The 72,089-nt window shown below is 36.2% G+C and overlaps 4 protein-coding genes across 4 annotated transcripts; 2 read left to right on the top strand and 2 right to left on the bottom strand.

Annotated features, from left to right (window-relative positions):
* Positions 1 to 10,118: 10,118 nt before the first annotated feature.
* LOC113285787 (sodium/hydrogen exchanger 4-like) lies at positions 10,119 to 13,962 on the top strand. The gene is made up of 14 exons (XM_026534552.1): positions 10,119 to 10,315; positions 10,864 to 10,982; positions 11,085 to 11,182; positions 11,330 to 11,389; positions 11,498 to 11,544; positions 11,642 to 11,836; positions 11,944 to 11,990; positions 12,114 to 12,180; positions 12,275 to 12,375; positions 12,550 to 12,651; positions 12,763 to 12,904; positions 13,028 to 13,090; positions 13,174 to 13,257; positions 13,342 to 13,962. The coding sequence occupies exons 1-14, from the start codon at positions 10,130 to 10,132 to the stop codon at positions 13,603 to 13,605; spliced, it is 1,575 nt and encodes a 524-aa protein (XP_026390337.1). The 5' UTR covers positions 10,119 to 10,129; the 3' UTR covers positions 13,606 to 13,962.
* A 207-nt stretch (positions 13,963 to 14,169) lies between these two features.
* Positions 14,170 to 17,320, bottom strand: LOC113288086 (ER membrane protein complex subunit 3-like). Its single transcript, XM_026537030.1, has 8 exons — positions 17,082 to 17,320; positions 16,898 to 16,991; positions 15,511 to 15,633; positions 15,368 to 15,416; positions 15,096 to 15,195; positions 14,932 to 14,993; positions 14,745 to 14,803; positions 14,170 to 14,616 (listed from the first exon to the last, which is right to left on the bottom strand). The coding sequence occupies exons 1-8, from the start codon at positions 17,231 to 17,233 to the stop codon at positions 14,512 to 14,514; spliced, it is 744 nt and encodes a 247-aa protein (XP_026392815.1). The 5' UTR covers positions 17,234 to 17,320; the 3' UTR covers positions 14,170 to 14,511.
* Positions 17,321 to 40,643: 23,323 nt separating this feature from the next.
* LOC113290964 lies at positions 40,644 to 45,742 on the top strand. The gene is made up of 6 exons (XM_026540547.1): positions 40,644 to 40,686; positions 44,639 to 44,820; positions 44,918 to 45,029; positions 45,140 to 45,224; positions 45,315 to 45,366; positions 45,445 to 45,742. Exons 1-6 carry the CDS (start codon positions 40,644 to 40,646, stop codon positions 45,607 to 45,609), a joined length of 639 nt encoding a protein of 212 aa, XP_026396332.1. The 3' UTR covers positions 45,610 to 45,742.
* A 101-nt stretch (positions 45,743 to 45,843) lies between these two features.
* Positions 45,844 to 49,797, bottom strand: LOC113288085 (ras-interacting protein RIP3-like). Its single transcript, XM_026537029.1, has 6 exons — positions 49,063 to 49,797; positions 48,065 to 48,170; positions 47,769 to 47,940; positions 47,360 to 47,682; positions 46,763 to 46,888; positions 45,844 to 46,047 (listed from the first exon to the last, which is right to left on the bottom strand). Exons 1-5 carry the CDS (start codon positions 49,674 to 49,676, stop codon positions 46,766 to 46,768), a joined length of 1,338 nt encoding a protein of 445 aa, XP_026392814.1. The 5' UTR covers positions 49,677 to 49,797; the 3' UTR covers positions 45,844 to 46,047; positions 46,763 to 46,765.
* Positions 49,798 to 72,089: the final 22,292 nt, after the last annotated feature.

The following is a 72,089-nucleotide window of genomic DNA, read 5'->3' as shown; positions in this document are numbered from 1 at the left end:
AACCTCGGTTAAGTACTGTTGATCCAACATGGTGTACACGATTAGGTATGGTTACATAAACCTAAATGAGGATACATTTCATTTGTTTATAACAAGCTAAGTTCGATCTAACGGTTGAAAGATATTAGCTTGAATCTAATCAGGTTTTCATCTAACGGTGAATATTGAATGCTTTGTTACCAAGATAACTTAGATTGCAAACCCTGATTTGAAAACTATATAAAGGATAACTCTAGCAACTGGGAAACCTAATCCCCACACCTCCTGTGTGATACTAGTTGTATAAGTTAGAGTCTATTATCCTTTAACCTTAGGTTTTTCACGAAACCCTGTAGGTTAACGACTTGAAGACTTCATTGGGATTGTGAATCCAGATCCAACTATTTTCTCCGTAGTTGTGTGTTCTGATCTTACTTTTACTATCGTGATTGAGTATTATCTTTGATAATATTTGCTTGGGATATATCTCCAATGGGTAAGATTAAAAGTAGTCACAAACATCTCCGTCTCATCGTTTGTGATTCCAAAATATCTTGTTTCGCTACCATACGATTAAGATTATTGTGAGGAGATTGGTAATACTAGGTTATTCTTCAGGAATATAAGTCCGGATTATCAATTGGTTCCTGTGCACCTTGACTTATCAAAAGACGGAACAAAACTCGTAGGTATTTATGTGGGAGAGATTTATCTATTTCAATTGACTTTTCTGTGTGAGACAGATTTGTTTATCAAGTCTTAGACTTTGGGTCGTAGCAACTCTTGGTTGTGGGTGAAATCAGCTAAGGGAATCAAGTTCGTAGTATGCTGCTGGGATCAGAGACGTAAGGAGCGCAACTATACCTTGAATCAATGTGAGATTGATTAGGGTTCAATTACAGTCCAGTCTGAAGTTCATTGGTAGTAGGCTAGTGTCTGTAGCGGCTTAATACATTGTGGTGTTCAAAACTGGACTAGGTCCCGGGGGTTTTCTGCATTTGCAGTTTTCCTCATTAACAACATTATGGTGTCTGTGTTATTTCTTTTTCGCATTATATTTTGTTATATAATTGAAATATCACAGGTTGTGCATTGAATCGATCAATTGGGAAATCCAACCTTTGGTTGTTGATTGGAATTGATTGATCCTTGAACATTGGTCTTTGGTACCGTTCAAGTTACTTCTCTTATATTTAGTCGGGCTCGCAAATTCTTATTTGCTGATTGCAGATTGAATTGAGAGATAGAGATATAAAACTCTTTGATATACTTTTCTCTAGATTGAGTCTGACTGTCTAGTTGATTCTCTTGAAAGTATATTGGAGTTTGTCTATTTAGATTGCCGAACGAAATAATGGGTGTGGTTTTAGATCCCCTCTTTTTCAAATACACAATCAAGTAACGAGTTACATAGATTATTTCGATGTCGCATTTACTAAGCTCAAAAGATAAACGTTATACTTCGTAATCAAATATTCTTCCTTGACGCTTTGATCATAATAAAAATGACCAAGCCTAATACTAGAGTATTAAAAATAACCGTGCATGTTATGTTTTCAATCTTAGACGACTTGAAAGCAACGATAAGAATGGAAACAAGTTAAGACAGTATCGCTAAATTCAAGTGGAAGGATGATGTCTTCATTGTAGTCGTTTTCGGAGTAATAATTGAATGTCTCAATATTCCTAGACTATCTAGTCTAACCTAAACGAAGTTGACTCTAGTACATTTAATCAAGCGACTCTAATTGAGATTTGATACTAAAATATGACAACCAAAAATTGACATAGTAACACTTGGTGGGTTCAACCGAGCAATGATCTAACAATATCCCCATTTGTTAATTTTAGTGATAGAACTCTAATACATATGGAGATAAACAAATTACAAAATGACTCATTCTTCATACACTTGATTCCAAGTTTCAACGGCACAATATCTTGCACATATTCAAAAAAATAAATGGCGATGTTGACATTTGAATAACAAAAGCTTTACTCCTCCTAAAGGAAAGCTATGTAAATATTTAATTTGAACATCTTTGTTATTCTCCTTTTGTAGTATGAAATACCACACAACAAGATGATATTTTTCTCCCCCTTAGTCTATGCTTTACTCTTTCGTTACATATAAATATTTAAGCATATATATCATTTCCTAGTGATCTAAATCACTTGTTTGTTCCATATATTTATCCTCATTTTTTTCCGAAGAAATGACAAAGAAAAGAATATACATAAGAGAAAGCCGAAATGATCTTACAAATCTATAATAGTTGTACAACCTATAAGAGTTAAGCACGAAGGTTTAACATACCATTTTTAAATAATACTAAAACTGAAACTACTTGAGTAATCAACCAAGAAAATAATTTCCTGATGCAATTTTCTCTTATTCTGATTGATCAACCAAGGTAACTTAGTTATAAACCAAACCAATTATGTATGTATAATTGCTTTATTCGAAAAGACTCAAAAGATATCAGAATAAACTCAATTTATCTTATCAGGTTCTAATTATTCATAAAATAACTTAGACCTTCTTTTAGACAAGACAAAACTAGGTTACTTAACTAGTTTTTCTCAACAAGGAATCGACTAGACTTGAATAATCGAATCCTAAATTTTGACAAGCTTGAACTAAGATCAGAATTAACTTAGTTACTCATATCAAGAATCAAAGAGACTAAACCAAATGATCCCTTTTTCTTTAGTTAAAAACCATTGATACCAATTAATTCAAATTAGAATTGACACCGTTTTTCTTAACCAGAAACAATTGAATCACACAATGAATCCATAAAACATAATGGAAATGTAACAATTACACCATATTTCGTTAAGTAAAAGCAAAGAATATGCAATATAAAATCAAGATTTTCTTAACAAGATAACGATTAACTAACACAAAAATCATACCTTACGCTTCGACATGATAAACTAGGATCAGAATTAACTTAGTTTTCATATCAGGAAAGATTACAAGCATAATTCTTCCCTCAATTTCCACAACTACTCTCCCCACAAAGATTTATCATTAAACACCGGTTCAATAAGAACTACCCATGTTAGTTGTTATTCCCTTATAAAAAAAGGACAACAACAAAAACAACCTTTACCAGAGAAAGGTTGAAACTGCCAAAACTGGAACTCATATGTAATGATAAATACACAACTATGTAAACATAAATTATTAAAAGCATCAAGTTGACTTTCACACATGAGTTTTAAATAGTATTTCTTCATGATACTTTGATAAAGCCTATCTAAAAAGGATAGAACTTAATCCCGCTAAACAAAAAAGTCACACAAATCATAAGAGATCACCACACTATGAGACCGAAAATTAGGGTTAGTGAAAATCGAAATAACATCTCATAACCGAATGCAAAGCATAAAAGGTATTCAATTCACACAAGCTATGCAATCGAAACCAATAAAAAGAATGATACAAAATATTTTAAAAAAAAGCTTAATCATTCATATTATTGATAGTTTTGAATAGACTTTACACAAACATTAAAAAAAAAATCAACAATTGATTAATCTATTCTCATTTTGATCTTTGAATCATCTCGTTCAAAGATCATCCTCAATATCCTCAAATTTTTCGGGATCCTCATCTACAACGTCACGGCTAATTTCCCGAATTCGATAAAAAACACCTTGATTGTGTTCACATGCCAAAGCATTAACCTTTTCGATTAATATTTAGAGCGTACCGCTTGTTAATGATTTGAAGTTTAGTTATATTTATTTGGTTACGGATAACAGTTCTTTGTAATGCGGCATGTTTATGATGAGTTTCAACAGTACTGAGGAGGACTTAACGAAGATTGAAGATATCGATTTTAGTATCCAAACTGTTTTGAACAAGAAGATCAGTAACTCCTGCATGAAATGACATATCTTCATTTAAACTTTTTTTTCTTTTCCCTTATCCGTAGAACCAGATATCTTGAGAGAATCACCAAGATAATAGTTTCATTAGAAACCATTTCACTCAAAGCTTTTAGGATTTTAGCCTGATATCTGGTTTGTGGATGCATCTTTTAGTATAAATTCTCAGACAAGATGAGTACAGATACTAACAAATTTCAACACATACCAAACATAGGTATCAGCCTTATATAAAGGTTTCACCTATTTACCACCCACATTATTCCTATTTGCCACCTAGCTCATATGTATATAATTTCTAAAGTAATTTTAGTTTTCAATTTTACTTTTTCCTATTTACCATCTAAAAAAATCAAATTAAATTTGACTATAACTATTACAACCCTTGTTTTATCTTCTTCTTCGTTGATCTCTTTCTATTAAAAAGTCATTAAAACAAAAAAACTACAAACCCTAAATTAGGATTCTGTTTAATTATAGTATATTAAAAACTCATTATTTCTCTATGATTTATCATTTCAATCGACGATTAAAACCATTAAAACGAGAAATTGTGAAATTTTACTATGCGGTTGTCGTTGCAGCCAGTGTGCATGAAAAGCAATAGACGATAATAAATCTACAAAATAAAGGATGTCTTGCCTTGCTTACATAGGAAATCATAGACAATGAGTCCAACTAACTGAACCCTTAAAGCTGTCAGACTAGTGAACTGGCCTCCAAAAAATGTTTTAAATATGATGTAGGAATATCTAGCTTTATTCAATCATATGATATGAGATATGGACATCCAACAAGTGTTACAATGTTTCTATTTTCTTTGATTTAATTTCATGTACTTAACGTCATCCAAAATGTGACGACCAGTTCATATGATAACACAAAAAAAACTTATCTTCGTTATTATTCCAATAAATCAATGTAAAACAAGTGGATCCAATGTTGATTACTAGTTCTTCATCATAGTAAAAATAGTCAGTTCGAATTTAAACACCATAATTACATGTGGTAACTTTAAAAATATTAGGTTTGGCTTTTATCTTTCTTTTTTTTTGCTTTGATTTTTCTTGAAAAATACCTTGTTTCTTTGTGGGCATCTAGAACAAGATCAAGAAATGGAAAAGAAAAACGAAAAAAAAAAGGATGAATAAAAGTGGTGGCGGGTTGGTGGAGACGGAGTAGAGGAGGTGTTGGTCTTCGATTGTGACGAAGAAGAAGAATTAGAACTTTGATTTATCTAGGTGTTTAGTTGGGTGGTTTTATATAGTGTGGGTGTATATAAAAAGTCAATGGGTGTATTTAGACGATAAGAAAAATTCTATGAGGGGTGAATATGATAATTAGAGGTGGGAATTAAGGTGTGTGGTAAATAAGAAAAGTTTAAGGATTATGAATAGTTTATGGATTCATCATTATGACAATTCTAAACTCTTTCACATAAAAACCATTGGATCTGATCATATTCCTATTATCTTGGTGACTAACACTCAATCTCATCAAGGTAATAGACCATATAGGTATTTCAAGTGTTGGTTTCGTGATCCCACCTCACATGAGGTAATTAGGAATGCTTATTCCAATGATATTAGAGGATCACCTCCTTACCAACTTGTGAATAGACTTCGACATGTCAAAAATGAGTTGAAAAAATGGAACTTGAGCTATTTTGGTAACATTGATCATAGAGTCAAAAATCTGGAAGCTCAACTTCATAATATGAATAGTGGTTCTCATGTTATTCAGAATGCTGATTATATTCGACAGGTTGAGCAAGATCTTGAGCATTGGCAGAAAATCCAAGATGATTTTTATGCTCAAAAATCCAGAGTTGAGTACATTAAGAGCTATGACAAAAAAATACTTCTTACTATCATAATTCAGCCAATAGAAGGAAGCATTTTAACCACATAAGCTATCTTAAACTCAACAATAGCCAGTGGTCCAATGACAGATCTCAACTCGAGGACCTTCTTGTTTCCCATTTTAAGTCTATTAGTACCACTTCTAATCCTATTCGCAACAGAGATTATCTAAATTGCATAAATCCTTGTGTTAGTAATGAGGACAATGATAAACTTTTGAGTCCCATTATTATACATGAAATTAGGAACACCATTAATAAAATGGCCCCATGGTATGCACCGAGCCCTGATGGGTCTACTAACAGAATATGGATCTCCTTGAGAATGACGTCTTACAAACAGTTACAAGCTTTTTTGACTCAATTCATTTGGTTAAAGAAATGAATCACACGTTTCTGACCCTAATTCCTAAGGTCATCAATGCCTCATCTCCGGGTGATTTTCGACCTATTTCATTATGCAATGACAATTATAAAATAATCTCGAAAATATTAGTTAATATAATGAAACCTCTGCTTGGAAATATAATCTCACCTTTTCAAGCAGCTTATGTACCTAATCGACATATTCATAACAATGTCATTATTGCACATGAGCTGGTTCATTCCATAAAGAGGAAAAAATACAAATATGGCATTATGGGTTTGAAATCGGATATGTCGAAGGCATTCGATCGAATTGAATGGCCCTTTCTCATTGATATCCTTAAGATATTTGGTTTCTCATACCATTGGTGTGATCTTATTTTGCAATGTGTGAGTACTACCTCTATCTTTATTCTTTTAAATGAGTCACATTGTCCTTCTTTTAAGCCCATGAGGGGCCTTAGACAAGGAGACCCTTTGTCTCCTTACCTTTTTATCCTTTGTATGAAGTTATTTTCTAGATACTTGTTTCATGCTGAAAAATGCAACTTCATTCATGGATTTAAGGTGACACATGAGGCTCCTATCATCTCACATTTGCTATTTGTTGGTGACTGTCTCATCTTTACTAAAGAAACACATAATGAATCTGATAATTTAATGGCTCTCATTAAAGATTTCAGTACTCTATCGGGTCAAGTTATTAATTAACTTTGAAAACTCGGGTTGTTTCTTTAGTAAAAATGTCCACCCGGATCATTGTGTCTCTCTTATCAGGCAACTCGGTGTTAAGAAGGTGGAGATGACTGATAAATATCTTGGCATCCAACTTTTCTTAAGTCAATCCAGAAATGATACTTTTGATCACCTTGTTGATCGTTTTGACAAAAGAGTTGCAAAATGGAAGGGTAAACACCTTTCTCAGTCTGAAAGGCTTATATCAAACCTAAAGACAGTTCTTGGGTTTGGAAAAGTATCTGCCTAGGATTGTATTACACAAATAAACACTCCATTTGGGAAGTTAGGAAGGGTAATAGCATTAGTGCATTTTATGATAATTGGATTAAATATGTCATTCATCCTTACTGCATTTCTTATCCGAATCATAACATACTTGTTTCCCATCTTATTGACCAAGACTCAAAAACTTGGAATGTAGAACTTGTTAAAGCTTTCTTACAGTTGATTCTTGCAACAAAATTTTTAATACCAGGCTTCCCATTTATGTAAATGATATGCTCATTTGGCCTCTTACTAAAACTGGTGCATTTAAAGTGAAGTCTGCATATATTATATTGTCTGTTGAATTTGTTGGTAATACAAACATGAGTGATTAATTCTCTGCATATAAACAATTATGGTATGCATCTGTTCTCCCTAAGGTTAAGTTGTTTCTTTGGAAATGTGTCCAAAACATCCTCCCTCTTAAATGCAATCTTTATAGATTCAACCCCAATCATAGCACCACTTGTGTATCATGTGATGATAATTGTCATGAGTCTGTTGAGCATATGATCCTTAACTGCAAGTTTGCCAGAAATGTTTGGTCTACGATAACATATGGTCATCTATCCCTTCAACATGCAGATTCAAACATTTGTATAAGGCACTGGATTCTAAAATGGTTACGCAGTGCAATTCCTATGAAAGAGCAATGTGTTATGTTCACCACTGCCTGGTGCATATGGAAGGAAAGATGTTGTATAAAAATTCATGATAAGTGTCTTAATAGTTCCATTACTTCCAGATGGGCCACTAATCTGTGCAATGAAACAATTTCATCTCTACAATCTAACACTACTTTCATTCAGACTGTTACTAATGTCCTTGATGGGAATACTTCAAGTTTAAACCTGCCTGATGAATGTTGTGTATTATATTGTGATGCATCTTTCGATTTCAACTCTAACCAATATGGTATTGGAATTGTCTATTATCATCTGGCAGGTATTTACAAAGGGTGCAGAATAAAACATGGACTGGCAGTGTAGAAGAAGCAGAGAGTCTGGCTATCTTTGAAGCATTACAGTGGAGCAGTAGCAGACAGTTCAACTACAAGTGTATCTTAAGTGACTCTAAAAATTCCATCTCTTACTTAAATAAAGCAGGAATCCAGATTAGCTGGTCTGCAAGTTCTATTCTTGATGATTGTTTTGCTTTAGCCAGTAATCTTTCTTTTTCCAAGTTTGAATATATTAGTAGATTTCAATTCCTTGGCAGATAAAGTTGCTAAGTATAGCAGAAGGTTGAATGTAATTGGTACATGGGAAGTTGATCAACCTTACTTCCTCTACAATCCTTATAATCCTTCTTTTGTTTAATGAAATCTCTTTTTCTTAGCAAAAAAAAATAAATAAAAAAATGTAGGTTCTAAATAGGTAAAACCATGGTTAATCAAAACATGTTTTGAATGTTTTTTCCTTCCTTTAGATCAAACCTGGATTGTAAATCCATCTCATTATTTGTTTCATCTTTTTTATGAAGATGTAGCGGGGAAAGCCTTCGTCCGTGCTGTAAGGCTCACTTAGTCTTTGTTAATATATGTTTTTGTTTACCAAAAAAAAATATAAAAAAAATAAAAGTAATAATAATAAGAGCTTCTCCAATGGAATGTATGTGAAGATAAATGTCTAAATCCACATAGGATAGACATTAATTTTTCCTAAAATCCTTCTCCAACCCAACTTCTTATATTAATGTGAAGATGACATGGCTTAGTTTTTGTTAGAGATTGTCGAGGTAAATGTCAAAAACTTGACATTCACTTTAACAATGTTAAGCTATCTTAGAGCTTCTCCAATGATGAATGTGGATGTTTTCTGTGTGGCATCACTTTTTAGACATCCCCTAGGTATAAAATCCTAAATATTAGGAGAAAACTAATTTTATCTCCAACCCATAAAGTATTGTATTTTTTTTTACTTATTTGTAGGTATATAATTGGTTAAAATTATTTCCATTTTTGTCTCTAATGATTTTTATTAATAAAAGTGTGACTAGGATGGGAAGACATCCTCTAAGTGAATGTCTAAAACTAGAGGTTCACCTAGAGGATGTCTAACTTTTTTTTTGCCACATCATCTGCACATCAATGAGTTGGGTTTAGAAAAATGGTTGTCTATCCTATGTGGATGAAGACTTTTTTCTTCATGCAGATTCCATTTGAGAAAACTCTTAGTAAATTTTTGTTTAACTAAAATTAATTATAATATACTAAATAATCATTTTTAGTTCCAATAAAATATTTAAATTACTAAAAATAAAATTTACATTTGATCAAACAATATCAATGGAGATGAATTTTCTTTTTACTAAACTTAAGGAAAAATTGGAATGAGGATGTTTAAATGTGTTGCCAACTAGGAATCAAACACAACAATCGTTGAAGAAGCTCTAAATGTTTCTTCCAGCATCTTTTGCCGATCTGTCAACGAACTTATTAGGTTTTAGGTGTGGCTGTACGGCGCGACGCGCTAGTGGCGTATAAGCTATTTTTCTCGGTCTGCCATGTTTAATCGACCATTGGGGCATGTTAGACATAATAATAAAATAATTTGGCCTACTTTTCCGCCTGCAAGTGGTCTTTTCTCTTCTAGTTTGCAGACTTCGGGTAATCAAAAAAAGACACTATCGGTGATTTGGGCAAGAAGAAAAAATAAAAGGTTATTATCTCCTAATAATCACAAGGCGAATGTGAATCCAACCAGGATAACGAAAAGTCTGCTTTGGATATGCGACCGTACTATAGGACCGTACTATATAATCGTACGTGCGCAAGTATAACAGAACCCTAGTCCAGTTAGAGTTGTAAACGTGGATAGACAACAGGAAGCCCTGTCATCATGTGAATTAGACACGTGACACACCAAACCTGTATCAAACAAACTCCTGAATCTATCTCCGAGAGTCCGAGATGGACACTAATTCCTCAACGTAATAGAAAAAGAGAAAAAAAAAAAGAGTTTGATTCGAATACTTCCTGGGTGTTTTCCAAAACCGAAGAGGAGAAGAAAGTTGCTAGTAATGGAGTTATTTGGTGACGGTGGTGTTGGTGGAATGGGTCTGATTTCAAGATATGTGAATGAGGCAGATCATGCTCAGGTGGTATCTATAGTACTCTTTGCAGCTGTACTTAGTCTATGTATAGTTGTTGGGCATTTACTTCATGAGAATAAATGGGTTAATGAATCCATTACTGCCATTATCATTGTAAGTACTACTCGTATGTGTATTTTGTTTTCGAAATTCATTAGTTCAATTCGAGATTTTTTAATATAATGTAAATAGAATATAGGAGTAGTTGCTATGCGACCAACATTAGGTATCTAGAGTCATTCATATTTGATAAAATTAGTTTCGCAGTTTAGATATACCAGTACTCTGTGACATGTTATAATTTAGTGACTTTGTTGGCATTGAATATACAAACCATTGAAAATGAATGGAGTGTCTTACTAATGATATATCTACTGATTTCTTGGGAATTGAATTTAAGACCAAACTATGAATAGCATGGTGTGCATCTGTGCAATGCATGCAAGGTTGTATTAAGCTCTCAGCGTCCAAGGGAAATTATCCCTGTCCTGTTCGCCGTTATCTTGAGCTCGATTGTATCAGGGTTGCTTATATTTTTTTTATTTGTGCGGATATGGGGATTGTAGTCATTGTCCGCTGTATAATTCACTTCCATCCTAATTTTGAGGAAAGATGCGAAATTCTCTCTATGAATACTGTTGTTTCTTGTGTTAACCCTGCAGGGAGGTGTCTCTGGAGTCGTAGTCTTGTTTCTTAGCAAAGGAACAAGTTCCCACATTCTAAGATTTAACGAGGACTTGTTTTTTTATTATCTTCTGCCTCCGATAATCTTCAATGCTGGGAAAGTTAACCATTACCTCTAAACTATGTTTGTCCGTTTGGATATTTTGTTAATTTGTGAAGAGTTTAGTGAGCTAGTTTCCTTTGGCTAATACTTCAACAGGTTTCAAGTCAAGAAGAAGCAGTTCTTTCGTAACTTTTCAACAATCATGCTTTTTGGAGTACCCGGTGTTTTTATTTCAACCGTTATCATTACGATTGGTAATACATTTCAACCCTCTTCAACTAGCACATACATGTGAAGTCCCGAACAGTAGTTTGATTTTGGAGTCATTTGTAACAGTAATAATTTATGTACCATGACGAATTTGCTTTTGACATCCCTGCCTTTTATTGTTGATGTTGTAGGCTCCATGTGGTTATTCCCGAAGATAGGGTTTAACGAACTTGAAACACAGGACTTTCTCGGTTAGACTCTTGACTGTTTTTCATCCTTTATTTAACCTTTCTCCATTGTTTTGCACCTTTACGTTTCCCATGAATAACGTTTAAATTTCGCATTATTTTATGATTTAGCTATTGGAGTCATTTTTTCGTCGACTGATACAGTGTGCACATTACAGGTTAGTTCGATTTAGCTTACTGTCAGTTTTCAGTGTTTTATTTGTCATACGTGTATAACTGAAAGAAAGAAAAATTATCTACGATGCTTTCATAAAGGTCCTTGATCAAGACGAGACTCCTCTGCTGTACAGCCTAGTTTTTGGGGAGGGAGTAGTGAATGATGCAACTTCAGTTGTTCTCTTTAAAGCAATCCAAAAGATCGATGTATCAAGGATTACCGGATGGGCTTCAGTTAATGTTATCAAAGATTTCCTCTTCCTATTTTCGACAAGCACTGCCCTTGGAGTTGTTGTAAGTGGAGGTTCAAGAATAATAGTTTGAAGTAATGGGTGCTTCTCACATCTGTTTCAGCATCTTCTATATGTACATTCACAACTTACCTGTTTCACTTTATGCAGGTAGGGCTTCTGACTTCTTACGCTCTTAGGACGTTATACTTCGGTAGGTAAGTGATTTTCCACGACGTCCTAGTTGCTTCGTCTTGATTGCAATGTGGATGAATATGTGTTGGTATGCAACAAATATTCCTCAGCCATAGATGTCACCTGCATGTGATCTTTTTTTTCAGGCACTCAACTGACCGTGAATGTGCTCTAATGTTCTTAATGCCGTATCTCTCATATATGCTGGCCGAGGTAACAATGGACTGAGCAATTAATGTTCTTTTTAGATCTGAATCTCTGTAGTTACTTACCCTCATTCTCTTATTTATACTTGTTTGTTCTGCAGTTGCTACACTTGAGTGGTATCCTCACAGTTTTCTTTTGTGGAATTGTTATGTCGCATTATGCTTGGCATAACGTCACAGAGAACTCAAGAGTCACAACTAGGCAAGTATACAATTACACATTGTGAGCTTAGTTGCGCTTCTGGAGATTAAACCATTTGCCATCGATGTTGTTACTGTTTGGTTTCTAGTAGTTGCTTCAGATCTCTTCTTTGAAGTTGGAAAACATTGTAGTAGTCAACAAACAAAGCCTGCTAATGTCATTCACATTTTGCAGGCATACATTTGCAACAATGTCATTCATCGCGGAAGCTTTTATCTTCTTATACTGCGGAATGGATGCCTCAGATGTAGAGAAATGGAAAATTAGCAATAAGAGGTCGTTTTTCTAAAATATATATTTAGATTAAAAGAAAATCCTTTGAAATATATTTAGTAGACGTGTCATTCTCTTCCTGCAACTTCAAAACCTATCTTTTACTTCCTGCAGCTTCAAAACATGCATCAGCATGTACTCCATCATCATCCTTCTGATTGCAGTTGGCCGTGCGGCGTTTGTGTTTCCTCTCTCTGTTTTATCCAACTACATGAATAAAAGTGATGAAAGAGTATCGATAACATTCAAACACCAGGTAAGTAAAATTTCAAAATTTCGTCTTCAACAATTTTTAACCAAGTTTCCCCACAAAGCACCGCCAATATGAAACTAGTTAAATGCTCAGATGTGTATTACTTTCTGCTGCTAACTTAACTAGGTTGTAATTTGGTGGGCTGGTCTTATGAGAGGAGCTGTTTCCATCGCCCTGGCTTTCAAACAGGTAAGCTAATACTAAAAACTCAATGTTGTAATTCCAACCATTGGCAGAGCGGTTTTACTGATACTCTCTCTTTATTTCTGAAGTTCACTTATTCTGGCGTAACAATGATTCCTGCTCATGCAACAATGGTCACGAACACGGTTTTCACTGTACTTTTTACTACTGTGGTGCGTCTCTCTCGGAATGTTTTCCTTCTTTATCTTTCATTATTCGGTTGGCTTGTGCTAATTAGCATAATTTTAAACGCACAGGTATTCGGTTTTTTGACGAAGCCGTTAATAAGGTTACTGCTTCCACACCATACGAGCGGAAACCACCATCCAGATAATACTATTCCAAGTCATGATATGACCCTTCCCTTGCTTTCATTTGATGAATCTGCCTCGACCAACATCCTTAGAGCGAAGGACGGTATCTCCATGCTGTTGGAAAGACCTGTATATACGATACACTCATATTGGAGAAAATTTGATGATAAATACATGAGGCCTATGTTTGGAGGTCCTCGCAGATGAGTAGACCAAGCTTGCCTGGAGTTGGAGTAGAAGATATGAAGCAAATAATACGAGTACACGATATAATACAACAGACTAATCCTCGGATGAGGTACACCGTAAATTGGTGAAGATCAAACTTACCTTTGGAGGATGAGACAGCAAGGCCTGGGGTCAAGCTAACCTTCAAAGGATGGTCTTTTAGGCCCAAGAAAGAAGATTACCTCTCTTCAGGTGTACAGGAAGCTGTTATTATGTATTGGTGCATTTCTAACAATATAATTTAGACTCGGAAATAGTTAAGTAGGTCCGAATCAAACAAGTTCCGAATTTTTTCCTCCTTTCTCATTTCAGAGTTCTTTATCTATTGGCATCATCTGGGAGTTTTATCAGTGTGTTTTAGGAAGTAAAAAAAAATAGTATATTTTAATTTCGATAACATGGCTTTGTTGTATCAAGACTCTGTGAGGGCTTTGATTCACCGCAGAGCTTAGAATGGCCCTGTTTAGCTGAAGGCAATAACTTTGGAGTTCCTAGACTGCTTTAAAATACAAACTTAGTTATGATAAAATGACTGAAAGAGGATAAAGATTAAGCTTAGAAATGGAATTGATTAGAAAGTGTAGTGGCCATTTGTTCTCCATCTTTCTGATAAACAATTGCAGCTATCCCTCAAGTTTTCGATAAAACTCATCCAACAACATTATCTACTAAAACATAAAACCCTCTAGAGACCCAGAAGCACACGTGAAAACTGATTCTAAGGTTACACTGTAATCGATTGAGAGAAAATCAGGTGACCGGAATTCTCAGGACCCTTTCCAAAAGCCTCCCGAATTTACGGTGAATCCAATCATGTTGGACGATGATCGCACAGGTACACATGAAACTGAAATTGAGGTCAAATTGTATTTTGTTGAGTGGGAATTAGGCGACAAGTTTTCTCAACACTCTTTCAGCACGCTTTTCGAATTTTGGCAGGACCCAGTCATGCTGGATGATGTCAAGGCTGTCTTTCTCTGCACCCAGAGTCTGAAAAAAGAAATGAGAAGAAAATAGAATCAACTGTAGGAAAGCACCAATTTGTATGTATATATGCTGCAGGATGCATAGCTTGATAGACAAATATGAAACCGCTAGGCAGAACACTCGAAAATTACCTTTGTGGCATCCATTCCAAATCCACTCATTTGCATCATTTTCTGTGTGTCATCAGTAGCTGCATTGCCAAAACAATAAATTACTAACTAGTAACAAAAGATAAACTTCAAACTCCGTCACATCTATTCTCATGTCTTTAAGCTGTGACCAAAACACTAAACCAGGAGTTAGAAGACTAGTAATCACCATTTTCTTCTCCCAGAATAAGGCTGAAAAGACCCCTTAATCCAAACAGGTTGAGAAAATACCTGCATGAAAATGGTGATAAATGTTTCACAAAGATCACAAGATCAACTAAGAAATCCTAACCGATAGATGCAAAGTTCTGGTCCAAAAAAGATAATAGTTACCATGAGCGGCTGCTAACGTAGCTGACGTCAACGGTGCTCAAGTCAATTCCATTTTGTAACATTGATCTGAACCTCTGAGTAAGTGGAAATGGTATCTTGGCTGAATGAAAGACCGGAAAGAAGGCAAATCAGATGGACACGGAACAAGCATGTAAAGAATCTCCTAACTGTATCGGAAGTTCATAGAAATAACAAATGTCCGCCCTTCTTATTGGCCCCAACATAGATAATAAATCACCAACAATTCACAATGAGAAAGTTCCGACACATACCAGCAACAAAACCAGAGAAGAAAAAGTTGACCCATGCAAAAGTGAGGGTCTGAAAATAAGGGACAATATAGGACAAGAAGGTGAGTATTCCCAAGCAAGCAAGTGTTTAAAATATGAATAAACCATCAAATTGACTAGATTACCTGGGGAATGATCATAGAAAGATTTTTCTTCATCATATCCATGGCCATATTAGGATCAGACAACATCTGAGCTTGTGGATTTGGAGCTGCTGTCCCCTTAGGAACGTGAAGTAAACCATCTTCCTGTCATTACAGCAAGAATTTATTTATTTATTTTTTCGAAACCGCTGCCAACGGCCTAGTAGCGAAAATGATATCCTCAAAATTTTCATGCATTTTCAACTATATCACATATAATGGAACTCAACATTGAAAACATGCAACCAACCATGCAACACCAAGGCAGTAAGTTTTTTCAAGGTTCAGCAAATCTCTAAATATTGTGTCCTACATAACCAGACAACAGAAGTTCAAACCTGAGGAAACTTTTGCTGACTATGGATTTCTGGTCAATTGCCATATATATATGGTTTTATAGTATCCTTAATTTGTATTGCGATCTACGTTCTGATGTTGTTTCCTCGGCTACTTTCTTTGTAATATTTATCTTATATTAATAAAAGACTAAACGTGGATGTTGTGGATGGAGGTTTTCTGCAAATTCGAAACCGAGTCTGTCCAAGCATAGCCTTCTGCATCTCATTGTTTCTCTTTTTACAATACAGCTTCATGATTACAAGCGCTCTCTAGTTGTTTTACTGCAATCGGCGGTGACAAAGAGCTACATACACTGATAAAGGGAACAATTGCTGCTGGCATTGTTACAAATCTACAAATCTCTCATCAATAAGTCTCTAAAGAGTAAAAGAAGTAAAGAACCTGTTTCCATTGTGGGGGTTATCTAAAAAATTCTCTCTCTTTCCTCCTGCTTGACCTTTTTGGTAGTGTTTGAATTTAGGCCACGGAACCTTCTTCCGGTTAGTGGACAACTCTGTTTCTGCTTTCACTAATTCCTGTTTAAGCACTTGCGTAGTTCTGTGCTGATCTTAGAAAAGTTAGGTAGTGTTTGAACTAGTCTATGGAACCTTCAGGTTAGTGGTCTGCCTTCACTATTTCCTAATTAAGCACTTGTGTAGTTATACCGATCTTAGAGAAGTTTGGTGGATAAAATACTTGTTTTGTTTGACAACTTCCAATCATGTTGGCTAATTCTGAGGAGTTACCAAAACTGGGAAATGGGTGTTCAAGCTAACCAAACTCATACAGTGAGCCTATGTCTTGTGCACACAAATGTGTAGCCTAAATTCAAGTGCAGCTATTCACCAATCCTGGTGCTTTGAGACGTTTGTAATGCAATCTTTACGACCAACTCATGGTTTAACTACAAAACATACCTAATCCTACATATCTAGTATCACTAAACTATCCAAACTCTAGCGAACATAAGCAATTTCCATAAGAAGAGAACCATATATTAATCAACCAAAACCTAAGATAGAATTCAAACCTCGTTAGTGAAATAAGCTTTGCGAACTCGAAATGACTTCAAAGGAATAAAATTAGCAGCAACTCGCAAATTCCTTGCCCTAAGAACAACCTGCCTATGATATCAACAAACAAAAGAATCAGAATAAGAAATTTATAGGTGAATTGAAAAGAAAAAGATTTTCTAGGGTTTTGAATATACAAACCCTTCTTTGACCATCTTTGCATCTGGTGTAGAAGAAGATCGCATGAGTTTAGAAACAAAATAACGAAGGATGCCAATTAGAACCATGACTACAGAGAGTGGGATCAAAACCCAATCTCTGATTGCTGTATCTAAAACTAGATCTTCCGCCATTACGAGAAAATTTCACAGTTTCTCTCTCTAAAACTCGATCTCTCTTCCTCTTGCAAAACTTCCCAGATTTTACCAACGAAAAACAGTGTGTATATTATAAGGCTAAAAGTCCAGAGGCTGGACGGATATTTCCGCACATATAATTGTTTGTGACTAGTTGTATCTCACACTCTGCTTACACCGAGCTTCGCTGCCAGCAAAGTCCACAAAAGAGACTAATGGCTTGTTTGGTTGGAAGGAACGGAATCAGTATTCTAGACATACTATTATTCTCATGTTGATATAAGATGAGAAAGTCAGGGGCATAGCTCAGTGGTATCCTATCAACTTTAGTAAGGAGGAAGTCAGGAATTCAATCCTGAAAAAGCAGGGGTCTAACAACCACACCCAATATTTCGTTCGGCAATCTGTATGGAGAACTCCAATACAATTCCAAGAGAATCAACTAGACAGTCAGACTCAATCAAGGAAAAGTATCCAAGAGTTATATCTCAATTTCTCAATGTAATCAGCAAATCAAACATATAGAATCCGCGAGCCTGATTATTATGAGAAACAACTTGAACGGTATCAAAGACCAATGTTCAAGTGTCAATCAATTTCAATCAAAAACCAAAGGTTCAATTTACCAATTGATTGAACTGCACACAACCTGTGATTTTCAATTATATAAACAAATATAATGCTGAAAATAAATAACACAGACGCCGAATTTTTTCTAATGAGGAAACCGCAAAGTAGAAAAACCCCGGGACCTAGCCAGATTGAACACCACACTGTCTTAAGCCGCTACAGACACTAGCCTACTACAAATTAACTTCGGACTAGAATGTAGTTGGGCCCTAACCAATCTTACACTGATCGAGGTACATTCGCGTTCATTGCGCCCCTGAATCCCAGCAGGACTCTACGCACTTGATTCCCTTAGTTGATCTCACCCACAACTCGACGACCAAAAGTCGAAGACTTATGAACAAATCTGTCTCCCACAGAAATGTCTATTCTGATAGATAAATCTGTCTCCCATAGAAATACCTATGAAGTTTTGTTCTGTCTTATGATAAATCAAGGTGCACATGAACCAATTGATAATCCGGTCTTACATTCCCGAAGAACAGCCTAAAAATATCAATCACCTCACAATCACTTAACTATATGGTAGTAAGAACAAGTTATTATGGAATCACAAAAAATGAGACAAAGGGCTTTGTGATTACTTTTTATATCTTACCTATTGGAGATAAATCTCGAGCCAATCTTAGAGAAGATAGTACTCGATAAGATAGAACAAGTAAGATCAGAATATGCAACTACAGAAAAAATAGTTGGATTTGGCTTCAGAATCCCAATGAAGTCTTTAAGTCGTTAACCTAAATGGTTTTAGGAAAAACCTAGGTTAATGGAAAACCGAATCTAGTACGCAACTAGTATCACACAAGAGATGTGGGGATTAGGTTTCCCAGTTGCTAGAGTTCTCCTTTATATAGCTTTCAAATCAAGGTTTGCTTAGTTAGCTTAGAAACAAAGCATTCATTATTCACCGTTAGATGAAATCCTGATTTAAGATGCAAACTAATTTTTGCTTGAAACCAAAGAAATATCTCTCCATCGTTAGATGGACTTAGCTTGTCACACACAAATGAAATATACTTCATTTAGATATGGGTAACCGTACCAAAACGTGTACATAAGGTTGGTTCAATAGTAGTTAACCAAAGTTAGTCATATGAACACTTTTGTATAATCCACATTCATCTAACACATCTAGATCAATTATGATGATCAAAGGATCTGATTGCGTTCTTCGTAGAGTTGTTCAATTGTTCATTATCTTGTAGTAAAATACATGAATGGATCGAAGCAATATCGGCTTGATTCGGAAGAATCAATTCATGAATATTTAATCCACGGTTTGCAAAGATTGCATTCCTTATTATATAAATGTATTTGTTCATGAGTATGAAATCATACTTTACCGATTTAAGAACTTGAACCACTTAAATTTGCGAACGGGTATGCAAACTTAAGTTCCGGACATTGGTCACAAGCTAAAAGTTTGCAAACGGGTACGCAAACTTTAGCTCCGGACCGAACTCAGTTGAAACTGTTTGCAAACGGGTACGCAGACTTGGTTCCCGGACTTCAACAGTTAAATCAGTTTGTGAATGGGTATGCAAACTTAAGTACCCTGACTTAAACAGTTGAATAAGTTTGCGAATAGGTATGCAAACTTTCGGTCCTGAATTCCGTCAAAACAGTTCGTACATTAAGTACAAAAACCATAATATATCCAGATATGGGTTTTAGCTCTTAACTCTCATTTCAATCATTGAAACATTCTTAGAAGACGACAATGAATGTCTCACATACACCATTATCTAATGAGCAACTTTCAAGTGATCGAATGATCAATATGAAACTTTCCAAGTCGACATCAAATGACTGTCTCACACAAATCATGTAAGATGTTTCAAGGCAATTTCCACATGATCATCTTTTGACATAAGGTCAAGAATAATGATGAATGTAGCTAAGACAGAAACCTACTGATAGACGCATTTATGTGTCTAATTTGTCCTTAATGTTTCGTATTGTTGGTACTCGTTTTCGTCCTTATTATGGTGTTTTGTGTATTTTTAGGTATTTTTGGAAAATAAATATTGTTGGAAAAATCGGCTCGAAAAATCACTCGGAACACCCCCGGAGGACACTTGCTATACGGAGCCCAGATTTGGTTCAGGGGCACCTCAATTACTAAGGGGCACCCCAAAAAGGCAGCTGTTATTCGCACCCCACATCTGGTTAGGGGGACACCATCTTCTTCATTTGAAACTTAAAAATTGGCGGGAAAAATGTGGCAGCTCTCTGATAATGTTTCGATCGAAATTTGAAGATGTTCTAGGTGGACTAAAGGGCTGAAACTTCATGGGTAGTTGTGATATGTCATAAAAGAGCTGGTATGGGTGTTTGTTTCGATCAAATTTGGCTGGAAAATCCGTGACAAGGAATCATGGAAGCCCGTGCATGAGAAGAATAGTTCACGGGTTTTGGAAGATTTATGCGTGTTCTGCTCGTGTATGATGACTCTAGCAACACTCTGGACCGTAAAGAAGATAAATGAGGAGATTTTGCAGCTGTAGAAACACGTGAGAAGCTAAAACAGGGAAGAAAATATTCCTAGAATATTTTTCTTCACTGCCGAGTTTAATGAAAATTTGTGAGAGTTATTGCGTGATATTTTGCTGTTGTTGAGTATATATAGGGTGAGGGGATCATAGAGAAGTGGGACGGAGACATTGGGAGAGAAAAAGAGCACCACAGAGCGAAAAATCAAATTTGCAGAGCTGCCATTTCTGCTGCTGCAAAACTGAAGAACACGAAGAACGGACCTGCACCAGCAGTCGTTTTTGGACAGTGACATCAACTCATTTTGTGGGTCGCAGTTTACAGGCAGACTTAAAAACGCAACAACAACAGTAGGGATCTTTGTAACGGTTTTTTCAACAGTTATAAGCGTTGCAAACCCGTTTTTTATTATAATTCTCCCTTATTCATCATTTGTAACCCTTTGAGCATAAATGAAATCAACTTTTTAGCGTGTTTCCAACATGATGAGCGGCTAATTCTCTCGTAACCAAGGCAATGGATGAAGATATTCACACATGAACAATGGGTAACTATTTCATTTTCTCTAATATTTAATTATAATTCACTCAATCACTGCTTTTGCAGAGTTCTTAAAAGTTTACATAATTTTCTTCATTAGTTGTGATTCAATTAGATAGGTTATGCTTTGGTTAGATAATCTATGCTTAGGGGATACAATTAATTTTTGAGAATATGTTTGATTATTTGTGGATTAAGAAATAAAGGATTAAAAGGATAATTAGAGTTATGAAATATTTGACATCATTCATGTGTAATAGTGGATTCTAGTGTCTTGGTTATTTTCCAATCACTTGAAATCAATTTTTGAGTTAAGTTTTCTATATTTTTAAGTTCTATTAAGTCTAGAATTCATTGCCTTCACAAGCCTCAACGAACTCTTTACTACAACATCATTGAAAATACTATCAATTTTTGGCGCCGCCAACGCGGGCTTGTCTTTAGGATAGAGTTTTTAGATTTATTTATTTTTAGTTTTTTTTGTTCTTCTTTACGTTTTTGGGTTTTTGTCTTTTCCTTTCAGATTTTGGGAATTTGGAGCGAAAGAAATTTTTTCCAAAGCTTTTGGCGAATATTTAAAGACTTGAAGTAAAAGGCAAAACGAAAGGAGCTAAAGAAGAAGAATTTTTTTTATTTTATAGAAAAAGAGAGAAAAAAAAAAAGAGAGTGTTATTTTATTAGATTGTATTAGGAATTCTTTTTATTTTGTATTTTTCTTTTTCTTTTTGCACTTTATTTTTTGGACCTTTCTTTTGGACTTTGGACATTTGGACATTAATTTTTTAAACCCTACGGAAGGGTAGATTAAATATTAAACTGTTTGCAGAGAAGGACGATGATTACGATATCACCTCGGCCCCTCGGGTTCGTACACAACATAGGAGTTGTGTCCCGAGTCGACGACAACGGTTCATCCCCCGTCTGGAACGGGAGGTAAGTTTGTCGAAACACTCGCGAATCCCCTGTCATCGAGTTACTGTATTCCTTCGTTTGCATATATGCTGAGGAACTGAAAACGGCTGTTTTAAATTCCTAGTAAAGGGCAAGGACTGGCCATACAAGATAAGGGTTCGGATTTCATCACCGTTCTCTTCTTGCCCGCCTTAGGAAAACGAAACCAAACGCGAACCTAAGCTTTAAAATTTGGAATAGAACTAGACCTATAGGATAACGAGCTTAGTAGGAAAGTCGTTCGAAAAATATTGGTTACTCTTTTAGCATACTTCGAAGTTCATGATGGTTTCTGTGAGTTGAATGTGTGACTGCACCGCCTTGTGATAGCGGTGAGGCCTTGGGTATCAAAGCTCCACTGAGCTTCCCTCACCTCAATTCAACTTACTTTGACTCGGATTGATTCCAGAGGGGTTTTCTTAAATTGTAACGAATTCCCTTTCGAAGGATTAGAAGCTGATATAGAAACAATCTAAGTGGAGCCATCGTGCTTTTTGTTTGCTAGAATTCAGTCGGTTTGCTGTGGTGGAGTCAGCCTTGTTTGTGTTTGCATAGTTATTCCCTTCCCTTTTAGGGCTTTTCGTTTTTGTTTTGTTTTTCTAGTGTATGCCCGAGGTCATTAGAGAACGGGCTTGGAAAAGAAACACTCTAGGTCGTATGATTAGTGAAAAACCTAGTAGTTCTTCTTGTGAAGGCGGGGAGCTCGAAGACTCTTCTTTAGAGAGCCCCGTTTTTGGAAACTTCAGTTTTGAGAATCTGCTTCCTTGTGAAGAAAGTACTCCTAGTCTTTTGGTAGTGCCAGAAATGGCAACTTTAAAAGCTTTATTGAACCCAACTAGGACCTCTCGTCCGTCTTGTATCAAGTTAGCTGAAACCGAGGCAAATTATGAACTCAAACCTGGGACTTTACAGATGCTCCCAACCTTTTTAGGAAAAGAGAATGAGAACCCCTATTTTCTTGTTAGGGAATTTGAGGAAGTCTGTAGTACTCTGAAAATTAAAAACCTTAGTGATGATGCACTGAAACTTAGGTTATTCCCCTTTTCCTTAAAAGATAAAGCCAAATCTTGGCTGTATAATTTGGATTCTGAGTCAATTGAAACCTATGAACAACTTACATCTGCCTTTATACATAAGTTTTTCCCAAGGCACAAAACACCGTCTATTAGGACACAAATTTGTACTTTTGCTCAACAAGAGGGAGAATCTTTATATAGGTATTTAGAAAGGTTCAATGACTTAATATCTCAATGTCCTCATCATGGTTTAGAGAAGGTTAGGTTAGTTCAGATCCTCTACGAGGGTTTAGATTATTCAACAACAACCATGGTTGAGTCCTTATGCACAGGTGGGTTTGAGAATAAAACTGTTGATGAGGCAATGACATTTTTGAATGAAATCGCCAATAAGACCCAACAATGGGAAAATAATAGGAACCCCAGAAAACAATTCTTCTAAGTAGAGGAAATGTCAATAGGGTAGAAGGATCCTATGAGTCAGATGCTAAAATAGCAGCCATAGCCAACAGGTTAGAAGCGTTGGAATTAGGTCATTCTAGTGGTACTAGTGGTAGAATAGAGCCTTTTTGGGAAGACCATACTGTTGAAGAGCAAGCCAATGCTCTTTATGACAACACTATATTCGATAACCGTCAGAAGTTTGACCCTTATTCAGAAACATATAACCCTGGCTGGAGAAACCATCCCAACCTTTCTTGGTCTAAGGACCAGAATCAAGGTTAGTCTAGTAACTCTCAAGCTCCCCAGGTTTTGGCTATCCTAAGAATCCTTCAGCCCCGGCACAGTTTCAGAACCCTTCAGATAAGAAGATTATGAGTTTAGAAGAGTCTCTTGCTTTGTTAACTCGTAACACTATGCAGTTTCAGCAATCTGTTGCTCAAGGTTTAGAAGAAAATAAGAGAATAGGTCAGGCTAACTCTCAGGTTATTTCCGAGTTGAAAACCCAGGTTAGTCATATAAATGAGTCTTTAAGAGAAAGAGGTAAGTTTCCTAGTCAAACTCAACCAAACCCTAGAGAAATTAATGAAATAGGTGAAAGACCATCCGATCATGTAAATGCTATTAAAACCCTTAGGAGCGGTAGAGAGATAGACAACAAGGTTTCCATGCCTAATAGTGAACATGCTGTAGTTCACCCTTCTGAGCCAGAGAATGAGAAGACTTATAGAGTCTCCAAAGAGACCAATGAGGGTCCTGCTGAGCCCGGCTTTGTTCCCAGAGCCCCGTTTCCCCAGCTGCTAGTTCCGACTAAGAGGGAGTCCAACTTTAATTATATATTAGAGGTTTTTAAGCAGGTTACTATCAACCTACCATTGTTGGATGTGATTAAGCAGATTCCGGCTTATGCCAAGTTCCTTAAGGACTTGTGTACACGAAAGCGTAAGCTTAGTGTCCAAAAGAAAGCCTTCCTAGCTAGTCACGTGAGTTCCATTATTCAGAATACCACTACTCCTAAGTATAAAGACCCAGGGTCCCCTACCATTTCTTGCACAATAGGTAAACACCGTGTTGAGAAAGCTTTGCTTGACTTAGGAGCCAGTGTGAATTTACTTCCATACCATGTGTACCTTAAGCTAGGACTTGGTGAGATGAAACCTACCCAGATGACACTCCAGTTAGCTGATAGGTCCGTTAAAATTCCTCGTGGTGTGATCGAGGATGTTCTTATTGAGGTCGACAAGTTTATTTATCCAGTGGATTTTGTTATCCTAGATACCCAACCTGTCCCTGACCTAAAGAACCAGATACCGGTGATTTTAGGTCGCCCATTTTTAGCAACATCCAATGCGATCATTAACTATCGAACTGGTATTATGAATTTGTCTTTTGGTAATATGACTATTGAGCTGAACATCTTTCACATTAGTAAGTTACCCCAGGAACTGGACGACTCGAGCGTAGAAGAGGTGAACATGATAGGCACCTTAGTAGAGGAGTCATTACCAAACACTTTGATAGAAGATCAGTTAGAGAAATGCCTAGCTCACTTTGGGATTGATTTTGATGATGATGATGTGATTAATGAGGTGAATGCTTTGTTAGATTCAACCCCTTTGTTAGACACTAGTAATGGATGGAAACCTAAGTTCGAACCTTTACCCGTTCCCGAGTCTACCCTAGTTCCTTCGTTGGAAAAGCCTCCCAAGTTGGACCTTAAACCATTACCAGATACCCTGAAGTATGTGTTTTTAGGCCCCTCTGAAACTTTACCTGTGATTATAGCATCCGACTTGGATAGTGATCAGGAAAGTAGGCTAGTGACTGTCCTTTAGAATAACAAGGAAGCTTTAGGGTGGACCATAGCAGACATTAAGGGTATAAGTCCTATTGATTGTATGCATCATATCTATTTAGAGAGTGACACCAAACCTTCTAGGGAGATGCAACGTCGACTGAACCCTAATATGAAAGAAGTTGTTCGAACCGAGGTTCTGAAGCTGTTAGATGCAGGCATTATCTACCCCATTTCAGACAGTAAGTGGGTCAGCCCCATTCAGGTTGTTCCCAAGAAATCTGGTATTAATGTAGTCCAGAATGATAACAATGAGTTAATCCCAACCCGAATGACCACGAGTTGGCGTGTCTGTATTGACTATAGAAAATTGAACAAGGTCACTAGGAAGGACCACTTTCCCCTTCCCTTCATCGACCAAATGCTAGAGAGATTAGCTGGACGTAGCCATTATTGCTTTTTAGATGGATACTGCGGTTATAATCAGGTTCTTATTGCCCTAGAAGACCAAGAGAAAACCACTTTTACCTGTCCCTTTGGTACCTTTGCGTATAGACGCATGCCTTTCGGCTTATGTAATGCCCCTGCGACCTTTCAGTGTTGTATGATGAGCATATTTTTTGACATGGTAGAACGGTTCTTAGAGGTCTTTATGGATGATTTTTCTGTGTTTGGTTCGTCTTTCGATGAGTGCTTGCATCATTTGTCATTAGTTTTGACTAGGTGTAAGGAAAATAATTTAGTGCTTAATTGGGAGAAATGTCACTTCATGGTTCGTTCAGGAATTATTCTAGGGCATATCGTATCTTCAAAGGGTATAGAGGTATATAGAGCCAAAGTTGACCTTATTAAAACTTTACCGGTCCCAAAAACCGTAAAAGGTATTAGGTCATTCTTAGGGCATGCTGGTTTTATCGTCGATTCATTAAGGATTTTAGCTTGATTTCTAGACCTCTTTGCAATTTTCTTGCAAAAGATGTTAAGTGTGTCTTTGATGATGCTTGTTTAGAGGCTTTCGAGAAGCTTAAAACTTTACTCACTACCGCCCCCATAGTCCAGGCACCCAACTTGAACCTACCCTTTGAAATCATGTGCGATGCTTCAGATTATGCTATTGGTGTTGTGCTAGGTCAGCGAGAAAACAAGTTACTTCATGTAATTTACTATGCTAGAAAAACTCTGAATGATGCCCAGTTGAACTATACCACTACGGAGAAGGAACTGTTAGCCATTGTGTTTGCCTTAGACAAGTTTAGACCCTATCTCTTAGGTTCTAAGATCGTAATATATACTGATCATGCTGCTTTGAAATATCTTTTGTCTAAGAAGGATACGAAACCTAGATTGATTAGGTGGATCCTGTTGTTACAAGAGTTTTCTCCGGACATTAGAGACAAAAAGGGTGCAGAAAATGTAGTAGCAGACCACTTGTCTAGACTTGTTGTGGATACCCTTAATGATTCCCTTCCTATAAGGGACAACTTTCCTGATGAACAATTGTTCTTTGTTACCCAATTACCTTGGTATGCGAATATAGTGAACTATCTTGTTACTGGTCGAATGACCAACATTGGGGTAAACAAGAGCGTTCTAGATTTTTAGCTGAGGTTAAGCACTTCTTTTGGGATGATCCTTATTTTTTAAGTATTGTCCAGACCTGATTATTAGGAGATGTATACCTGAGAGTGACCAGTCCAGTATTATTTCCTTTTGTCATGATCATGCGTGTGGGGGTCACTTTAGTGCTAAGAAGACTGCTGCTAAGATATTGCATTGTGGATTCTATTGGCCTTCGTTGTTTAAAGACTCCCACAGTTACTGTGTTACTTGTGAACGTCGCCAGAAATTAGGAACCATTTCCCGTAGGAACATGATGCCCTTGAACCTTATTTTAGTTTTCGGGGTCTTTGATGTGTGGGGTATTGACTTTATGGGTCCGTTTCCTAATTATTTTGGTAACCTATACATCCTTGTCGCTGTAGACTATGTCTCTAAGTGGATTGAGGCGGTTGCGTGTAAAACCAATGACCATAGGGTTGTGATTGATTTCTTGAAAAATAATATTCTTACACGTTTTGGTACACCGCGGGCTATAATTAGTGATGGTGGGTCGCACTTTTGTAATGGACCTTTTAGGCTTTTGATGAAGAAATGTGGTATTACACATAAGGTAGCTACCCCGTATCATCCACAGACTAGTGGTCAGGTTGAGGTTTCCAATAGGGAGATAAAACGTATATTAGAGAAAACAGTTAATTCTAATCGGAAAGACTGGTCGTCTAGGCTTACTGATGCCTTATGGGCTTACCGTACTGCGTTTAAGACCCCCATTGGAATGTCGCCTTATCGGCTTGTGTATGGCAAGGCATGTCATTACCTGTCAAGTTAGAACATAGAGCTTATTGGGATGTTAAGCAGCTAAACTTTTCTTTTGACAAGGCAGGAGCCCATAGGAAACTCCAGCTCAATGAGTTGGACGAGATTCGTATTGATGCTTACGATAGTGCGAAGGAGTATAAGAACAAAATGAAACTTGTGCATGATACAAATATTTTAAAGAAGTCATTTTCTACAGGTCAAAAAGTTCTTCTGTATGATACCCGCTTGCATCTTTTCCCTGGGAAGTTACGTTCTCGGTGGACGGGTCCTTTTATTGTTCGCACTGTCTTTCCTCATGGAGCTGTTGAGATCGAGACACCGGATGGTAGTAGTTCTTCGAAGGTTAACGGTCAGAGATTGAAACCCTTTTTAGAGCCCTTTCCAACAGGTGATGTTGAGGAGGTCCCTCTAGAGGACCCTGTTTACCCTTGATTGACCATCGAGGCGATTGTATGTTGTATATTAGTTTTTGATTTCTATCTTCACCCAGGTACTATCTTTCCGACTTCTCTCTTTACTGATTCCTCATGTTACTTTACTTTTTGGTATTGCTCTTTCATTAGAAACATTGAGGACAATGTTAGATTTAAGTTTGGGGGTGGGGAAGAAACTTTTTGTTAGCTTTTAGTTGCAATAAATAAACTCCAGATCCTAGAAATTTATGTTTATTAAGGTTGGCACTAACCGATCTAAGTGGATGGGAACATTTTGATTGTAGAAATTGTGGAACCAATCTTATTAGATGGAAACATCTAGAAGAGTCTATTCATAAAATCACAGAGCTCAGGTGTTAGAAAAGAAAACATGGTAGTTTCGCCATATCCTCGTGATGGAAACATCGAAAGAATCCTGATCACTTCTTCTTCTTCTTTTTTTTACCATTACTAGGGTGAAATAGAGTGACTGAGATGAAAAAAAAATGAGACCAGACCACCAGACCAACCGGAATAAATACAATAAAGTCGACCACTGGTACCCTTGTATATGCCAGCTGAGTTGACCTAGAGTTAGGATTATCGACCACTGGTTCCCTTGTATTTGCCAGTGTGTTGATATTAGTCCAGACCAGTATCTCAGTCCATTAGGATAGGTTCACCTTAGTCAACATCATCCACATTTTTCTCTACATCCATTTTCTTAATCTATCCATGTGATTGGTTGACTCCGGTTTATGATGTCCAGAAACTATCTGAGTAGAGCTCTGTCACTTTATATGAATTTTAGTATGCTTGAATGCAAACTCGTGTACAGCAATTGGAATTTCGCATCAGGGTACTTCCTCCTGTAGTCAATAAGTATGCCAACCAAGGAGATTCTTTAGTGCCTTCCAAGGTTCTGCATAGATAGCTAGGGTCTGGAGTAATGGTTTTGCGGGCACACCTCTGGTAAACCCTCCCGACATTAACTCGGTTTTATTTATTTTTTATTAGTTTTGCTCGAGGACTAGCAAATAATAAGTTTGGGGTATTTGATAGACGCATTTATGTGTCTAATTTGTCCTCAATGTTTAGTATTGTTGGTACTCGTTTTCGTCCTTATTATGGTGTTTTGTGTATTTTTAGGTATTTTTGGAAAATAAATATTGTTGGAAAAATCGGCTCGAAAAATCACTCGGAACACCCCCGGAGGACACTTGCTATACGGAGCCCAGATTTGGTTCAGGGGCACCTCAATTACTAAGGGGCACCCCAAAAAGGCAGCTGTTATTCGCACCCCACAGCTGGTTAGGGGAACATCATCTTCTTCATTTGAAACTTAAAAATTGGCGGGAAAAATGTGGCAGCTCTCTGAGAATGTTTCGATCGAAATTTGAAGATGTTCTAGGTGGACTAAAGGGCTGAAACTTCATGGGTAGTTGTGATATGTTATAAAAGAGCTGGTATAGGTGTTTGTTTCGATCAAATTTGGCTGGAAAATCCGTGACAAGGAATCAGGGCAGCCCGTGCATGAGAAGAATAGTTCACGGGTTTTGGAAGATTTATGCGTGTTCTGCTCGTGTATGATGACTCTAGCAACACTCTGGACCGTGAAGAAGATAAATGAGGAGATTTTGCAGCTGTAGAAACACGTGAGAAGCTAAAACAGGGAAGAAAATATTCCTAGAATATTTTTCTTCACTGCCGAGTTTAATGAAAATTTGTGAGAGTTATGGCGTGATATTTTGCTGATGTTGAGTATATATAGGGTGAGGGAATCATAGAGAAGTGGGACAGAGAGATTGGGAGAGAAAAAGAGCACCACAGAGCGAAAAATCAAATTTGCAGAGCTGCCATTTCTGCTGCTGCAAAACTGAAGAACACGAAGAACGGACCTGCACCAGCAGTCGTTTTTGAACAGTGACAGCAACTCATTCTGTAGGTCGCAGTTTACAGGCAGACTTAAAAACGCAACAACAACAGTAGGGCTCTTTGTAACGGTTTTTGCAACAGTTATAAGCATTGCAAAACCGATTTTTATTATAATTCTCCCTTATTCATCATTTGTAACCCTTTGAGCATAAATGAAATCAAATTTTGAGCGTGTTTCCAACATGATGAGCGGCTAATTCTCTCGTAACCAAGGCAATGGATGAAGCTATTCACACATGAACAATGCGTAACTATTTCATTTTCTCTAATATTTAATTATAATTCACTCAATCACTGCTTTGCAGAGTTCTTAAAAGTTTACATAATTTTCTTCATTAGTTGTGATTCAATTAGATAGGTTATGCTTTGGTTAGATAATCTATGCTTAGGGGATACAATTAATTTTTGAGAATATGTTTGATTATTTGTGGATTAAGAAATAAAGGATTAAAAGGATAATTAGAGTTATGAAATATTTGACATCATTCATGTGTAATAGTGGATTCTAGTGTCTTGGTTATTTTTCAATCACTTGAAATCAATTTTGAGTTAAGTTTTCTATATTTTTAAGTTCTATTAAGTCTAGAATTCATTGTCTTCACAAGCCTCAACGAACTCTTTACTACAACATCATTGAAAATACCATCACCTATCAATACGTATTTCGAGAAATTGATAAGCGAGTTATACTCAACTCGAAATATCAAATGTGTATGATCCAAAAGACTATATCGTATACGACTTTTGTCTTAATAGGAGATAAGTAAGAATAAAATAGACTTCTGAGGATGGATAAATTTTATTCTCCACATACCTTTTGTTGATGAAGATCCTCCGAGTTCTTCAGTAGATCTTCGTCTTCAGTTGTAAGCGACGTGAAATCTAAAGCTTAACTATACAATCTATCCTAGTCTGAAACTCCTATAGGCAGACTAGAAATCAAGACTATAGTTTTTATCAACTAAACTTGACAAACAAGCTTGAGATAGCAACGCTTGCGAGTCCGACCGGGTAATGTGCTAACAAATCCCCACCGTAAAGATTTGTATTTAGTTGTATAGAGGGGTTTGGCGGGGGTTGAGTCTGACAGTGGGGTCAGTCCAACTGGTTGGATTTGTGTAGGGCCTGATTCCGGTTTTAGCTTAGAAAAAAAAAAGGAGAATAAGAGTAGTATTCCCAAGATGTAAGAATATACAAAACTCATGGGGTGGTGGGTTTAGGACTTCCCCATTCCAGGGAAGGGGATTTCCTTCATACTATCTAAACATGGCATAATAATCGATATTTACAGATACCAACAAAAATAGTTATTTTTCATTTTTTTTTCCCGTGAAGATAGACACTAGCTTTGTCCAATGAATACATAGTAAAAAGTTGGTTCAATTTCTAAAGGAAAAAAATAGACTTTTATGAAGCAAAATATTTTTGCTTTTGAATTTTGGGATTGGCTTTTGCTGATGTTATCTAAACACTCTACTAAAGTGCAAAATGTTGTTAAACAATTCATTAGTAAGATGACTCTTTCTATTCCTGCTGAAATCAGTCAAGAAAGTTATTAGTATCACTTTCGATCAACGCAAGAGTAGCTTTCTACTCCATAGCTTTTATAGCAGCCCAGATGGTCCTTGTTTTTACTTCTACTACAGACTGAACCTCAAAAGATCATCACAAAAATTGCTCTATAAAGAGAATATCGAATTGCAAATCTTGAGCAACTAGCCAAAGAAAGAAGGTCAAGTGCCCCACATATATTTCATTTGATCTAACCCAAAAGAAAGGGCATCCACTTTCCATGATATGGGTTAAGATTTATTTTTATTTTTTTGAAGGGCTTTAGAAATATTTCCAACTTTTCCGTACATTCATACATAGTCACATACAAAGCTCTTTGAGACAATCATAGTTCATCAGTGTTTGCGAAAATGAAAATTAGTTTATCTGGTCCAATTAGACCAAATGATGGTAACAATTTGATGACTTTGATCTAGACCCATAAACTGAGTACGAGTCACCAACTAGAACTCAATCCAATGAGTAAAAGCCTTAGTAGAAAAATTAATAGTTCAAGAAGTTGTTCTGGTTTTAAGTGAACTATAAAAAAAAATTCCATAAACGGAGAATGGTGAACTTTTTTTGGAGAATTATGGGTCTCCGCTGAATATCATGGGACTCATCAAAACTAAATCACGTGAATAGCGAGTTTTAAGTTGTTTTTCTCTCTCTTCTCTCTAGGCTGGATTTCTAACTTTTGGTTTTAGTTAATATGGGTGATAACAGCTAGTTCTCGCGGTTTTCTCGCAGAATTCTCTAGTTTTTGCTCTCCTTTTTTCTTCTCTCATCTTGCTTGTTTTTATGGATTGACTCTTTTACGAATAATTTTTACATCTCAAATTATGAAAGATTTCTTCTCAACTTCATCATGATCCAAAAAAATCACATACACAACATCAACATAACCAACATCGCAAAACCTATTCATAATTACAATAACAATCACAATCACGAGGAAGATATTCACATGGAAGCAAGTCACAATCTCCACATAAAGAATGGTCATCTCGTAAGAATAGAAGTATGAATCTTTTCAAATTTTGCTCCCATTTCAGCAACCATTCAAAGAGAACATTCATGGTAGTCTTGGATTTCATAGTTTGCGTCATATCTATAGTCATAATAATAAAATCAACTTAATCCCCCTGGTGTTCTCAATAGTCAACCTACTCCCAAAAAATAACTCTCTAAACTTAGGTTTCCAGTTAATCATATTAGATCGGGTACCTCTACTCTTGGTCTTAAAAGCATGAAAACTCTGTAGCCTCACATCATCTTACAAATTTTCCTCACTAGCATAATCTCAAACATCATCAATACTACAATCACACAATAAACAATACTTTAAGCATTAAGACGAGGCAAAACAAGAATATAAACCAGTATCCGTCTAAGTTAACCTGCTACATCAGAATTCATATCCAAAAATTCCACAAACCAAAAGAAATAAGCAGAAACTAGAAGATAACCAAATTCACTCTTTTAATCATATTCAAAGAGAGATTTAAACATATAATACAAAATAGCCCCCCAAAATAATTATTTTTATCCTGCATCATAAATTCTATCATATTTCTATCAAACTATCTATATTAACATCCAAAATACCTCAATTCTGATGTTTCCCAATTTGTCTCTGGAGAAGTTGTTGTTGTCGGCTTCGGAACCTTGTCACTTGGATAACGGTGCGATCACGACTTCTGGTCATTCCATAAGGACGGGCTTGTACTCGGACTGGATTGGGCATGGTTGGATTATTAACCCTCAGATTCATGGAAGGAAACACCGCCTTAGAATATTTGCCAACAACTCGGTGAGCTACCCCAGCAGAAAATGAGCACAAAAGATCAAGCACAAATAACTTAATTCTTCAATCATCATATGGGTATAATGCTAGACATAGAATCACAGTCCTCCTCTGCTGGAAATGTAAAGCAATCAAATCACATTTGGCATCCACCTACAACTACAAACGGTCAGCAATAATTGCTACTCCCTCATGGAAAACAAATTTCCCAAACTGTAGATGGGTCGCATATGGAATCGATTCATCAGCATCAGAAATGCCCATGACTGCAGTTGGAACACTATCACATGCTTGATCCTCTTTCGTTTGAGCTTTTCCTTTCCCATCATTTGTTTTAATACTTTCCTTTTTGAACACAACTACCACGAATGTTAATTCCCCCAACCTCGTTAATGTTGTTCTTACAGAAAAATGATTAGAATCGTTACTAGTTTCATTGGTATCTCCTGCAGAATCTTGATCAACTTCACCAAATTTAACTTGTTTTCGCAGTAAGGGATGACTGATTCCTGGTAGTCCTCATTTCACTGCATAGTTGTATCGATGAATCTTCTAGTACCAATTAAAATTCTTTGCATAATCAGAAAATTCATATCCATTGGGGAAGGTAATCATATGGAAATTGCTCAATTGGGTACTCGGTAGAGTACCATTCAGGATGATGCTTTTCTTTGATTTCAGAAAGATTTTCAAGGTTGTTGTTTCCACTGAATATTTCGCATCCATTTCAATGTTTAGCTGAAAGTTCTTAGCGAGTCGACTCTGTTTCGGATTTCTTTATCTATCTAGAAATTATAGGGGTGTGAAGAATACCGGATATTATAGGGATAACTTTTGAAGACGCAATTAGGGGTGATTATACACCCATCTACCACCCTATGGCTTAATGAGGGTGTTTCCCAGAGAATTTTCATCCCCTACAATTATAATCTCACTACTCTCATCTCCGGTCATTCTATTTCTTTTAATCTCTTGGCCTCTGTCTTAGTTTTGTAGAGTATATTTTTATAAAAAGTTTCTATGTTGGGACAGGTGGCAACACTGCAATAGAAGAAGGTCATACTTAGAAGAGAAGCTCATACGATTTACCATGCAACCATAATCCAAGAGTTGGGGGGGTCGGGGGGATACGAATCATCTCAATCTTCTGAGCTAGTATACCTTGCTTAATCGGTTGTATCTCATTCGGCCCTGTCTGTGATGCTCTTATAGGCTTACCAACTGTTTCTCTGCCTCTTCATCTGGTAATTTGTTAACAGGCTATATATATGTAGCATAACGATGCTCGGGTTATCTCTCTTTCGGAAGGAATGCCAGTTCCTGGTCATTCACATCCTTGGTTTTTTTCTTGCTCTAGTTCTGCTTGTGACAGGCACCCTCCCAAGATACCATTAGCCAATACAACTCCAATCCACATCAGCAAATCAGAAATGGGTCGTGTGAAGCTCCTTACCAACTAGAATCAGAAATTTATACCTAGCATGGCTTACTGGACAATGACTATTGGACCTGATAGAGGTTCAGCTCCTCTCCCCAAACCATCTTTGCTCAAACCTGAAATTAATCCTCACATGACAAAAATTCAAATTAAGGTTAAAATTATATCATCTTTGTAACTCAGCACCACTCGATTCCAGAAACTCATCCTTACCTTTTTCCTCACCCGTGGGTTCTCTGTATTGGCTTCTTCCACAAACTCTGGCAGTAACCCAGTTATAGATCTGGATGACCAAATAGAAAATGTTCTAGTTATCCCCAAATATCTTTTCCCTAAAGTTTTTTGGAACCAAAATAACATCCGTGCCAAAAATTAACTGGGTTGAAAATGTTGCTTCATATATAGGAAAACTTTGTAGTAGTGTTTGTTTTGAGACCAACCTTGTCAGCAACTTCATCAATGCCTACTGGGAAATGCACAGCAGAATAAGGGTGGATATTTGGATTAAAAGGAGAAATTTCTAAACATTAAGGCTAACAAGTAAATTGCACTGTAATACCTTGAGCCAAGAAGGTACTAGAGGAGTCTTTGATAAGATGATGGTTCTTGTTGGGGTACTTAATTACTGGAGGTCCAAATCTTATTGATTAAGGAATTTTTCACTAAAGTTCAAATTTGGCTTTTGGTTAAGAGGATACCAAGGAATATCATCCCATATTTTAGAGGCATACTCAAGACAGCTAATGTATACCATGAATCTAGAAGGCCTTATGGAAGAGACCGAGAGGATAAGAACATGAAAGTCAAGTTGACTATTCATGTGACTAGGGCCCTTAAAATTGGGATTGAAGCTTTTGAAACCCCAATTTTTCCACACTGGTTAAAATTTGTGTATGCTCTCAATAACATAAAGCTATATAAAGTGTGCAGGATTTCGGACCTCCCAAACTAGATTTGTACAAACCCTAATCAAACCACAACCACACCTTCAAAGCCAACTTCAATCTATTATCATAATCAACCATCTAAAGTCAAATCTTTTTCTTAGTGGGAAAGCTTTGATCTCTAGGCCTTATTCTGACAAAGGTGCTTCCATGGAATTTGAAGAAAAAATGAATCATATTAAAAAAAAATGGAACTTACAAATTACATAGCTAACCTTGGAAGCATGTATGGTAATGGAGACAACCCAATCATCTCCAAAGCTAGAGAATCATCCCAACAGTAAAATAAGCGCCCTCGCCTAAACCATGATGTTATTATGTGGGAAATTAGAAAAGGAAACTTCAACAAGACAAGAAAATCCATGATATCAACGGAAAAAGAACTCCAAAATTTGAGATCAACCGCAAAAGATCAAGGGAAAACTTTGGTTGATTTCACCTTGATCCCTGTACCTACAAATATTTTCTCAGCTACCAGTCATTTGAGTATTTTTCTCTTTGGTACTCTTCTTACCTTGGCTCAAAGATAAAATGGATGTTCAAATTCAAAAGAAATAAAAAATTGGAAAGAAAGAAAAAACTGCACCAATTCAATGAGGTTGACTCTGCTCAATCTAACGAGGTCTTGGCTAACAAAATGTCATGCAACTTGACATGAACCCAAATTGAAACAAAGCTAATTCTGGAGAGATGCGGGATAATAGTATCTTGGTGGACTCTACACATACTCATTTGGTAGCTTCCTTTCCTAATATCATTATCTGATTAAAACCCCGCAATTTATTTTAACCTCTTAATTTTTGTTACCACATGCACTTCTCTGATCTTCATTAGGAACATTTTTAGAAACTTTTTCTTTGCTACCATGTTGTTTATTATTATGGTTTCAAGGATTAGCTCAAAGGATATTAAGAGATACCTAAATGATATGCTAAACAGATTAAATCCTGATATCTTATTTTATTTTTCTAAAACTAAACAAAAGAAATATAATATCGGTCGGATTATGAAGAAAGTGAATGGCCAAAATTTCTGGTTTGTTGAACCAGGTGGGACTGTTGGCGCTGTAGGAGGTTTGACTTGATGTGAAAAAACAATATCTCCATGGAGATCATTGATTTTTCTCCCACCATATTTATATCATGTTTCTAGCCTGCTTGGCTTACTACTTGTTACTGGAACCCCATATGAGTTGGCAAAGAAAGCTGAGGCTTGGAAAATGATAGAAAAAAACTGCTTCTTCTAATAATATTCCTTAGTTGGTTGTTAGGGACCTTAGTATCATCCTTCATGACTTTGAAAAATTCAGTGCCTATCGGCTCTATCCCATTGACACTGCTGAAGACAACTGATTCAATGATAAAATTAGTGAGATGGAGCTTATTGATATTGGTTTTAATGGTTTCCCATTCACTTGGTCCAGTAAAAGGATTAGGTCGGCCATAACTGAGCAAAGACTATACTAGGCCCTGGCATTTGAGGCTTGGATTATATTATTCCATAATACCGGTATATCCAACATGATGGATATTGGTTGTGTCCATCATCTTATCCTTTTTAACACCAACCAGTAGCTACGCTTCTTTTAAATTCTTTGGTCCCTGATAAGAGCATGAGGATTGCGCGAAAGTCGTTGATGAATATTGGAAGAAGAGGCTATATAGCTCCTCAACTTTTATCATTGCCAGAAAGCTCAATAACATATAGATTCAAGTCAAAGTTTGGAACAAATAAGTTTATGGCGCTATCAAGACAAACCTTGAAGATTGCAATAATCGTCTGAAGTGGCTTTACAAAACTGCTTCAGAAATGACATGAGCAGGTTCTAAATAGTGATAATCTAAGAAAATAAAATATCAAAGATTGGTATAACATTGAAGAGAATTTCTTGAAAACTAATAATAGGTACCAAAAAACCAAACTTTGTGATAGAAACACCAATTTTTTCCATGGATCAACCAAAAAGATAATAACAAGAAACAATATTGACATCATCCAAGACGCTAATGCAAGCTAGATTGCTGACAAGCATTAGGTAGCCAACTGTTTCACCAACCATTTCAACAAAATGGCCGCTGTTGAGGCCATCATGTAAACCCTAACATCATCAACCTTATTACAGCTATTATCAACCAACAGGAAAATCCACCTCTATGGCATCCCTAGACCCTGAATCTCAAGAAATAAAAATACATTATCTCCAGTATGATTGGATACAAATCTCTTGGCCCATATGGCTTACCCAAAATTCCCTTCTAAGCCAATTGGATCATTATTGGACAAGATATAATCAAAATAGTTTAACATTTATGTTTGAGCATCGCTCGGTCGAACTCGCAAGTTTTGTTATCTGAAGCTTACCATCAATATTAGATGCACAAAACTATGTCTTGATTTCTAGTCTACTAAAAGTCAAGTCCCGGACTAGGATTAGCGCATGGTAGTTGAGTATTAAATATCACCGAAACACCCTTGAATATTGAATACTGAAGAACAAACTAAGACAATTACGAGAAATTCATCAACAAAGAGGTATGTGAAGACGGGTCTATCTTATTTACTCATCGTGTCTAGAATTTTATCTTATGAGACATTGTCGTATGATTTAAATATATTTAATATTGCAAAAAGAAATCTCGAGTTCAAGCTTGTGTTTTTTAAACTCTCGAAATATGATTCGCGCGATGTTCATAGATCCTTAACAATCTTAGTTAGAACAATTAACTGTTCACAAACTATTTTTATTCAAGTTGATCATTTGGAAATTGCCAAGAAAATAGTACAAACAGTCTATGGCTATTAGGAATGTTTCAAAACTAAAAGTGAGAGAATTACAAATTGCTTAGAGCAAGGTACGCATACCTAGTATGCAGACCCAGTTGACCAGAATTTCGTGAACTGGAAAGGTACGCATACCCTATCAATCTGAGTTTGGGAATGGGAGAAGGTACGCAGACCAGTTATGCCTACTATTGTGATCTGACTTCGTGAACTACCTTGAGGTACGCATACCTGGTATGTGTACTCTTACGGCCTGATTTCGCAACTCCAAGAGGTATGCACACCTACCCAGTTTCAGATGACAAAAGCTGACGAACTGCCCAAGGTTATCTATACTTGTTGTGCGTACCTTGACTGTGTCTAGTTCAATTTTTCTATATCTCTCATTAACACTTATACGATAATTTTATTCACGAAATCTATTTCGGTGTGTGGATTATTGTTTAGTATCGAGTGTTCTGGAAGACTGTTATTGCTTGTAAGTTCCCAACCTTACTTACCCGTTATAGGCTATCATTGTGCAGGTGTATATAATTATCCGGAACGTAGTACATATTCTTCTGTATGATTTCAAGGTAGACTTTTCACATGCTTACATGAACTCTTAACTAACAATTGCTTGAATCTCAAGCAATTTTAGCTTGAATTTCTATATGTAGCCTTGAAATTCTATAAATAAAGAGACTCTTGCAACTGGATTTCTTAATCCCTGGAAATTTAATGTCCTAGTTTCGAAGCTAGAGTCGTCCTATATAACCTACGGTTCTTTACGAAACTATATTAGGCTACGACTTTGAAGACTTCACTTAAGGATTGATGAATCCCGGTCAAACTATCTTTTTACCTGAGAGTTCTTGTATCAGGATCTTGTTTTACTGGCTATTGAATTTCACGAACTTTAGATCATGAAAAATATAGCTAGAGATCACAAAGTTCTCTTCGTCTCAGATTTTTTGATTCTTCAAGATAGATATCTAAACTCTTTTTTGATTTGTTTGAATTGTTCTTGAGAGTTGGTTAGTGATCTAGGATATTCTTTGATAATAATGTAAGTGTTTCGGATATGTGAGGTTTGCTAGACCTGTCTACTTCAAACATATTTCCAAACCTTGATTGAAACATATCGAAAAGAAAATCAAGTAGGCTTGTCTGTCGGAGTCAGATAGGTACCAAAAGTCTTCATTGAGGCTGAAGGAACTCTTATATTGTAAAGGATGTCAGCTAAGGGAATCAAATGTGTAGAACCATGTTGGGTTTAGAGATATACAGGAGCACGATCGAAGCTAAATTGCTTAGAGTGGTCTCATCTACAGTCCAGTCCTGAATTTGATAGTAGGCTAGTATTTGTTATGGTTTTATACAATATGGTGTTAAGAGATGGATGAGGTCTTTGGGTTTTTCTGCTAGTGCAGTTTTCCTCGTTAACAAAATTCTGGTTTCTTTTGTGATTTCCTTTTCCGCATTATATTGTTTATTTTTATAATAAGAATATCACAAGTAGTACGTAACCAATCTAGATGGTTTAAATTCTTATCGATTAAGATCAAACCAAGACTTGCTCTTGCTGAATTCATTTTTTGAAAAAATAGATTACAAGTTTCGTACTTATTAGAATTTGGATCTTGACAATTAGGGTTTAAATAGATTGATTTCTGAGATCGCCCAAGAAATCTTCTTCACAATCTGATATACGGACCTTTGGTCTATACATATTGATTGTTCAAAAAGAAAAAAGAAAAAAACTCGGTATACCCCTTCAAGGGTCTTTATAGTTAACCTACTTGTGGTTAAATTAGGTTTTGTCCATACAGGTTGCCGAACGAAAATTTACTTGTTACCCTCTCCTTTTAAATTTCTTCATGTCTATTCACATCCTTAAGGAAATGACCTCCACCTTTATTTTTTTGATAACCAAAACTGACAAACCCTCTTTTCCATGCTACTTCAGAACCACCTGATTGTGCAAAACCACTTACAAAATTATATCCAAGCTCCTAGCTCAGAGAATAAAATCCATGTTAAACAAAAGCATCTCTCCTTATGAGTCACACTCTTCATTTCTGGTAAACAGTGCTGAGAATATTGCAATTTCCATGAAATTATCCATGACATGAGATCCAAGGGGGAAAATAAAGGTGAGAAAGGCAGCATGGGAATAAAAACTTATATGTTCAAGGCTTTTGATAATGTGGAATGCAATTTTCTAATTGTTGTCATGAAGCAAATTGGTTTCATTGACAATTGGCGCAGCACATATATCGATGTATTTCTATTACCTCAGTTGTCCCGAAAAATGGAGTCTCAGTTAACTTCTCCGAACCTTCTAGGGGTCTCAGGTAAGGATACCCTATTTCTATTTATATGCACGTTCTGCATGGAAGCCCTCTCAAGAACCCTCATGCATGCTAAGGATATAGTCTGATAACTTGCATAAAAATATGTAAGAAAGACCCTCCCACCAGCCATCTTTTTTTTTATGACTACATGGTATTCTGCAAAGCTAGTAACATTGAAAGTCAGAATCATGTGGATATTCTCAAAATCTTCAGTGTTATTTCTGGGCAGCTCATTAACTTCAATAAGTCAAGGGTGTTCTTCAGAAAAAACACATATGAGGACATTAACATCAGCATAAGTAACTCCATGGAGGTGAAAATAATAGCTCTAGATGAAAGACATGTACCAATAGAAGCAAGATAAAAGATTTTAAAATTTGTATTAAAAAGATCAAGTAAAGGCTAGCTAGTTGGAATAATATCTTGCTAATATCTTCTGGAAGAAGCGCCACCTTCATAAGCTCAGTCACCTCTACTTCAAGTATATACCAAATGAACTGTTGCAAAGTCCCCAAAAAAAATTTGTTAGGATCTCAGCAAGACTCAACAAGATTTTTTCTTGGGCAAAGATGTTGACAACCAAAGGGTTACTACCCTAAGGCTTTGATATCTATATGAAAACCAAATGACCTGGGAGGTTTGGGTTTCTAGAACATTGAGATGTTTAACAGTGCCATGATCACCAAAATTGGATAGCGTCTTGAGAAAAAATAAGGATTTTCTATAGTCTCAACTTATGACAAAAAAGTATCTAGATGAATAAAATGTTTTAGATTTAGATACCAAACCAAAAGTGGTAGATTCCTGGATTTGGAAAAATATTTTGGAAGGCATCACCAATATTCAGGAGCATAACAAGTGGAAGGTTGACATGGGACCTGAATAAGCATGTGGGATGATAACTGGTTGGGTAACACTAATATCATCTTGACCAAGCCCAATTATTGCCCACCAAACATGTTAATGGTCAATAATCTAATATTTGCATGATAAAATTTGGTACAACACTAAAACCAGTCTTTTGGTTCTAGCTTGAGGAAGCAAAACCATTGGACACACCTCTCAATTAGGTATAAGCATACAATGTCAAGTGGAATTTGACAAGCTCGTGAGATTTCTCTGTCAAGCCTCTTTTACAAAGCCAAAATGGATAACAAGTATATCAATGAAGCTCATTTATTGATTGGATTAATATCTTGAAGATGGACACCTCTCCCATCATCAAGATCTGTTTCTTGGAATTGTTCTCATAGAATTCTCCATACTAATGCTAAAACTACTAGTATATATTGATCAAATATGCAAAGCAGTTGTGGAAAGGAAACCATGGCACACCTATTTATGAGTTGTCTTGCTGCTACTTCAGCGTGGAAAAATCTTTATAGGCAAAAGCACAAGGAATTTTGCAAGTATACAAACTTCATTAATTGGTTCAACTCTTGGTTTGATACTAATACTAGCACTAGCCATGGAAGAATTTCTCATGCTACTGCATGCTGGTTTATTTGGAGAGCCATGTGTGATTTTGTGTTCAACAAAATTGAGCCGAATGAAAATCTTGTTACTTACTAACACATAAAATATCATTTATGTTTTTATCACAGAGATCATCATCTCCACAATCATACTGTCAATAATGTGTTTTTACACTTTAAGAGATAATCATGTTCAAACTCCCTTACACAGAAGAAGCATGTTTATGATTGTGATAAACATTTGTACTCTCCAAGACCTTATACTACTATAATCTCTTCTGAATTTACAGGAAACCGCATAGGGCATAAAGCATATCCATGATACAATGGGGAATGGGAAAACACATGAGGCGCTGACTTGGCATTCAAAGAGCTACAGAAACATGGAAACTCTAGCCCGTTTTACTACGCTTTACCTGGATGTGGTACAAATCACTGGCATAATAGAAGTCATCTTGTATCACTCCTAGGCCTGCCAAACATATAAAAAAAATATTCCCTCCGTACCACATATATAGGCTGAGGGACTAATTCTCTTACATTAAGAAAATTATCTTGAAAATTCATCATTTTTCATGTTTTTTCTTGTTTTACCCTTTGTCTTATTACTAACACAATTTTCTATGTACAATAAATAAGGGTTGTGAGAAAATTCATCTTGAAAATAAGACTCCATCCATCAATTGGTACAAAGAAAATTCAAAATTCCGCGTATATAATAGGTACGGAGGAAATATTTATTTTTATCACGGTTCGTTTATCTTGTTCTGTAGTTAAATGCACGAAGGAAACAAGACTCATACTTTACTAAAAACGCAAGGGTAATGACAACTCTTAGGTCAAACCATAAAAAAAAAGTGGTCATTTTCGTGCTTTCTTCTGGCAAAACCCAAAAGCACCAGAAGCAAGTAGCGTAGAGATATCAAGTGGAGACTGAATATTCGGCCAAAATATATCAAGGCAATTATCCAGTTTTCATTAAAAATTAAGAAAGAAAAGTCTCTCCACTCCGGATAAAAGAATGCCGGTCAAAAAATCTTTGATCTTGTAATTGCTCTTATATCTAGTTAGAAATTCGAACTCCAGACGCAATAACGCCAAAAATTAGTTTGGTATACAATTTCAGAATGATTTTTAGAAGTCAAAAAATTAATTTTTTATGAAGTAAAATATTTTCTGCTTCTAATCCAATCACTTATTAGCGAGAGCTACGTGCGGATTCCACTGCTCAAGCAAGATTAGCGATAATTTCACACCATTGGTCTGAGAGACTCTCTAACAGTTTTTCCATAAAAGTCCTGCTCTCCACTTTTGACATTTTTGATACAAGTATTATCAAACACAAACAGTCTGGCATTGTTTCACTCTTCACAAGCAATGTATCTTTAATGGCTTCCTATTTTGATCACAACCATACATTGATAATTAGACGGTAAGGATCATTTGTTTAACTTTTGTAGATGCTTAGCTTATCAGTGTTTTCTTCCTTTTTGCTAGAATATTATCACCTACTTACATCTTTCCTTCCCTTGCTCTTCTTTCATGAATGCAAAACTAAACTCATTTGGAGTCTACTTGAAACCAAACCTTCAAAACATGGGATCAGTCTTTATTCCTTCGTCCCATTTTTTCCCAAAAATATTTTCAAATTCATCTTTCACTGACAATCAGAATTCATCTTCAACTCTAAAGCCTATTCATAAAAAATTGCTAACAAATACTCATGCTTCGCTTGTTTTCCAACCACCACCTCTCTCAGCTGCAAACGATGGTAAGAGCAATTTCCTATCAAGGAATGGAGAGTCATTAGTTGTTGGAAACAAAGCACTATAATCAAATTACACAAAGAAACCGCTGAGTCGCGTACTAGGTCGCTATCTTTAAGGTGTTTCGCGACTCTGCCTCTTGATTGTGCTAGCAGTCAGTTTTTTGTCGAAACCCTATGGGATAAAACAGCTTATCTCTTTCGATTTCTCTGCACTGAGAAATCGAATCAATAATAACTCTTTCAACAACACTTGCTCAGAAAAACTTGACGAAATAAAAATAACGTTCTATATCTCTTTTCTTCCAGAAACCAGTTTTTTTTTTTTTATAATCAAAAAGAATCAATGGAATTAATGGAAAATTAATTTTCGATTAAATGCCAATTAAATTTCTTTGTAACAGCAAAAAAAACGGCCGTATTAAAATTTCAACATTAACTGTAATTAATCATGATATAATTATCTTAATACGTTTTGAAAATTTAAGTTAAAAACAGCAAAAAAATTGTTTCTGGATCAGCAGACCTCCCAAGGCCCCGCTCCCGGACTAATGTAATATAATATATAGTATATACCCTAGTGAAATTGTGTGGGGTGGGAATTGAACCCATGCCTATAGTGTGGGAGCTCAAAACAATGCCACCATACTATCTCTCTAACTTTGGCATATTATTACAAAACTATGTTTTTAAATATATACCCCAACATTAGTTGTTACATTTGGCACCAAAAATGGTTTTGGCGAGGAAGATAACAGGGCACTTGAGACCGTGTTAAAGCTTTATACGGCGATCAAGCAGAGGAATGTTGGAGAATTGTCAGACGTCATTGGAGATGAATGTAGATGTGTTTGTAACTTCTTTTCTTACTTCCATTCATTCTATGGGAAGAAGGTTAAATATTTATCCCCTAACTAAAATGCAAGTAGTTTCCTGTGGTGATATCTAATATTGAAACAATGTCAAATGTTTTTCTGTCTTCATTGAGTAGCTAGTGTTGGACTTCTTCAGATTTTTGTTGGAATACTTGGGAAAGAACATAGAATTTGTAGTGCGTCCCACATTACATGATGGAATGAATGTTGGCGTTTCATGGAAATTAGGTTCGGAAAATTTGCTCCCCTGTCCATTTTCTCATTTCCTTTGTTTGCAGTTAGTTGTATGTGGGAACTGAATTGATTCTGAAACCGTCTTTATCAAAACTTGCACGCAGTATGGGACAAGAAGCATGATGTACCACTTGGAAAAGGTATCAGCTTCTATATGTGTCATGTCTACCATGGAAAGATGGTAATAAGGTGAGCAAAAATGCTTAATATTCCCAACTTTTATAGATCTTAATGTGCTAAACCATCAAGGTTCACATCTTTGTTACCTCAACGAATCAGGAACGTGGAGATGTTTTTGGAGCCGCTTGTCCATATCGAACCGCTTCAACTGGTAAGATCTATGCCTCTCCGTGTCAAAGTCTAAATCAAATGAACGTATAACAAATTTCAATGAGCTTTCCTTTTGCAGAAAGTCATTGCATTTGTGATGTCAATCTTGGATAAGTGGGGGTGGAACAAAGAGGTACAGAGCTGGAATAAAATTAGATCAAACATCAAAGAGAAGAGGGCTTTATATCTCTCGTCCACTTTGGCTGTCACAGTTGTGTTCTTGTTCATGATCGGCCTGTGCTAGACAATACAGATATACATGTAACGTTGCTATTAAGTTTTCTTTGCTATTGCTGCACTTGGAAAAGACGGGAACAAATTCCCTATTTACTTCTCTAACATAAGGTCAAGTTCTTGTTACAACCATGCATAGAGGTAATTCACAGTTTGTTGCTAATTTACACCGCAAGTGATTTTATATTTACGAAGATATCCTCGCGAAAGACAAAAAAAAGAAAATTAATGGTAAAACAGATGACCAGAAAAACTTAATACATTAATCATCGTGATAAGGTTAATAGGAAACCTGAACAGAGATCGTAGAATAGCAACAGAAAAGAAAAGGTTCTGTTAACATTGTATTTTCCTAACCAATTACAGCACCAAACACTAAAATCTATTCCTACTACGTATCTGCTGTATATAGTCAAGTTACTGGCTGTATGACATTCACACTGTGCATCTGCAAGCAACAATGAACCGCAATTCCATAAATTTCACAACATGGAATAGATATACTAGCATCCAGAAAATGAAATCGTGATGTACATCACAGACCTTAAACAACAAATTTATAAAAACATTAACAATGTCAACTGTGTGGTGCTATGCTTGTTGAGCCTTGAAACTTCATTCAGAACGCTATGATGCTACTTAGAGAACTCTTCAAGTAAAATTCAGTAAAACAAAATGATGAATTATCTTTTACAAGGTCATCAGGAAAAAGGAAAACACCACAGATTTGTTTGTTTCATTTATGACTCTAAGACGATCCAGTCAACTGAAGGGTTTAAGACAGATAATATAAACTACACCTAATTTAAAATGTAAGTAGTTAACTAACCAGAACCTGAGGCCCAGTATTTAACTCTACATCATTGATTATATACTTGAGTTGTCTAACAACAGCCTGATGAACCCGAAAGAGTGAGCCAAGTAAGACAGCAAGTTGCAACTGATTCGACAAAGTTTTCCATTATTTTCTAATGGTTCACATCAAAGAACTCAATGATAAACCGACAAGTTGGTTAGTCAAGATACCAAATCTTAGTCTCCAATGTCAGCAACAGACAGAATAACAGATTCGAAGGATCAGGTTCTATCAGCTTTTTATTTAAATAAAAGAAGGCAATTGCATTTTCAGTTTATGTAGAAACCAGAGAGGAAGCATCATATACCTATTATGAACGCTTGAAAAGATGATGTCCAACCATCTCAGTTACTCCCAGGGCAGGAAGGGTCTCACATCCAAAAAGCTCTTGAAGCTTCTGGTCGCATAATATCATCATGGAATCCATAGGGTCCTAAAAGAAACGGCAAAGGCATTAGAAGCTTTACAGAACCATTTAGTATCTCATGATGACTATGATAGATAATTAATAGAGTAGCGATAGGAACACCTCCAAAATCAATAAAGAATCTACCATATTTGCTGGTTTTGAAGACACGACAAAAAATAAGATAAATTTCCGAAAAATATGCCGCAGAATAAATGAGAATCATAATTTGTTATTGACTACAATGATGCAAGTTTAACATCTTCTCGTACTAATAATGCAAAAAATTCATAAATAAAAAGCCATCGTATTAAAAGTCATTCTGTTGGTCTACTCACCAAATTGTAAAGGATTAGATACCTCTATCGTAAGACAAACCTAAGTGGAAGAAGTGACATGAAACCTAGGCATTCAAAAGTGTCCATCCTAGAGACAAATAGCATGGCCCCAGAAATGAAGAATTTAACGCAACAACACCAGGTTGCACCTAGAACTCACCTCCAGATGGTTCGCTTGTATGTACTCCCAGACACGTCTTAAAGCCTCAGACTGAGGAATCTCCCTACCTCCAGAACCAAAAAATTTAGCAAGTGCATCGGATATTATTACAAGAGAGGGACTAGGAGGTACAACACTTTCACTTGCAGACTCCTTCTCCGCTTTTACTTGTTTTTTCTCTTCACCAGATTCTTCGTCATCGTAGTTGAGAGAATACAAAATCTCATTCAGGTTGACATGGGATGATGGACTAGGAGGTTCAGTACTTTCACTTGCAGATTCCACTTCTACCTTCGCTCGTTTTTTCTCACGACCAGATTCTTCTACAAAATTCAGAGATATAAACTTGAATTAACATTAAATTAAAGTAAGGATATACTAGGAATCCTTTACACACTTAAATACATACTTGATGGTTCAAGAGCAATAATATGTTTGGATAGCAGCTTGTTCATCTTGAACATGTCAGTGCAATCTGTTTCGAACACCAAACGCAGCTCGTCATTGCAGATTATCTTTCTTTTGTTACTAGGATCCTGAAGTTTATGTTTCCTTATGTATGCCCATAGTTGCTTAACAATCTGAACCAGAAAGAAAATTTGCCATAACAGACCCAGTATTCAGAATCAAGAAATATTATATACTTATTATCGATGAGCCTTAAAAAGATGGACTCCATTAGGTAGAACGATTTTTAAGTATTACCTCGGTCCTGGGCATTGTTGGCTCACCAACAATGGTCTGAAGTTCAGGTGAGACACCACAAACTTTGTTTAGACCCCCTGGGCCACCTCTTCTTTTAGCTGGAGCACTGCAATAAATAGAGTATAAAGCAAATGTAAACAGTCATATTCAAACTTCTCCGACTATACTCAAAACACTTTCTGATTCGAACATTCTGATAGACAAAGTGGTACTTGTTTATTTTTAAATGTACATTCACACATGCCAAACAAAGACATAGTAATATCCACATACGGAGAGAAAGGTAAAAAGTACCAATTACTTCGAAATACAGTTAATGACAAATGAACAGTGCAAAGTTACGCCGAAAATAGTCAAGCACCACCGTCTTCACGAAATCACTAAATGGATGACACAACTTAACAAAGAAAGTTAACAATTATAACAAATGGAAATTGAGGATGCTCACAGCAACAAACTATGCCATTGGTGCGCTTATTCATAACTAATCAATGAGCATGCAAATGTAAACTAAGTGAATATATGGTATGTAAATGCAACAGTCACGACTTTTTAGTTCATAAACATAAACATCCATGCAAAGGTCAAACAAAGTGAACATTTGCCATCATCAGTAAACAAAAGACAAAAGCTCAACTTTTCTGGAGTTCAACAAATTCCGAAATTCGGCAATAATTAAGACCATTAGGCTGCACTCAGCGCAAGTGGAGATCAGAAAATGAACTTCAAACTCCTAATTGCAAAACACACCATCATAGCTCTAAAAACCCTAAACCCGAAAATGAAACCCTAACTTGATTTTGTTTTGCAATTCAAACAAACCCACAAAAATCAACAGCACCAGAACCTCAAAATACCCTTGTTGTTGGTTTGCAATTCAGAAAAAAGACCTAAACCAAAATTACCCAAATTAAAAAATAAATAAATTTAGAATTTATTTCGTCAACCGAAAACCCTAAAAACAGAAAAAAAAATACCCAAAATGAAAGAAGACATACCCTTCTTTAGGCTCAGCTTTAGTTTTCTTAGGATGAGACCTCCCCTGGGGCTGGGGCTGGGGCTGGGGCTGAGGCTGTATAGGAAGAGGGTTTGGGTTTGTTTGTAAATGTATGTTTGGATTTTGTTGTTGAGTGGGAGCATGAAAGTTGAGCTCTTCATGATGCCTTTGTTGTTGTTGCTGCTGCTGCTGCTGTTGTTGCTGTTGCTGCTGTTGTAGAGCAAAATGAGAAGCGATCTGATGAGAATGCTGTTGGTGTTGATGAAATTGAGGATGATGTTGTCGTAGTTGCTGATACTGAGCTTGAAGGGCGAAATGATCTCTAGGTGTAAGATGGGGTTGTGGCTGTGGAGGATGGTGTTGCTGCGGTTGCGGTTGTGGTTGTGGTGGTGGTGGAGGATGTTGTTGTTGCTGTTGTGGTGGTGGGTGTGGTTGTTGTTGGTGACCATAGAGATACTGAATATGGTGACGAATGAAATTAGATTTGTGAGATAAGTCTAACCCTAATTTAGCTTCTAAATGTTTAACAATACTGTCTAGATTTGTAAATGCTTGTGGATCAGATGTTCTTAGTAAATTCTCTACAATGTTTCCTAGTTCCTGGTCGGTCACCATTGTGCATCACCAAAATGACAAACAACAAATAACTGAATAAACTGAAAAAAATAAAAATAAAAACCCACTTCAAATCTAGTTCCCTCCTTGCTGTTGTTGCTGTTGGCCCTCTGTCTCTCTCTCTATCTCCCTGTGCCTTCTCCTCTATCTCTCTCTATCCTTATATCTTCTCCTGATTTGACGTTTTTACCCTTCATTTTTACTAAAGTAATGACGGCTGAATGACGAAACTGTCCTGATCTTATCCTGTATACATTCTTTATTTGGAAACTGTGACAGACGACAGGAAGGGTATAAAAGTATTTTTATATTTTTGTAAATAAAGAAATAATGATGCACATGTAGTTGTATCTACTCTTAAACGTCATTTTTGTTTGTATTTCGTACTTGTTTCTAGTGTATTGTTCTTTGAAAGAAGCCTTATTAAAGTAGCGAATTAGCATGCGCGTGTGCTATTTTAATCACATTAAATATATGGTTTTAAAGTACTTGAAACTATAAACTACCAATCGGGACAGCATAAAAAGGGTTTTATGGTAGTAGAATCTTGAAAATAGACAAGTCGTGGTGTTCATCAAAGGAGGAACATGGCTGTCATTACAAAATGAAACGAATTATTTTGGATGCATTCTAATTTATCTTTTTTCTAATCGAATATAGAGCCGTAGTTAGATTTTTAGGACAACGACATTACCACCTAACTAACGGTAGCTGGTTATTGGTGAGTTTGTTAATTTGGTTGTACTTCTTTCTGCTTCTGGTCTTGCTTTTGCATTTCTAAGTTCTTGTGTTTCTCTGATTATGCATGTATTGTGAAAATATTTGGTAGGAGAGAAATTATGAAAATTCATTATTACTAAAAAGAAGAAAACAAGTGTAAAATTCATAGAGCTACAAAAAAATCCAAGGAAACCTACATTTTACAAAAAGGGCAAAACTCCAAGCAAACCCAAGTTTAATAGTACCGAAAAAATCCGCACTAGAAGATCTTATGAAAAAATCCGCACCGAGAAGATCTTATGCGTCTTCCATCAGATTTTCTAATCACTGAGGCTGGAAGATTGCCAGTGGCCAAGGGACTTTTTGCTAATTTCTAAAAATTATCACTTCACGGAAAGTCTTTTCTCTTCCCGGTCTCTGTATCACTCATTGGTTGATACTGTTCAATTTGCAACGAGTCGCCTCGATAAATCTCCACGAAGTGACCTCTCATAAATGTATAATTGACGTCCACTTTCTCTTTGATACGGTGACTATACGAATGCCTTCACGATGCTAACATGTTTAGAAAAAGAAATCAAAGCAACGCAAATATAGAGAGGATCCACTAATACTAGTATTATTTTCACACCTACGTTAATTTTCCAAGAATCCACATCTTCCCTAACTTGGAATGTAACATTTGGCGCTCATATGTTTGCACTTTGCAGATGGACTTGGAAGAACTATATGGAAATGTGTTATGGTTCTATTGTCTTAAAGCTTATGCCGGCATGCTATATATGGAAATATGTTATGGTTCTATTGTCTTAAAGCTTATGTCCCAAGTTTAAAATTACTGTAAATGCGGGGGTCTAACAACCACTCCCAACAATTCGTTTGGCAATCTGAGAGGACTTACTTCAATACACTTTCTAGAGAATCAACTAGACAGTAAGACTCAATCTAGATTAAAGTATATCAAAAAGTATAATATCTCTAACTCTTAATTCAATCCGCAATCAGCAAATAGAAATCTGCTAGCCTGATTGAATATAAGATGAGTTACTTGAACGTTACCAAAGACCAATGTTCAAGTGTCAATCAATGTAAATCAACAACCAAAGGTTGGATATTCTAATTGATTGATCTTAACGCACAATCTGTGATATTTCAATTATATAACAAAATATAATGCGGAAAAAAAATAACACAGACATCAGAATTTTGTTAACGAGGAAACCGCAAATGCAGAAAAACCTCGGGACCTAGTCCAGATTGAACACCACATTGTATTAAGCCGCTACAGAACTAGCCTATTGCCAATTAACTTCGGACTGGACTGTAGTTGAACCCTAATCAATCTCACACCGATTCAAGGTACAGTTGCGCTCCTTACGTCTCTGATCCCAGCAGAATACTACACACTTGATTTCCTTAGATGATCTCACCCACAACTAAGAGTTGCTACGACCCAAAGTCGAAGACTTGATAGATAAATCTGTCTCACATAGAAAAGTCTATAGGATTGAATAAATTTGTCTCCCACAGAAATACCCAGGAGTTTTTGTTTCGTCTTTTGATAAATCAAGGTGAACATGAACCAATTCATAACCGGACTTATATTCCCGAAGAACAACCTATTATTATCAATCACCTCACAATAAACTTAGTCAACTAGCGAAACAAGTTATTGTGGAATACAAACGATGAGACGAAGTTTGTTTGTGATTACTTTTCTATCTTGCCTATCGGAGATATAAAATCTCGAGCCAATTATTTCAATTTTACTCAACACGATAGAAACAGCAAGATCAGATCACGCAACTACAAAGATAATAGTTGGGTCTGGCTTCACAATCCTAATGAAGTCTTCAAGTCGTTAACCTACAGGGTCTCGAGAATAAACCTAAGGTTAAAGGAGAATCGACTCTAGTTATGCAACTAGTAACATACAGGACGTGTGGGGATTAGGTTTCCCAGTTTTTATATACTTTTCTAATCAGGGTTTGCAATCCAAGTTACCTTGGTAACAAAGCATCCAGTAATCACCGTTAGATGAAAAACTTGATTCAACCAAGCTAATATCTTTCAACCGTTAGATCAAACTTAACTTGTTACACACAAATAAAATGTACCCTCATTTAAGTTTATGTAACCGTACCTAAATGTGTACACCATGTTGGTTCACAAATAGTTAACCGAGGTTAGCCATATGATTACTCTCATATAAACCTTATTCATCTTAACCATAACTAGTTCGAATGACTCAAATGAAACTAGTTAAAGAGTTGTTCAATTGTTTAGAAAACACAATTGAAATAAAATCGGTTTGATTCACTTGAATCAATCATGAACATTATAGCCACGGTTTGTAAAGATTGCATTCCTTATGATTTAAATGTTTAAGTTCATGGACTTGACCGATTTGACAAAGTAACCAGCTTAAGTATGCGTACGGGTATGCGTACTTAAGCAACCGGTTTTTTGAGCTTGTAAATTTCCAAACTCAGCAGAAATTCTCAGTTCAAAAACTTCCTCCAGTATGCGTACGGGTACGCATACTTAAGGTGACTAGTTAAGAGTTTTGCCAAATCCAAACTCAGCAGAAATTCTCAGTTCGAGAACTTCCGCCAGTATGCGTACGAGTGCGCATACTTAACCTGTCTCCTTCACCAATTTTGTATACACACATATGCATACTCTTGGCTTCCGATTTACGTACTTATGTACTAATGTGCGAACACACTATATATGCTTATATCCAAAGATGGTTACATCTTCAACTCTTTATTTCAATCATTGAAACATTCTTCTATAATGTCAATAGCCGTTTTCACACACTATTTGCATCAAAGCAATTTTCAAGATATTGAAATAATCATTATTGAAACCTTCCAAGTCTTACACCAAATGATTGTATCACACAAACCATGTAAGATGTTACTCGGCAATTTTCTCATGATATAAGATGAACTTGGTCTAAGCGAAAGCTTATCAACACATATTTCGAGAAATATGTAAGCGAGATATACTCAGCTCGAAATCTCAAATGTGTATAGAGAAAACTATATCGTAACACGATTTATGTCTCAATATAGGAGATAGTAGAAATAGACTTTCCATTGATAGATAAGTTCAAGTCTCCATATACCTTTTGTCGAATAAGTTCCACAAGCTCCCCTTAGTAGTTCTTCGTCTTCAAGAGATGAACATCGAGAGATTTAAGCTCAACTATACTATCTATGTACTAGTCCGAGACATCTACAAATAGGCTAGAAATCAAGACTTATAGTTTTGATCACTAACATTGACAAACATGCTTGAGATAGCAACGCATACGAGTTTGACCGAGCAATGCTCTAACAATCTCCCCCTTTGTCAATTTTAATGACAAAACTATCAATACATATGGATTACAAAAAAGATAAAAAAAATGTAGCTTCTTATCCACATCCTTGATCTCCTTGGCATCTTCAACGCGACTCGAAATCTTCGTCACTTCCAAGTACTCCATGATCCTAAAGGTTGTAAGTTCAGCATCACAGTTGTTGAAGATCCGTAGTTATAACAATAAGAAAACAAAATGATCTCAATCATTGTTATACAGTGTCATAATAATATTATTATACATCATCAAAATTCAATCATATCACAACTTTGACAATAACACTATGGTGATATGCATCACTCCCTCTTAGTCAATACATATCTCAACATGAAAACCACTCCCCCTTATATAATGATCCATAAACCATATGTATTTGTAGTGTGAACTACACATTAATTCTCCCCTTTTTTATCAAAAAAATTGGTAAAGGTACGAAAATTAGTGGGATCCTAATGAAATTTCCACGGAGATACATCATGACCAAAAGGTATATTAACATACCAACAAATTTAGATGCAATCATAAAGTCGAAGCTAAATGCATTCAAAAAGGAGTTAATGAAGATACAAGATAACCCCTAAAAATTCCACAGCTGCACTCCCACAAAGATTTGGCAATTAAGCACAAGTTCAAAAGCACTCTCCTCCATAAAATTTCATCCCCGAAGGAACAACAAAGGCGACCTTACTTTCACAAGAAAAGAAGGATTTCGTTGGACAACCAAATCACATGAAAACATGAATTTGTATCCAAAAAATTCAATTGAAATAACCACAAGAGAACCCATAGTTTGTTCAATCGAAAAATAACAACCAAATTAATCACAGGAAAATCCATGATTAATTCAATTGGAATACACAACCAAATTAACCACAAAAAGTGATCAATTTAATTGGTCATGCTCGACATAAGCGAACTTACGGAGCAACAACTAAAATAACCAAAAGAGAATGATTAATTTAGTTGATCATGTTCGACATAGGGAACCTTACGAAGCAACAACTAAGTTAATTATAAGAATGAACAACTCAATCGATTATGCTCAACATAAGAAACCTTATGGAACAACACAGTATATGCACAAAGATTGTGGAACGGAAATCGACCAAATACTGTGGAATAGACAAGGATTCATTCTATTTTTCATCACTATTTGCACAATGACATATAATAGACTTAATCCTTGTAAACAAAAGTTTTATCCTTTCTTTTTATCAAAACATGACATAAAAGGCTTTAACTTTTGTAATGTCAAAAGTTCATTCTATCTTCCATCAATACATTCATATCCACATAATAGAGATAACTTTTAAACAAGTATGCGACAGTCACAGGTTCACGGACTTAAACAACATATCCCATAACAATTTGCAATATATAAAATCATAAAGATTAAAATTGCAAAAATCATCTTCCAAAAAACTTAAAATTTAAATAAATAAATCTAAAAACATGAAGATGAAAAATCGTAGGTCATAGCTATGTGTAATCACAATATTGCTATTCCAAACTCTAGTAATCCTTCTCAAAAACAAGAATAAATTCTCGTAAGAAGTTTCCTAGGCATCAAGACAAACTCGTACTGCACATATAAGATGATTTGTCCTTAGAGGGTAGAATCAATCTTTTTCTCTCGGATTTACACCAAGAATAGATACCAAAGGCGTATAAAAATATTTTCTTAACAAAGAAGAACATACAAAGTCAATAAAGACCATGCATTACAGTTCACACAAGATGATTGTGCACATTCAAGAATCTCATAGTAATACGTACTACTGCCCATCTTAAACTTTCTTCTTTCTGATTCACCAACAACATTCTTGTAAAAGCTACAAATTATCTTAGAAGAGTGGGACTCCAAGAATCCAAGTGCCCAAGTCCAAGAGAAGTGGAACAAGTGCAATGAAATGGAGCAAAACACTCAAAAACAAGAGACGGGACAAATACCAACCTTAACTCATCCAAAATAAGGAATTGTCATCTCCATTTTGAAGAGAATTCAAAGAGGAAGAGAATGCAAAAATAATGAGGTCATTCCGAGTTCGGACGAAGAAGTTACGGCCAAAACAAATTTACCGAATATCGACGTCAAGTATGCATACGGGTTTGCAAACGAATTTTCGTATCCCGGAGCAGTATGCAAACGGGTATGCGTACTTAAACCCCTGGATTCTGATTTTAAATGATGTTATGCATACTTGGTGTGTGTACCATGAAGTCCAAACATCCCGAACTACTATTTTCATACCTAAATATTTAAGAACCTTAGACACAGATCAAGTTAGGTAGAAATGAGTGATAAGCACGGTACATGGATCATTATAAGTACTCTAAACAAATAAAAACACAAATATTGCTCAAGTTTATAGACATGCCTTTTTAGAAGAATCCAATCGAATTCTCCAGCCTTACCGAACATAATTTGCGCGCCCCAATTCTCGTGCTTCCCTCACCGCATTCATAGCAGGGCATCCTTGGTAAGGATGCACTAACAACAAACTCAAGTTGTGTTGAGGTGAAAAATTTCTTGCTCACCATGGCACCAAGAGAGAGTTTCTTTCCAGCAACTCTTACATCTTGTAGTGTTGAGAAACACCCAAGGAACTGTTTTTATAAGTCTATCAAAGAACTTCAAGAGAACCCAAAAAGATTTGTTTTTCTGATTTCTCGATTTCCAACTTATAAAAAACTGTTTCTGCAGATAGTTTTTAGTACTGCAAACGGAAACTCTTTTGATAAAAAGAGACGTCCTAGATTCTTCATAAGAGAAGACAATACTAATATCTTGATAGGAAGCATCAGGAATTGAGCAATGAATTGATTCATGCTTTGAGGTGATACACTCAGAAGACTGAGATTTAAACTCCTCTTGTATTTCGTTTAGTTTGTTACATTTATTGGATAACGCAGAGGAGGGGCATTGCTCTCACTGATTAAAATTAATATCAACCTCAACATAAATATTATTCATCATAACTTGATTTAGTCTGTCAAGAGATTCTTGTTATTTCTGGAGATATAAATCAACATCAGAAGATAAGCTTTCAAGTTTCTTTTCAAGACCTGAATACACTTCAAGGGATTTAAAACCTTGTGGAGGTTTAGACAAAATTTATTCTGCAGATTTTATAAAATCAGTCAAGGAAGAGAATTCTAGAATCCCTGGATCTGGTGGTCCATTTATTGAATTCTATAGACTTTTTTGTGTGAGACAGATTTGTCTATCAAGTCTTCGACTTTGGGTCGTATAAACTCTTAGTTGTGGGTGAGATCAGCTAAGGGAATCAAGTGCGTAGTATCCTGCTGGGATCAGAGACTTAAGGAGTGCAACTGTACCTTGAATCAGTGTGAGATTGATTAGGGTTCAACTACAGTCCAGACCGAAGTTAGTTTATAGTAGGTTAGTGTCTGTAGCGACTTAATACAGTGTGGTGTTCAATCTGGACTAGGTCCCGAGGTTTTTCTGCATTTGCGATTTCCTCGTTAACAAAATTTCTGGTGTGTGTGTTATTTCTATTCCGCATTATATTTTGTTATATAATTGAAATATCACAGGTTGTGCGTTGTATAGATCAATTGTGAAATCCAACCTTTGGTTGTTGATTAGAAATTGATTGATCTTTGGATATTGGTCTTTGGTACCATCCAAGTTTACATCTCTTGTATTTAATCAAGACTCGCAGATTTGCTTGAGTAAGAATTAAATCAAGATATGGAGATATAAAACTCTTTGATATACTTTTCTATTGATTGAGTCTAACTGTCTAGTTGATTCTCATAAAAGTATATTGGAGTTTGTCCATACATATTTCTAATAGAAATATTGGGTGAGGTTTTTAGCCCCCGCTTTTTCAATTGGTATAGAGCAGACAAACACGTTCAATACCTCAAAAGTTTGTGTTTGTAGCAATCTGAATCTATGGACAGAAGTGCTATCTCTATTAACGTACCACCAGTATTCGGTGGTTCAAACTACCCATGGTGGAAAGTTGTTATATGCTTTTCTTCAAGCTCGTGATTTTCAAACATAGGTACGCATTATTAATGGCTATGATCCTCCGGTTAATACAGAAGGCGATGTATCTGTACCTAAGGATGTTGGTAGATATATTCCATAAGAAATTCTTGCTGCAAAGCGAAATTCTGACGGCTTAAATGCTATCAGACATGCCATTACCACAGATCTTCAGCATTTTATGTCTACATGCACTAAGTCTGAAAATGCCTGGGATATCTTAGAAACTATAGTCGAAGATAATAGATACGTTTCTAAGAAGCATACTATCGATGGACGAAATAACCTCAACACTCTCTCCAAAAATACTCTTTTTGGAAAGGAAAAAAATCTTGATCAAAATTCTGTTCAAACATTTGCGTTCAATGTTGTGTCCGACACAAGTGAAGCCTCTAACTGGTCTCGGGCTATTGAATGTTGTTCAAATAATGATTGGTTTGATAAACCATTGATAATAGAAAAGATCAAAGAATCTGTAAAAAGAAGTATTAGATGTGATAAACGTCTTTTGTCAGCATTTTCTGTTGATGATTCTGTGGAAGAAAAATCTTTAAGTGTCAACTGTTTAAATACGTATGATGGATGTAATGAACCCTCAGCTCTCACAGCAGAAACATCCACATACTCAAGTCCTGATTCAGAATTTGAGTCCGACACAGAGTTTTTCGAATTCTTGAATAGAGAGGTTCTTCAAGAAAATATTCAATTAAAAGCTTTATTGAAGAAACCAGGATCATTAATCCAGGTGAAAAATCTTGAGAAAGATTGTCTCAAAAATAAACTCACCAGAACCATTGCTCTAAAGGAGAAAAAGATTAACACTCTTAAGGATGATCTACAAAGATTATTCGAAAGTTCTAACAAAATTTCAGCAATGTTATTTGGTCAGAAGTCCTTTGGAAACTCAAATGGTTTAGGATTTAAAGGCAAATATGCAGGCATTGTCAACCCCCCTGTGTCTATTGATCATGGGAAAATAAAGGTTAACAGTTGTGATAAACAGAAGGCAGTTCAACAAGACAAAGGATTCTTGATTTGTTCGTTTTGTGGAAGTTTTAAGAGGAACAACAAAATAATTGTCAAACTGCAAAATAACATGCAGAAGATGAATCTGGATAATCAACATGGTGCCACCAGAATCAGAAGAGGTAGGAATTCTGTTTATATAACAAACCTTGGTAAATCACTATGTGATAAACAAGGGGAGCGTCTGGCTCACAACGTCCCTGTCTAATACCAGAGACGTTCGCATCCTCATCTTTAACTTGAGAAAATGGGGATTTGCGTCTTTGTAGCTCAAGTATTTTATTTATATTTGTTAAGATTTTTTTTCTCTCCTAACAATATAGATAATGGATCATTAAACTACAGAAGACCCGTTCTTCTAGGGTTTAGACGTTCATAAGTCTATGTATAAAATCGTTTGTAGACTTCCTCCTTTTCTAAAAAGATATAGTTTCATGGCTCATGTAACTAGAGGCACCACAAGTAGGAATGCAGTCGAAGCAGCTGACGTGTATCTATGTAAAGGAATTTCTTCCTTAAAGGTGAAGAAAGTGAAGGATGGCTTGTGAAAGAATTTGTCAACAAAAGAAACGATTTAAAATCTCAAATTGTTTCGTCTTTAGAAGAGTTAATTCACTATGAACGAATGTTGTCTCTAAAAACGAACACCGTGCGTGAAATAAAAAGAGAACTTAGTGAGTTGACAGATATTTCTAAAGATCTGGAGGAATTGAACGATCCCATAATCAATGGTTTTTTCAATAATGAGAAGGAATTCTCACAGTAGAGGCCTTGAGAAAGATCTATGATGCCTTGTAAATATTCTTATGAGAGTTTTATTCTTGTTTTGTTTAGAAAAATAACTAGAGTATGGAATAGCCACAATTGTGAGTACACATAGCTATGTCCAACGTTTTCATCTTCATGTTTTTAGGTTTATTTGTTTAAATTCTAAAAAAAATATTTCGAAGATGATGATTGCAGTATTAATCTTTATGGTTTTATATTTTGAAATATGTTATGGGATATGTGTGTTTGCGTCCGTGAACTATTATTGTACCATACGATGTCAAAAGTTATCTCGTTTATATGTCGATATGCATGTATTGATACAAGATTGATGAACTTTTGACAAACAAAAGTTAAGCCTATTATGTCCATTCTTTAGTGAAAGATTGGTTAAAATATTTTGTTTACAAGGATTATGTCTATTGTATATTGTTATGAAAATAGTGATGGAAAATAGAATGAATCCTTGTGTATTCCGCAGTATTGATCTTCCCTGATCCATATTTTATGTATATACCGTGTGGCTCCATAAGTCTTCTTTTGTGAGCATTTCCAACTAAACTAATCATAGATTCGTTTGTGATTGTTTTGGTTGTGTATTCCGATTAGATTAATCATGGGTTCTCTTGTGGTTAATTTGATTGAAATTTTTTGGATAACAAAATCATTTTTTTGGTTTTTGGTGTCCAAAGAAATCCTTCTTTTCTTGTAAAAGTAAGGTCGCTCTTGTTGTTTTTTCAGGAATGACATCAAATGGGGGAGAGTTTTTTTGAAGCGCTTAATTTCCATATCTTTGTGGGGAGTGCGTGGTAGGTTCAGAAACCTACAATAATAATACTGCAAGTGCACAGTGTATAACTAGTAGATAATGGCAAATACAGGTCGTTCCACGAGGAGTGTGAAAATACTACTACTAACTAATACCAAAAACTAACAAATCAATAAGGTGATGTTTGACGATTTTTCAGATATTCGGGACAAAATGAAATAATAAATAATTCTAACAATAAACAAAATGGGTAACGGGTTGTTAAGGTTTTCGATTTCCACCAATTCAATCATATAAAATCGACTAATCTCTATTTATTACTCAAGACAAATTTCGAAATCAATCTCATGTCTCAGAAGATAATATGTTTAAATTCTAAAATATGGTTTCTCCGCTGTAATTTCCTTCACTTCGCGGGTAATGATTCTAAAGTATTACATATCAATCCTAAAGCATATTGCGTCAAAGAATTTAACCAAGCACGCTATATCAATTGAAAAGTATAAGTAATCATGAAAATCACATAATCGATTAAACACCAAGCTATATGAAGAGAAATCACTAATCAATGAATCATTATTAGAAATATCATCGTAGAGTTCATATAAAGAAATTGGCTTCAATCTAAACCCTTGTCGCCTCTTCTCTCTGTCAATGGCTCTGCGGCCGCCTCCCCCTTTTCATTTTGAAACAACACATAAATATAGCCCACAGATGAATTCACGTAGTCGCCACATCACCTCCCAATAGAAGTCTGCCACATGTCATGAAATAAAATCCGCCCAACAATATTGTGCCGCGTGTCATAATATGACAAAACATTGTAAAGTATCAGCGAATCTCCACTTTCCATAGTATATGAAACCACCAAGGAAATGAATTAATTTCATTTAAAAAGCATGATATTTTCTTGCATGTTCTGGGCCCACCTTAACTGTATTTGCACAAATGACGTCATTTGGTCTCAAATATTCCTTCAGATTCTTTATATATATATATATATAGCAAGAGAACTTATGTAAGGACAAGATATGTTAATTTTTTCCTTTTTCTTCATTTGCACTTCATTTGCACGTGGTCATGGAGGTGATATTCTTCCATTCTTATGCTAACAATAATAAAGTCACTCTTGACCAATCTTAGGTGGCATTAGTGTGATGACGTCGATTCGCTTCACCATGCATTAATTGAAGAGCAAATTAAAACTTGTCTGCCAATTGTGACCTCGGCTGTGAAATAATTCTATGCTGCTGATATATATGGAGATACCAGGCCAACATAATAAGTGTTGCTCATATATAGAAATACCAGGCCAGCATAATAAGTGTTGCTGATATATAGAAATACCAGGCCAGCATAATAAATGTTGCTGATATATAGAAATACCATGCCAACATATTTGATCATTGTGGTTGCTGATACATGGAAATACCAGGCCAACCCCATTTCATCATTGTGGTTGCTGATACATGGAAATACCAGGCCAACCACGTTTCATCATTGTGATTGCTGATACATGGAAACACCAGGCCAACCAAATTTCATCATTGTGGTTGCTGATATATGGAAATACCAGGCCAACCACATTTTGCAATTTTCGTCGCAAATACCATTAAGTCTCACATTTTGCTGTTTATTCACTGGATGATCGAATTCACTTGTACTTTCTACAAAAGCACTAAAATAGTATTAGCAACTAAAATATTGTATCCTAGCTAATATAAATATGGGTATAAAATGTAACATTTACATGCTTATCAACACCCCCACACTTATGTTTTTCTAGTCCTCGAGCAAAACAGAGATATTATGCAAATATTTTTTTTTTTTTAAAGAAAAATCCTAACAAAAGCGGCACTCCCCCACACTTAAACATTACATTGTCCTCAATGTAATTGAGTCATCCAACGTAGAAATTAAGGTGGGAAATTCTAAAATACATATGCAAAAACTAAAGAACTAAAAATAAAAGATAGAGTGCAGGGACCAAATCTGATGGGTTGACTCCCATGAAGCGAAATGTATTTTTTTCCCGACTTTCCAGTAGCACGTTCTCAAACAATGTGGGGTTGGTACCCCAAGGTAAGATGCGAATTATATATATAAAGCCTGAAGAGTTGGGGATCAACCCAACTAATTTGATTAGTTGAAAACATGAACCTACAGTAAGAAAGATTAATACCCAGAGAGATAAAACTGAATTCAATATTATTTAAAGCATAATTCGAACCTTTAATATGAAGTAAATCAGGTTCGCAGATGATTACTAAATCAGGTTCTAAGTCAGCGGAAATAACTTCCACGACTGATATTTTTTCAAATTCACTCGCTAAACAAGGCCTCAATGGAGCAATAATATCACGACTCTTAGACCCATTATCATCTAAAACGGTTTCATTATGAATATCATCAAGACGAAAAAATTCCGAACTTAATGGCTTATGGGTCAAGGTAGGAGCATTCTCGACTGGTTGAACTAGTCGAGATTCGTACAGAACTAGAGGTTCTAGTTTGGGCTTCCATTTATTAGTGTCTAGTAGTGGTGTGGAGTCTAATAAGACATTGACTTCACAAACAACACTATCATCATCAAAATCATACCCAAAAAGAGCTAAGCAAACCTCTAATGGATCTTCGAAGTGGCTCTTCTAAATGTTTTGCGAGTGCATACTTTCTTTTCGCTCGCACTTCAAACTAAAGTACCTAAAAAAAATCAAACAAACTGCGTAAAAAGAACTAAAAGAAATATAAAATAAAAATAAAAATAAATTATGTACAAAAATTAAAAATAAGCTATATACGCTGATATCAACTAGTGAGTATTTTGCTACCACTCCCTGGCAGCGGCGCCAAAAACTTGGTAGGTTCGAAAACCTACAATAATAATACTGCAAGTGCACAGTGTCTAACTAGTAGATAATGGCAAATGCAGGTCGTTCCCACGAGGAGTGTGAAAATACTACTACTAACTAACACCAAAAACTAACAAATCAATAAGGTGATGTTTGACGATTTTTCAGATATTCGGGACAAAATGAAATAATAAATAATTCTAACAATAAACAAAATGGGTAACGGGTTGTTAAGGTTTTCGATTTCCACCAATTCAATCATATAAACTCGACTAATCTCTATTTATTACTCAAGACAAATTTCGAAATCAATCTCATGTCTCAGAAGATAATATGTTTAAATTCTAAAATATGGTTTCTCCGCTGTAATTTCCTTCGCTTCACGGGTAATGATTCTAAAGTATTACATATCAATACTAAAGCATATTGCGTCAAAGAATTTAACCAAGCACACTATATCAATTGAAAAGTATAAGTAATCAAGAAAATCACATAATCGATTAAACACCAAGCTATATGAAGAGAAATCACTAATCAATGAATCATTATTAGAAATATCATCGTAGAGTTCATACGAAGAAATTGGATTCCATCTAAACCCTAACAAACAACTTAGCAAACCATGAGAAAAGAAAACTCAAATACACCAAACCCTTGTCGCCTCTTCTCTCTGTCAATGGCTCTGTGATAGACACATCTTTGCGTCTACGTTGTCCTTAATTTCATCTATTGTTGGTACTCGATTTTTATACTTATTATGGTATTTTATGTGTTTGTAGGCGTTTTTGGGAAATAAACATTATTGGAAAAAATCGGCTCGAAAAGTTGTCTAAAGCACCCGGAGGACACATGTTATTCGGACTCGCACTGTTAGATAAGGGGCACTCAATTACTAAGGGGCACCTTCCTTACTATTCACACCCTATAAGGCAAGTGCTAAAGGGACACTCGTACAGGATTAAGGGGAGGTCATCTTCTCCATTTGAATTTGGAATTTGGCGGGAAAAGATATTATCAAAACACCAAAATTAGGGTTCGTGATTTGAAGGCGTTTTAGGGAGATTCAATGGCTGAAATCAAATGGGTAGTTGTGATATGTCCTAACAGAGCTGGTATGGGTGTTTGTTTCGATCAAATTTGGCTGAAAATCCTTGAGAAGAAAACAGGGCAGCACGTACATGGTTCACGGGATTGCATGAGTTTTGGAGAATTTAAACGTGTTCTGCTCATGTTTGATGAGTTGACCAACACTTTGGACCTTGACAAAGTTAAATACGGAGATTTTGCAGATGTAGAAACGCGTGAGAAGCTAAATAAGGGAAGAAAATATTCCCAGAATATTTTCTTTACTGCCCGAGTTCAATGAAGAATATTGAGAATTATGGCGTGATTAAATGAGGCTGAGGAGTATAAATAGATTGTTGGGATCATGGAGAAGGGGGACGGAGAGTTTGGGATCGAGAGGAGAGCTCAGGAGGCCAGAATCAAGAGTTTTCAGAACTCTGTTTCTGTTGCTTCACCAAGAACACGAAGAACAAAAGACCACCATAGGCAGTCGTTTATGAACAGTGACAACGACAACCACGTGAGGGTCGCAGAGTTACAACAACAACAGTTCTTTTCTATCGTTCTTTGTAACAGTGTTTTGCAAAAATTATTAACGTTGCAAACACCCAATTTTCATCATTTCTTCATTTCATCATTTGTACACCTACTTTGAGCAATGAAATCAATTTTTGAGGGTGTTTCCAACATCATGATGAGCTAAACCCAATCTTCCGGGGCAATGGAGGAAGCCGTTCCTCCAAAAGTTATGTGGTCAAATTTATTTGAATTTATTTATGCAATTTTTTTATGATTATTTGCACCGAATGAAAATTGAGTAATGATTTTTATTAATTAGTTGTGTTTTCTCTTGATGAAGTATGCTTAGTTTAGGGATTTTGATACTTCATGCTTGCAATTAACAATTGATGTTTTGAAAATCTAATTTAGGCAATGATTAGAATCACAATTTCTTTTGATAGGAGTTATATTGTCTAGAATTGCATGATAAAAATTAACATTAAATTACATGAATTTTTGTGAATGGTGAAATCTTGAACCCCGGTCTCTCTAATATAATCAGTTTTAATTTGCTTTATTTTCTTTAGTTTTAAAATTTAAATCTAAAAGCACAACCTTCACAAGTCTTGAACGAACTATATTTATTACTACAACAACTTGAAAACACATCAAATTTTTGGCGCCGCCGACGCGAACTTGTCTTTAGGCTAGAGTTTTTAGATTTTTATTTTTAGGTTTTTATTTTTATTTGTTCTTTTTTACGTTTTTGGGTTTTTGTCTTTTTCTTTCAGATTTTGGAGTTTGGAGCGAAAGAAAATTTTGCCAAAGCTTTTGGTGAATACTTAAAGACTGGAGTAAAAGGCAAAGCGAAAGAAGCGAAAGAAAAAGATTTTTTTTTTTTTTTTTATAAAAAAAAGAGAGAAAAAAAATACATTTTTTTTAGACTTTCTTTTTCTTTTGTACTTTAAATTTTTGGACTTTGGACTTTAAATTTTGGGACATTATTTTTAAACCCTACGGAAGGGTAGTTTAAATATAAACTGTTTGCAGAGAAGGACGGTGATTACGATATCACCTCGGCCCCTCGGGTTCGTACATGACATAGGAGTCGTGGCCCGAGTAGACTACAAAGGTTCATCCCCCGTCTGGTACGGGAGGTAAGTTTGTCGAAACACTCGCGAATCCCCTGTCAACGAGTTACTGTCTTCCTTTGTATGCATATATGTAGAGGACTTGAAAACGGCTACTTTAATTTCCTAGTAAAGGGAAAGGACTGGCCATACAAGATAAGGGTTCGGATTTCATCACCGTTCTCTTCTTGCCCGCCTTAGGAAAACGACACCAAACGCGAACCTAAACCTAAAATTTTGACTAGAACGAGAACGATAGGGTAACGAGCTTAACAGGAAAGTCATTCGAAAAATATTGGTTACTTTTTTAAGCATACTTCGAAGTTCTTGACGGTTTCTGTAAGTTGAATGCGTGACTGCGCCGCCTTGTAATACCGGTGAGGCCTTGTGTATCAAAGCTCCACCGAGCTTCCCTCGCCTCTATTCAACTTACTTTAACTCGGATTGATTCCAGAGGGGTTTGCTTAAATTGTAACGAATTCCCGTTCGAAGGATTAGAAGTTGGTCTAGAAACAATCTAAGTGGAGCCATCATGCTTTTTGTTTGCTAGAAATCAGTAGGTTTGTTGTGGTGGAGTCAGCCTTGTTTGTGTTTGCATAGAACATCCCTTCCGTTTTAGGACTTTTCTTTTTGATTTTTTTTTTCTAGTGTATGCCCGAAGTTTTTAAACGGGCTTGGAAAAGAAACACTCTAGGTCGTTTGATTAGTGAAAAACCTAGTAGTTCTTCTTGTAAAGACGGGGAGCTCGAAGACTCTTCTTTTGAGAGCCCCGTTTTTGGAAACTTCAGTTTTGAGAATATGTCTCTTTGTGAGGAAAGTACCCCTAGTACTCCTAGTCCTTTGGTAGTGCCAGAAATGGCAACTTTAAAATCTTTGCTAAACCCAACTAGGACCTCTCGTCCGTCTTGTATCAAGTTAGCTGAAACCGAGGCAAATTATGAACTGAAACCTGGGACTTTACAGATGCTCCCAATGTTTTTAGGGAAGGAGAATGAGAACCCCTATTTTCATGTTAGGGAATTTGAGGAAGTTTGTAGTACTCTGAAAATTAAAAACCTAAGTGATGATGCGTTGAAACTTAGGTTATTCCCCTTTTCCTTAAAAGATAAAGCCAAATCTTGGCTGTATAGTTTGGACTCCGAGTCAATTGAAACCTATGACCAACTCACTTCTGCCTTTATACATAAGTTTTTCCCAAGGCATAAAACATCGTCTATTAGGACACAAATATGTACTTTTGCCCAAAAAAAGGGAATCTTTATATAGGTACTTAGAAAGGTTCAATGCCTTGATATCTCAATGTCCTCATCATGGTTTGGAGAAGGTTAGGTTAGTTCAGATCCTCTACGAGGGTTTAGATTATTCAACAACAACCATGGTTGAGTCCTTATGCACAGGTGGGTTTGAGAATAAAACTGTTGATGAAGCGATGACATTTTTGAATGAAATCGCCGATAAGACCCAACAATGGGAAAATAGTAGGGAACCCCAGAAAACAATTCTTCTAAGTAGAGAAAATGTTAATAGGGTAGAAGGATCTTATGAGTCAGATGACAAAATAGCAGCTATAGCCAAAAGGTTAGAAGCCTTAGAATTAGGTCATTGTAGTGGTACTAGTGGAAGAAATGAGCCTTTTTGGGAAGGCCATGTTGTTGAAGAGCAAGCCAATGCTCTTTATAACAACACTAGGTTTGATAACCAACAGAAGTTTGACCCATATTCAGAAACCTATAACCCTGGCTGGAGAAACCATCCAAACCTTTCTTGTTCCAAGGGCCAGAATCAAGGTCAGTCTAGTAATGCTCAGGTTCCCCCAGGTTTTGGCTATACTAAGAATCCTTCAGCTCCGGCACAGTTTCAGAACCCTTCGGGTAAGAAGATTATGAGTTTAGAAGAGTCTCTTGCTTTGTTAACTCGTAACACTGTGCAGTTTCAGCAATCTGTTGCTCAAAGTTTAGAAGAAAATAAGAGAATAGGTCAGGCTAACTCTCAGGCTATTTCCGAGTTGAAAACCCAGGTTAGTCAGATAAATGAGACATTGAGAAAAAAAGGAAAGTTTACTAGTCAACCACAACCCAACCCTAGGGGAGTCCATCAAATATCTTTAGCTGGTGAGAAATCATCAAACCATGTGAACTCGATAACAACCCTTAGGAGTGGTAAAACGGTAGACAATAAGGTAGCCATGCCTAGTGGACATACTGTAGTTCCGCCTTCTACTTCCCAAGAGGAGTCCGTAGACGAGGAAACTGAAACATTATCTAAGGATTCCCAAGAAATTCCTGATAGGTCTACCTTTGTGCCTAGAGCCCCATATCCACATTTGTTAGCCCCAACAAAGAAGGAGTCGACTTTCAACGAGATAATGGAAACATTTAAGCAGGTGAACATCAACATTCCGCTATTAGAAGCAATTAGGCAGATGCCTGCTTATGCCAAGTTCCTTAAAGATCTTTGTACACGAAAGCGTAAGCTTAATGTCCATAAGAAAGCTTTTTTAGCTGGTCAGGTAAGTTCCATTCTTCTGAACCAAAAACCCCCTAAGTATAAGGATCCTGGATGCCCCACCATATGTTGTGAAATTGGTAATCACATGGTCGATAAATCTTTACTTGACTTAGGAGCTAGTGTTAACTTACTCCTGTATCATGCATACACCCAGCTAGGTCTTGGTAAGTTGAAACCGACTAAAATGACACTACAATTAGTTGATAGGTCTGTCAAAGTCCCTCGTGGTTTCATAGAGGATGTTCTGATTGAGGTTGGTAAGTTTATTTATCTTGTGGATTTCGTTGTTCTAGACACCCAGCCTGTTCAGGACCCAAGTCGTCAAATCCCAGTGATTTTAGGTCGCCCATTTTTAGCCACAGCTAACGCTGTCATCAACTGTAGGACTGGGCTTATGAACATATCCTTTGGTAATATGACCACTGAACTAAATGTCTTTAATGTTACTAGACAACCTTCTGAGAACGATGATTTAGAAGAAGTGAATATGATTAGCACTTTAATTCAGGATTTGGTTCAGGATAATTGGCTTGACACTTTACTGGTAGATTCTTTAGATGATTTTGAGGAAACCATTCTCTTAGATCAGATATGTGATCAATCTTTAGAAGAATCTCTTGAGTATTTTAAAGATTCTATGGACCCAGAAACTCAGGCAATAGTTTTAGGTTTTTCTGAGAATAATGATGACCCTAAGTTTGGGGGTGGAGAACTAGAAGAATCTCTTGAGTATTTTAAGGACTCTGAAGATCCGGAAATTCAAGAAATTGTTAGAGGTTTGTTTGTGAACCCTAAGTTCGGGGGTAGTGATGGTTCTTGTGATTGTATCGTATCCCTAATTAGAGTCCCTAACTTGGGACTCGAGCCTTGTACATCTGAGATATTACTTGAGTCTTTTCAGACTCCGCAACCCGATCCTCCTGATACTGTCCAGGAGGTAACCCAGGTATTAAAGACCCTTTTCTCGGATGAATCTATTTATCGAGACACACGTATGAAGTTCAATCACGCGCCGCAGATAAACCCAGTTGTCTTGACAGAAACCTTAGATGAGGACGTGCTCCTTCTTTTCATTTTTCTGAATCAGTGCAGTTGTCCCATACTGGTGTCAGCTCTATTTGGTCTTATGGACCCACAATTGTTTCGACTATTGATATATGACTTTGGAAGGTGACAATCCTTTTTGAGGTATTTGATGTCTAGCTAAAGACTTTAAATTTAGCATTTCCTGGGAGGTACTCATGCTTACGGTAATATCCTTCCTTATTTTTTTTTTCCATCCATCAAGTGGTAACAGTTTCTTATTGTTCATGCTTTTAATTTCATCTTTAGAACATTGAGGACAATGTTAGATTTAAGTTTGGGGGTGGGGAATAAACTTTTTGTTAGCTCTTAGCTGCAACAAATAAACTCCAGAGCCTAGAAATTTATGCTTATTAAGGTTGGCACTAACCAATCTAAGTGGATGGGAACATCTTGGTTGTAGGAGTTGAGGAACCAATCTGATTAGATGGAAACATCTAAAGAGTCTATTCATAAACGCACAGAGCTCAGGTGTTAGAATTAAAAAAAACATGGTAGTTTCGCCATATCTCGTTGAATCCTAATCCTTATGTTTTTATTTTTTTAAGTGATTTGGTGGGGCACACGATTCAAGTTGTTACCTTTGTTAGGGTGGAATAGAGTGATTGAGATACAAAAAAAAAAAGATACCAGACCATTAGACCAACCGGAATAAATTCAATAAAGTCGACCACTGGTGCCCTTGTATATGCCAGTTGTGTTGACCTAGAGTTAGGTTTATCGACCATTGGTCCCCTTGTATATGCCAGATGTGTTGATATTAGTCAGACCGGTATCTCAGTCCATTAGGATAGGTTCACCTTGGCAGAGGCCTTCAGACAGATATGGGAAATACCGTTCACTTTTAACCATCTCTTTATCCATTTTCTTAATCTTTCCATGTGATTGGTTGACTCCGGTTATGATGTACAGAAACTATCTGAGTAGAGCTCTGTCACTTATATATGAATTTTAGTATGTTGAGTGCAAACTCGTGTACATCAATTGGAATTTCGCATCAGGGTACTTCCTCCTATAGTCAATGATTGTATGCCAGCCAAGGAGATTCTTTAGTGCCTTCCAAGGTTCTGCGTAGATAGCTAGGGTCTGGAGTAAAGGTTTTGTGGGTACACCTCTGGTAAACCCTCCAGAGACAACACTCTGCCGCTAGGGCCACCTAGCGGTTTAACGGCTTGCTGCACGTGCTAAGTGTAGTCATTTTATTTTTCTAGATTAGATTTGCTCGAGGACTAGCAAATAATAAGTTTGGGGGTATTTGATAGACACCTTTTTGCGTCTACGTTGTCCTTAATTTCATGTATTATTGGTACTCGATTTTTGTACTTATTATGGTATTTTATGTGTTTGTAGGCATTTTTAGGAAATAAACATTATTGGAAAAATCGGCTCGAAAAGTTGTCTAAAGCACCCAGAGGACACGTGTTATTCGGACTCGCACTGTTAGATAAGGGGCACTCAATTACTAAGGGGCACCTCAACGGATAAGGGGAACATTCTTTACTATTCACACCCTATAAGGAAAGTGCTAAAGGGATACCCGTACAGGATTAGGGGGAGGTCATCCTCTCCATTTGAATTTGGAATTTGGCGGGAAAAGATATTATCAAAACACCAAAATTAGGGTTCGTGATTTGAAGGCGTTTTAGGGAGATTCAATGGCTAAAATAAAATGGGTAGTTGTGATATGTCCTAACAGAGCTGGTATGGGTGTTTGTTTCGATCAAATTTGGCTGAAAAATCCGTGAGAAGAAAATAGGGCAGCACGTACATGGTTCACGGGATTGCATGAGTTTTGGAGAATTTAAACGTGTTCTGCTCATGTTTGATGACTCGACCAACACTTTGGACCTTGAAAAAGTTAAATAAGGAGATTTTGCAGATGTAGAAACGCGTGAGAAGCTAAATAAGGGAAGAAAATATTCCCAGAATATTTTCTTTACTGTCCGAGTTCAATGAAGAATATTGAGAATTATGGCGTGATTAAATGAGCTGAGGAGTATAAATAGATTGTTGGGATCATAGAGAAGGGGGACGAAGAGTTTGGGGTCTAGAGGAGAGCTCAGGAGGTCAGAATCAAGAGTTTTCAGAACTCTGTTTTTGCTGCTGCACCAAGAACACGAAGAACAAAAGACCACCAGAGGCAGTCGTTTATGAACAGTGACAACGACAGCCACGTGAGGGTCGCAGAGTTACAACAACAGTAGCTCTTTTCTATCGTTCTTTGTAACAGTGTTTTGCAACAATTATAAACGTTGCAAACACCCAATTTTCATCATTTTCTCCATTTCATCATTTGTACACCTACTTTGAGCAATGAAATCAATTTTTGAGCGTGTTTCCAACATCATGATGAGCTAAACCCAATCTTCCGGGGCAATGGAGGAAGCCATTCTTCCAAAAGTTATGTGGTAAAATTTATTTGAATTTATTTATGCAATTCATTTATGATTATTTGCACCGAATGAAAATTGAGTAATGATTTTTATTAATTAGTTGTGTTTTCTCTTGATGAAGTATGCTTAGTTTAGGGATTTTGATACTTCATGCTTGCGATTAACAATTGATGTTTTGAAAATCTAATTTAGGCAATGATTAGAATCACA

Source organism: Papaver somniferum, chromosome 6 (genome assembly GCF_003573695.1).
Source record: "Papaver somniferum cultivar HN1 chromosome 6, ASM357369v1, whole genome shotgun sequence".
In the NCBI taxonomy this organism is placed as follows: Eukaryota; Viridiplantae; Streptophyta; class Magnoliopsida; order Ranunculales; family Papaveraceae; genus Papaver; species Papaver somniferum.
This window is presented reverse-complemented; position numbering and strand designations above follow the sequence as displayed.

What these genes read in the sequence shown, in the direction of transcription:
- LOC113285787 (XM_026534552.1), top strand. Translation starts at nt 10,130, where the DNA reads ATGGAGTTATTTGGTGACGGTGGTGTTGGTGGAATGGGTCTGATTTCA. An exon ending in TGAAACACAGGACTTTCTCG is followed by an intron (nt 11,390 to 11,497) that starts GTTAGACTCTTG and finishes TTTATGATTTAG; the next exon opens with CTATTGGAGTCATTTTTTCG. An exon ending in AACTCAAGAGTCACAACTAG is followed by an intron (nt 12,376 to 12,549) that starts GCAAGTATACAA and finishes CACATTTTGCAG; the next exon opens with GCATACATTTGCAACAATGT.
- LOC113288086 (XM_026537030.1), bottom strand. Translation starts at nt 17,233, where the DNA reads ATGGCGGAAGATCTAGTTTTAGATACAGCAATCAGAGATTGGGTTTTG. An exon ending in AAGCTTATTTCACTAACGAG is followed by an intron (nt 15,634 to 16,897) that starts GTTTGAATTCTA and finishes CTGTAATGACAG; the next exon opens with GAAGATGGTTTACTTCACGT. An exon ending in CTTCTCTGGTTTTGTTGCTG is followed by an intron (nt 15,196 to 15,367) that starts GTATGTGTCGGA and finishes TCTTTCATTCAG; the next exon opens with CCAAGATACCATTTCCACTT.
- LOC113290964 (XM_026540547.1), top strand. Translation starts at nt 40,644, where the DNA reads ATGGAGTCTCAGTTAACTTCTCCGAACCTTCTAGGGGTCTCAG. An exon ending in GAACCTTCTAGGGGTCTCAG is followed by an intron (nt 40,687 to 44,638) that starts GTAAGGATACCC and finishes CCCCAACATTAG; the next exon opens with TTGTTACATTTGGCACCAAA. An exon ending in CATGGAAAGATGGTAATAAG is followed by an intron (nt 45,225 to 45,314) that starts GTGAGCAAAAAT and finishes TCAACGAATCAG; the next exon opens with GAACGTGGAGATGTTTTTGG.
- LOC113288085 (XM_026537029.1), bottom strand. Translation starts at nt 49,676, where the DNA reads ATGGTGACCGACCAGGAACTAGGAAACATTGTAGAGAATTTACTAAGA. An exon ending in TATTGCTCTTGAACCATCAA is followed by an intron (nt 47,683 to 47,768) that starts GTATGTATTTAA and finishes TGAATTTTGTAG; the next exon opens with AAGAATCTGGTCGTGAGAAA. An exon ending in TACAAGCGAACCATCTGGAG is followed by an intron (nt 46,889 to 47,359) that starts GTGAGTTCTAGG and finishes CGTTTCTTTTAG; the next exon opens with GACCCTATGGATTCCATGAT.